This window comes from Rutidosis leptorrhynchoides, chromosome 3, assembly GCF_046630445.1.
Source record: "Rutidosis leptorrhynchoides isolate AG116_Rl617_1_P2 chromosome 3, CSIRO_AGI_Rlap_v1, whole genome shotgun sequence".
Lineage (NCBI taxonomy): Eukaryota > Viridiplantae > Streptophyta > Magnoliopsida > Asterales > Asteraceae > Rutidosis > Rutidosis leptorrhynchoides.
In genome coordinates, this window is record NC_092335.1 from 38,005,205 (window position 1) to 38,067,099 (window position 61,895).

The 61,895-nt window shown below is 34.2% G+C and overlaps 6 protein-coding genes and 1 non-coding gene across 9 annotated transcripts; all 7 read right to left on the minus strand.

Annotated features, from left to right (window-relative positions):
* Positions 1 to 12,223: 12,223 nt before the first annotated feature.
* On the minus strand, positions 12,224 to 15,200 carry LOC139895951 (F-box/FBD/LRR-repeat protein At1g13570-like). 3 transcript variants are annotated; one of them, XM_071878509.1, is made up of 6 exons: positions 14,943 to 15,200; positions 14,017 to 14,323; positions 13,641 to 13,930; positions 12,980 to 13,096; positions 12,732 to 12,890; positions 12,224 to 12,638 (listed from the first exon to the last, which is right to left on the minus strand). In XM_071878509.1, exons 3-6 carry the CDS (start codon positions 13,806 to 13,808, stop codon positions 12,309 to 12,311), a joined length of 774 nt encoding a protein of 257 aa, XP_071734610.1. In that variant the 5' UTR covers positions 13,809 to 13,930; positions 14,017 to 14,323; positions 14,943 to 15,200; the 3' UTR covers positions 12,224 to 12,308. The 3 variants fall into 3 exon arrangements, with proteins under 3 accessions (XP_071734610.1, XP_071734609.1, XP_071734608.1); XM_071878508.1 differs by having other exon boundaries at positions 12,980 to 13,087; positions 13,641 to 14,323; XM_071878507.1 differs by having other exon boundaries at positions 13,641 to 14,323.
* A 552-nt stretch (positions 15,201 to 15,752) lies between these two features.
* LOC139895952 (uncharacterized) lies at positions 15,753 to 20,530 on the minus strand. Its single transcript, XM_071878510.1, has 8 exons — positions 18,928 to 20,530; positions 18,449 to 18,567; positions 18,237 to 18,279; positions 17,681 to 18,153; positions 16,726 to 17,020; positions 16,393 to 16,558; positions 16,198 to 16,300; positions 15,753 to 16,086 (listed from the first exon to the last, which is right to left on the minus strand). Exons 1-8 carry the CDS (start codon positions 20,065 to 20,067, stop codon positions 15,969 to 15,971), a joined length of 2,457 nt encoding a protein of 818 aa, XP_071734611.1. The 5' UTR covers positions 20,068 to 20,530; the 3' UTR covers positions 15,753 to 15,968.
* Positions 20,531 to 30,714: 10,184 nt separating this feature from the next.
* TRNAA-AGC (transfer RNA alanine (anticodon AGC)) lies at positions 30,715 to 30,787 on the minus strand. The gene has a single exon. It is a non-coding gene; the product is annotated as a tRNA-Ala (tRNA).
* A 1,380-nt stretch (positions 30,788 to 32,167) lies between these two features.
* LOC139895953 (uncharacterized) lies at positions 32,168 to 42,785 on the minus strand. Its single transcript, XM_071878511.1, has 6 exons — positions 42,322 to 42,785; positions 35,275 to 35,465; positions 35,141 to 35,186; positions 34,885 to 34,967; positions 34,538 to 34,654; positions 32,168 to 32,438 (listed from the first exon to the last, which is right to left on the minus strand). The coding sequence occupies exons 1-6, from the start codon at positions 42,581 to 42,583 to the stop codon at positions 32,367 to 32,369; spliced, it is 771 nt and encodes a 256-aa protein (XP_071734612.1). The 5' UTR covers positions 42,584 to 42,785; the 3' UTR covers positions 32,168 to 32,366.
* Positions 42,786 to 44,283: 1,498 nt separating this feature from the next.
* On the minus strand, positions 44,284 to 45,366 carry LOC139895954 (uncharacterized). Its single transcript, XM_071878512.1, has one exon. The coding sequence runs from the start codon at positions 45,175 to 45,177 to the stop codon at positions 44,533 to 44,535; it is 645 nt and encodes a 214-aa protein (XP_071734613.1). The 5' UTR covers positions 45,178 to 45,366; the 3' UTR covers positions 44,284 to 44,532.
* A 1,345-nt stretch (positions 45,367 to 46,711) lies between these two features.
* Positions 46,712 to 52,569, minus strand: LOC139895955 (uncharacterized). Its single transcript, XM_071878513.1, has 4 exons — positions 52,280 to 52,569; positions 47,526 to 48,156; positions 47,215 to 47,351; positions 46,712 to 47,105 (listed from the first exon to the last, which is right to left on the minus strand). Exons 1-4 carry the CDS (start codon positions 52,420 to 52,422, stop codon positions 46,994 to 46,996), a joined length of 1,023 nt encoding a protein of 340 aa, XP_071734614.1. The 5' UTR covers positions 52,423 to 52,569; the 3' UTR covers positions 46,712 to 46,993.
* A 950-nt stretch (positions 52,570 to 53,519) lies between these two features.
* LOC139895956 (phosphoglucan phosphatase DSP4, amyloplastic-like) lies at positions 53,520 to 56,832 on the minus strand. Its single transcript, XM_071878514.1, has 14 exons — positions 56,719 to 56,832; positions 56,574 to 56,646; positions 56,426 to 56,473; positions 56,116 to 56,215; positions 55,953 to 56,029; positions 55,805 to 55,881; positions 55,514 to 55,594; positions 55,284 to 55,416; positions 55,142 to 55,201; positions 54,897 to 54,953; positions 54,580 to 54,675; positions 54,346 to 54,405; positions 54,097 to 54,204; positions 53,520 to 53,845 (listed from the first exon to the last, which is right to left on the minus strand). Exons 1-14 carry the CDS (start codon positions 56,742 to 56,744, stop codon positions 53,714 to 53,716), a joined length of 1,128 nt encoding a protein of 375 aa, XP_071734615.1. The 5' UTR covers positions 56,745 to 56,832; the 3' UTR covers positions 53,520 to 53,713.
* Positions 56,833 to 61,895: the final 5,063 nt, after the last annotated feature.

The window sequence follows — 61,895 nt, forward strand, 5'->3', positions numbered from 1 at the left end:
ACGCAACGGAGATGATAAACACTAGATTGACCTCACAAGCATACCCATGAACCATACCCATCACCTCCATAGCTATAACCCATAATTTCCTTAGCTTCGACTCATTCAAAAAAAACTATTTTGAAATCACTCGGACAGCACTCCGTCGTAATATTTTATGTATACTAATAATATCTTGAAATAATACAGAGCAAATATATATATATATATATATATATATATATATAAATCGATTGAGAGAGTTTAGAGAAATATATTTTCAAGTTTCTATGAAATAATGAAACCTATTGAATTCTATTTATAATAGATTTTTGAATTATTAAAGTGAATTATTAAAGTATGAATTATTAAAGTGAATTATTAAAGTGAATTATTAAAGTATGAATTATTAAAGTGAATTATTAAAGTATGAATTATTAAAGTGAATTATTAAAGTATGAATTATTAAAGTGAATTATTAAAGTATGAATTATTAAAGTGAATTATTAAAGTATGAATTATTAAAGTGAATTATTAAAGTATGAATTATTAAAGTAAATTATTAAAGTTAAAGTAAAGTAAAAGTAAAGTAAAGGTAAAGTTAAAGTATAGTAAAAGTATAAAAACTATGTATGTATAATACGCGTATAAATATATATAATATTAATTTAAATCGTTATATATATTTAATGAAATAAAATAAAAATATCGTTATATTTATTATACTGGTTAAGTAATGAGTTGTCAAAAGTGATTCTAGATATTTATAAAAGTTATATACGTTTTAATAATAAAGTTCTTTTTAAACTGAAAACGTCTTTGTACGTTTGAAAATAGATTAATAGAATATTATGGAAACCAATTCTCCACTAACTTTTGTCTAACTTTCATAAATGACACTTTTTGTTTTTATTTATAAATAGCTTTACAAATTATTCTGAATATCGTTAAGAGGAATAGATTTTCTCAAATCATAGTGAACCTTTCAACAGATACTTGTAATCATAATTCAATGTTTCTGATAATTCAATCATTTAATATATATATTTTTTTAATTTCGTCAAAAATCATATTGAAACAAATACGTTCGTGTAAAGTATTATACGTTTAATACTTTATTAATATTTTTAAGTTATAATATATATATACATATACATATCTATTTATATATAACGGTTCATGAATCGTCGGAATTTGGTCGAGGTTATAATGAATGTATGAACACAGTTTAAAATTCTTGAGATTTAACTTAACAAACTTTGCTTATCGTGTCGGAATAATATAAAGATTAAAGTTTAAATTTGGTCGGAAATTTCCGGGTCGTCACAGTATCTGACCAGAAATTGGCCTCCATGCGATCGCATGGATATACAGGCCAAACACCATGCGATCGCATGGGATCTGGTGTGTGTGTTTTTTTTTTTTTTTTTTAACCTTATAACTTTTAACACAAAATAATTAATTAAATTTTAAAAATTTTGTTTTCCTTTTTATTTAGGACGAGGTCATTTCGGATCGTTGTCCTAGTCCGTCCCTCGACAAAATTTTAAAATTTGTCATTTTTAAGCGTTGTTTTAAAAGAAAAGATTTTTGGGTTTTTTAATATTTTTGGCATACTTTAATTCAATAATATTAAAAATAATGATAATAAAAGTTCTCGTCCCTCCCTTAGGTAGAGCAATTTCGGTTCAACGACCTAGTTTTCAACTCACAACAAATTTTAAAAATTAAATTTTTAACTTAGTGAAATAAAGTAAATTTTTGTTTTTAAATTCACACCAAACTTAAATTTAAAATGCATAAAATTAAAAATTCATATTATAAAAATTCTCACCAAACTTATATTATATTTTTGTTTTTATACATACAAACTTATTTTAAAAATATTAATTTTTCAAATATTTACAAACTTAAATATATTGATTTTAAAAAGTTTACAATAATAATTTAATATTAATATATTAATTTTAAAAACAAAGTAAAAATAAAATAAAATTAAAAATCTTTTTGGTCTTTTATCCCACTTTAATCAATCAAATATTATCAAAAATATACGCCCCTCTTTTCGGTAAAGTAATTTCGGTTCCATAACCTAGTTTTACTCCTGACGAATTTCTGAAATATTTTGAGTTGATTGATTAAAGATATTTATACCTTAAGAATAAACGGTAAATTTCGCAGTGATGTAATAAATTTTTGTATGATATCAATAATTTCGGTTACGCATACCTAATTTTATTGAATACAGATTTAATACTTTATAGCGAACGATTCAGCGTTTATTATCAAAAGGTTAAAAGCAATAAAAATAAAAACTGTACATACTTACCTGTGAGATAGAATTCTCAGAGTCCTGCTTTAGCCGACTCATAGGAGAGTCGTGTGATTTGGTTCTCCATAGCTACGTAAGCATAACCTCGAATCTTCAATATCTTTTCTTCTAAACATATAAACGGTCCTTCTCTGCATAGAGTAACAAATTCGGTATTTGAATATGTTTGATTATTTGAACATTTACCTTCGTGTGACCATTTTCCGCATTTGTAACATCTTTCAAGGTGTCGTGCTCTTCTTTTCGTTGCGGATTTTGATTTTCCTTTACCAAAATGTATCTTATGATGATCTTTTCTGAGTTCTTTTCTTACTCCGTCCATTTTGGCTCTTATGAATGATACCAGTTCACTCGGAAGTGTGTCATTATTACGTTTAGTAATCATAGCGTGTAGCATTAGACCATGGTTCAGATCAAAGGAATTCTTCATCTCGTAAAACCTAAAAAAAATAAAAATTCAGAATGGGGGGAGAAGACTAGTTCTTTAGGGTCTGCTAGGGAAAGACCATTCGGATTTCATTCTCGAGAACTACACGAAAACAGAATATCTAACTCTAACAGAAATAACTATTATCCTAAAAAGATTCAAACCTTCCCACACTTAGTTAGCTGTGGTGTCGAAATTGTGATTAACTTCATCTTCAACTTCCATTGGATTATCTATGTAATGTTTAACTCTGTGACCATTAACCATAAATTCAATCCCATTTGAATTTATTAACTCTACTGTTCCATATGGGAAAACTCTTTTGACTATGAATGGTCCAGACCATCTTGATTTCAATTTTTCAAGGAAATAGCTTGAATCGTGAATTGAAAAGAAGAACTCTGTCTCCTTCTTTAAATTCTTTTGAACTTCTGATTCTTTTATCATGCCATTTCTTCGTTCTTTCCTTATAGATTAACGAATTTTCGTATGCTTCATGTTTTAATTCTTCTAATTCGTTTAGTTGGCTTAACCGTAGACGTCCAGCTTCATGTAAATCAAGATTACATGTCTTTAAAGCCCAAAATGCTTTGTGTTCAATTTCTACTGGAAGGTGACATGCTTTTCCATAAACGAGTCTAAAAGGTGTGGTTCCAATTGGAGTTTTGTAGGCTGTTCTAAAAGCCCAACGTGCATCCTCTAATTTCATGGACCATTCCTTCGGATTTGATCCTACGGTTTTCTCTAGAATACGTTTTAAAGCTCGGTTGGTATTTTCAACTTGTCCACTTGTTTGTGGATGATAAGCGGTTGAGATTTTATGAGTTACTCCATATCTTTTGAGAACTTTCTCAAGTTGATTGTTACAAAAATGAGTACCCCGATCACTTATTAAAGCTTTCGGTGTTCCAAACCTAGCAAAAAGACGTTTTAAAAAGTTGACTACAACTCGTGAATCGTTAGTTGGGAGAGCTTGTGCTTCCGCCCATTTAGATACATAATCAATGGTAACGAGAATGTAGAGATTATTATGAGATTTTGGAAATGGAACCATAAAGTCAATACCCCAAACGTCAAATACTTCACATACTTGAATGACATTTTGTGGCATTTCATCACGTTGACTTATTTTTTCGGCCCTTTGACAAGCATCACAGGATTTTCAAAGAAGGTGTGCGTCTTTTAAAATTGTAGGCCAATAGAATCCAGCATCGTAAACTTTTCTTGCTGTGAGTTGAGGCCCATAATGCCCTCCTGTTGGTCCTGTGTGATAATGGTTTAAGATTTGACTAGCTTCATCTCCGAATACACATCGACATATTATTCCATCGGGACAACTTTTAAACAAATGTGGATCTTCCCAGAAATAGTGTTTTATATCACTAAAGAATTTCTTTCGTTTTTGGTACGACAACCCTTTTTCAAGGAATCCACATACTAAGTAGTTTGCATAGTCTGCAAACCATGGAATTTCACTATAATCTATCTTCAATAGATATTCATCAGAAAAGTTATCTTGTATGGCCGATTCATTTAGAACTTCTAATTCAGGATTTTCAAGACGAGAAAGATGAGCAGCGGCGAGATTTTCTGCTCCCTTTTTATCTCGGATTTCAATATCGAACTCTTGTAAGAGTAAAATCCAACGGATTAATCGTGGTTTGGCATCTTGTTTTGAAAATAGGTATCTAAGAGCAGAATGGTCGGTATAGACCACCGTTTTAGCTAGAACGAGATATGAACGAAATTTGTCAAAAGCAAAGACGATAGCAAGGAGTTCTTTTTCAGTAGTTGTGTAATTTGTTTGTGCTCTTTGTAACGTCTTACTAGCATAATACATAGGTTGAAATCGTTTTTCAATCCTTTGTCCTAAAACGGCTCCCATTGCAAAATCACTTTCATCGCACATTAGTTCAAATGGTAGATTCCAATTTGGAGTTATCATGATCGGCGCATTAGTGAGTTTTTCTTTATGAATATTAAAAGATTTGATGCATTCATCTGAAAAGATGAATGGAGCATCCTTTTCTAGGAGTTTATTCATAGGAGTGGCAATTTTAGAAAAATCTTTTATGAAACGTCGGTAAAAACCGGCATGCCCTAGAAAACTCCTAACTCCTCTAACATTGGTGGGATGTGGAAGTTTAGCAATTACATCTACTTTAGCTCTATCCACTTCAATTCCTTCTTTTAAAATTTTATGACCAAGAACGATGCCTTCTTTAACCATGAAATGGCATTTCTCCCAATTAAGAACTAGATTTGATTGTTCGCATCTAATAAGCATTCGTTCAAGATTAACTAGACATGATTCAAATGTATCACCGAAAACTGAAAAGTCATCCATGAAAACTTCCATGCATTCTTCTATCATGTCGTGAAAAATCGCCATCATGCACCTTTGAAAGGTTGCAGGGGCGTTACAAAGTCCAAATGGCATGCGTTTGTAAGCAAAAGTACCATAAGGGCACGTGAATGTGGTTTTCTCTTGGTCCTCGGGTGCTATTGGAATTTGAAAGTATCCGGAAAAACCATCAAGAAAACAATAGTAACTATTTCCGGCTAATCTTTCCAACATTTGATCAGTGAAAGGTAAGGGAAAGTGATCTTTTCTGGTGGCGTCATTTAATTTTCTATAATCTATACAAACACACCATCCTGTTACAGTCCTAGTAGGAATAAGCTCATTTTTCTCATTTGTGATGACAGTCATACCACCCTTCTTAGGTACGCATTGAACTGGGCTTACCCATGGACTATCAGATATTGGATAAATTAAACCTGCATCTAGCAGTTTAATAATTTCTTTCTTAACAACATCTTGCATATTAGGATTTAGTCTTCGTTGGCGTTGCACATACGTTTTATGACTTTCTTCCATAAGGATTTTATGTGTGCAATACGAAGGACTTATTCCTTTAATGTCATGAATCTTCCATGCAATAGCTGGTTTATGAGCTTTTAGCATAGAAATGAGTTGAGATTTTTCATTTTCAGTAAGAGAAGACGATATTATTACAGGTAATTCAGATTCACCATGTAAATAAGCATATTCCAAATGGTTTGGAAGTGGCTTTAACTCTAATGTCGGTGGTTCTTCTATCGATGATTTGTATCGATATCTGTCTTCTTCTTTTAGCATTTGAATTTCTTATGTTGTTGGTTCATATCCATTAGCCATAAGTGTAGCTAACATTTCAGCTTCATCAATTGGTTCAGTTCCTTCTCCTAAAGAACATTCTCCTGTTCCTTGTAATTCTGGAAATTCTTCTAACAATTCTGCATGTGAATCTATAGTTTGAATATAATAACATGTATCATCTGCAGATTGCGGTTGTTGCATGGCTCTATCAACAGAAAAGGTAACACTCTCGTCCTCTATATTTAGGGTCAGTTTCTTACCAAACACGTCTATTATTGCTTTAACCGTGTTTAAGAATGGTCTTCCTAATATGAGAGGAACTCGAGAATCTTCTTCCATGTCCAGAATAACAAAATCTACTGGAAATACTAAAGTACCAACTTTAACTAGCATGTTTTCCATTATCCCTCTAGGATATTTTACTGATCGATTGGCTAGTTGTATACTTATTCGTGTTGGTTTCAATTCTCCAAGGTCTAGTTTAGCGTATAGTGAATACGGCATTAAATTTATACTAGCACCTAAGTCTGCCAATGCTTCTATTGAACTAAGACTACCCAGAAAATATGGAATTGTGAAACTTCCTGGATCAGATAATTTTTCTGGTATCATATTCAACAGCACTGCAGAACAATTAGCATTCATAGTAACAGCCGAGAGTTCTTCCATTTTCTTTCTATTTGTGATTAGATCTTTCAAGAATTTTGCATATCTAGGCATTCCTGAAATCACATCAATGAAAGGAAGATTTACATTTATTTGTTTAAACATATCCAAGAATTTGGATTGCTCGGCTTCAAGTCTCTCTTTTCTCATTTTACTCGAGTAAAGAAGTGGTGGTTGGTATGGTTTAACATAAGGTTTAGCCTTAACTGTGTTATCTTCATTAACCTTTTCAAATACCGGTTTTGTTTCCTTATCTTGCTCAGGTTGTGGTTCTTGTGGAGTAGGAATAGAATCATCAGAAATTATAGGTATTTCAGGAGGTTTAAGTGTAATACCACTTCTTGTGGTAATGGCTTTAGCTGTTTCATTCAGGAGGTTAGCATTTGTATCACTAGGTAGACTTCCCGGTTTTCTTTCACCTGTTAACCTTGCTAGGTTGCTTACTTCTTGTTCCAAATTTTGAATAGAAGCTTGTTGATTTCTAAATGCTTAAGCATTTTGTTCATTGGTTTGTTTCTGAGATGTGAAAAATTGCGTTTGAGATTCAACTAGCTTCGACATCATATCTTCTAAATTTGGCTTTTTATCATCGGTTTGTGGTGGTTTGTTTTGAAAAATAGGTCTTTGCTGATTATAAGTATTATTGGATACTTGTTGATTACTAGGACCTTGTTGGTTGTTGTATGGAACATTTCGATTATAATTTTGATTTTGATTGTAAATTGGTCTTGGCGGTTGATAATTATTTTGATAATTATTTCCAGGCCTTTGGTTTATGTATGAAACATTCTCTCTTTGCTCCATTGTTTGTTCAATACTGAGACAATCTTTTGTCAAATGTGGTCCTCCACACTGCTCACAACTAATTCGTATTGAGTGGATATCTTTAGTCATCTTTTCCATTCGTCTCTTGAAAGCATCTATGTTTGCAGAAATGGAATCAAAGTCATGGCTAGAATCGGCTCTAGCTGCTTTAGATGATCTAACGATATCTTTTTCTTGATGCCACTCATGTGAGTGGGAAGCAGTGTTATCAATAATTTTGTAAGCGTCAGTTGCGGTTTTCTTCATAATGGAACCACCAGCTGCTATATCGATGTCTTTTCTTGTAGTGATGTCACATCCTTGGTAGAATATTTGAACTATTTGACAAGTGTCTAAACCATGTTGCGGACCTCCTCTTAATAACTTTCCAAATCTTGTTCACGCTTCATATAGAGTTTTGTTTGGCTTTTGTGTGAACGTAACAATTTCTCCTTGAAGTCTCACGGCTTTAGATGCCGAAAAAAATTGTTTAAGAAAATTTTCAACTAAGACATCCCATGTATCAATCGCCCCTTCAGGTAATGATTCTAACCAATCTTTGACTTCTCCCTTTAAAGTCCAGGGAAATAACATGAGATAGATCTGTTCATCCTCAACTTCTCGGATTTTAAATAGAGTACAGATCCTATTAAAGGTACGAAGATGTTCATTTGGATCTTCCTTCGGCGCACCACTAAATTGGCATTGATTAGTCACCATGTGTAGAATTTGTCCTTTAATTACATAATCTGGCACATTAATATCAGGTTGAGTAATTGCGTGACCTTGGCCAGTGCGTTTAGCTCTCATTCGGTCTTCCATACTTAGAGGTTCCAGATTCTCCATTATTGAATTTGTTGAATCTGAATCAGTAGAGGATTCTGATTTAATGGGTTGTTCCTCGACAATCTCTGTTTGAATGATTGGTGGTTCCGGAGGAAAGATTAATGGTTCAGGATCTCTGAATTGTCCCTGAATATTCTCTGGATTCTCAATTGTGAGGTCGGGTTCAAAAAATGGATTATCAGAAATTTGAATTGGAGTACTTGGTCGACTAGATGACGATTCTAAAGAAAAATCAACGGCGACAATATTGGCTAGATGTCTTGATCGAGTTACAGGTGGTGAACGTATAAAAGGTGATGAACGTTTTGCTCGGTGCATTCACTGAATATCCTATTAGTTATAAAAGATAAAAATTATATAAGTTATCAAATTAATAGACTTTTCTGCTTTTGTCCACGTTTCGAATAGCCAAAAGATGTAGCAGGGAGCCAGAACCCTTTAAATCGAAAGCCCACAACTCGCCACTAACAAATCCAACTATTACTACGAACCAGAAAATTTTAGATGTCTATCAATTTAACCACTTAAAATAATTTTTCGTTGAAATTTAAAGAAATTTTAGAGAAGAAATAGAAAATTCTATGTCCTAAAAACTAGAGCGGCGAGAAATAAGAAAGAAAAAGAGTGCGTCGGAAAAACGTCGAAAAATAAAAGGTCAAAAAATAATAAAAAGAACGTAGCGCGTCGAAACTTAAAAGTCTAAAAACTAATAATTAAAAGTTACGTCTAAAGGTATTAAAGCTTAAAAGAAATACTATATCCAAAACGGTAATAACTTAAAAAGTACTAAAATATAAAAACGGCGTCGCAAAATTCTAAAGCACCTAAATCTTAGTCTAAAGAAAAAGCACTTAAGGGATTTTACGGCAAAGCCTAAAAATCTAGAAATAAAAATAACTACGGCAAAAACTATGACTTAGAACTAAATACGAACGAAAAATACAAATATTAAGCTAAAACAAATAAAAAGTTATAAAAATAAATACATAAGAGGACAATGACCACAAGCGCACCTTGCGGCCTCACAAAAAACCACAAACCAAGCTAGCACATACAAACACAAATAACTAGCAAAACCAAAACAACTAAACCACCCACGTAACCAATAACACAAACTACAACCAGCCCGATTTCATGCCAAACGTAGTCCTTTCTACAGATTTTGCTGCAATAAACTCGGCTGTTTCCTCTTTATCAGATTCAACATCGCTATCTTCATCAACTAGGTTATATGCATCTTTATTCAAAGCTCCGAACGAGTTTTGAACCTTTACTTGAGAACCCTTGTTTGTCCCAACTTCCGCATTTCTCTTGTCACCCGGAGCAACCTTCGGCAAGCCATTTTTAGAATCAATATTTTTCTTTGGTCTGTAGACCAATTTTTGCTTTGGCTTACCTACGCCAAAACTAACCTTCTGTTTGTTATTACCCTTGGTCACCTCTTTAGCCACTTTCTTGCCAACTATTTCAAACGCATCTTCATCATCTTTAGACCGATTACACTCGCTAGTCACCATTTTTGGACATTGGAAATCCATGTGCCCAAAAATAGCACAACACTTACATCGCGGTGGTCTCCATTCATATTCAACATTTAAAAAACATACGGTTTTACTCTTCCCATCAACACTCGGAATCGCCAATTTGATATTATCCTTAAACTCCTTATCCGACGATACTTCAATCAATGCTCGAGCAAAACTAGGCCTACCCCACGACTCCAAACACATTGTTCTCGTGTACGAGTCCAACATTACCGGAGAACCAATATTAGATGCTATGACACTCAACCCGGTCTCCGTAAATCCTACAAGAGGAATATCATTAATTTTCACCCAAACCGGGACACGCGTTAAATCCTCCTTTGTTAAAGGAACATCAGGAGACCATGCATTGAGAATGATAGGGATTGAACGAATAATCCATGGGCCTGATTCTAGCACACCGTGTAATCCACTTTCCGAATTAAACTTAAAGAAGAAGAAACCCTTAGTGTTCATCATTATTTTCTCCAGACCGAACTTCTTCCATACGTTAGTAACATAGTTTTTAACAACCGGATATGCTACTCGTTTACCTAGAAAATACCCATAAAGAGTATTATTATACCTTTCATTTACTTCCAGAACAGATGCTAACGGTAACTCAACATCAATACCATCATCTAAAGTAACTGAAGGTTCTATAAACTTGAAATTCACAGTTTTCTTATTTTGGTTACCATTGAAAGCACCTAAATAAGAAAAAGTTGGATCCCTTGTCAACTACAGTAGGAGTCTTCACATCAGCATCCTTAGGTCTGCCACCATCAAGAAGATCTTTAAAGGAATCACTAGTAGTATGGATCTTATCATCATCATTATTATTGTTCCTAACCTACCCCTTATCCATTCTACTAGACTGATTCGATGCAGTTTTAGTCAAATCCTTATCATCCATAACAGGATCTTTAGTCTCACCAAGCCTCCCCTGCCCTTCATCCATATCTGGACTATTGAGACCGTGCACTTTACGTTTGTTCATCATGTTGGAGTACGACCCGGTATTAGTGTATGTAGCCTCCTTAGATTTGTCATACAACTTTGCATTAAGAGGAGGAAACTCATAATCCAAAATATTATGAGTATCCTTTTCACCACCGTGATCATTTGGGTTTGCTTCTTCCACAGAAATCGGTAACTCTGTCAAGGGATCCAGCGGCTCTGACTCCGAATCTTGGTTAACCGATGAATTAGATTCATCACTATTATGTGCCTCATCCTCCCCACCTACAGTTCTGCTCCTTAAAACCTTAGGAGCGGTAACGGAAACAAGTTTCTTTTTCTTCCCCATGTTACACCAGCACAATTGAGAGAGCCTTGTACTATCGGATTAAACAGTAAGAATAGCAGTGACGATTGCTGGATATCGCCAGAAAGATTTAGAAGCAGATGCAGTGTGAACACACGCAAAGGAGAGAGAAAAAGTTCTCTAACTAATATTTTGTCTGTCATACAACTTTGCATTAAGAGGAGGAAACTCATAATCCAAAATATTATGAGTACCTTGCAGTCACTAATGTACCTTGCAGTGACTAACCAGATGTTTTTTATGCTTTGCATTGAGCCATATAATAATTTTGAACATAACAATAAACTATAGAACCAGTGAACTACACAATGTGATTATGTTTGTCGTATTTTTTTTATTGTAGAATTGAAAGTGTAGAAAACGTTTGTATTTTTGTACTTGCTGCAAATTTGGAGTTCATGTTTGTAATGGTATTTTGAATATTAATACAAAAGAATATGAAGTGCAGTTTATAAATCCAATTTTAAATTAGCTTTAGTTTGAACATATGGCATTTTAACAAGTTCAACTTATAAGTGGTAATCTGGTTTATTAAATGGTACATAGCAAGTGATGGTGCAGTTTTTAACAAGTGCAGAATCTGGTACAGTTTTTGACCAACAGTTTTGACCCAAATATTAACAAAACAGTTTTGACCCAAATAGGAATTGGTAATCTGGTGCAGTTTTGACAAATAGGAATTGTTGAATTGGTGCAGTTTTGACAAATAAAATTTGGTAATAATGGTGAAGTTTGACCCAAATAGGAATTGGTAATCTGGTGCAGTTTTCGACAAACAGTGTTGACCCAAATCTATACAGTAGGAAATATTCAAGTGTAAACAAGAAGTGCAGTATCAAGGCACAGATCTTTTGACCCAAACCTGTGCAGTTTTGACCCAAATAGCAAACGACACATTGTGCAGTTATGACCCACAATACAGTAGTTAATTAAGTAGCAATTACTACCTGTGCAATTTTGACAAATAGAGAAAAACAGTAGGATATATTCAAGTGTAAAACAAGAAGAGCAGTAACAAGGCACACGTCTTTTGACACAAATCTGTGCAGTTTTGACCCAAATGGAAAATGACACATTGTGCAGTTGACTTATGGCCCAGCTAGATTCAGAAACATTACCATTACCATACAGAAACAATAAATTATGAAACATGATTATAAACATAACATCAAACTGATTAAAAATATAAAATCAACATAGTTATATTTGAGTCGAGTAGCAGCTCACACTTACAAGCAAGAGTCAAGTAATCTAATGTGTTTTTAAGATAATAAAAATATATCTGCCGATGCCGAAATACATGGGGATTTTAGCAGAATTTTTGTGATAGTTGAGTATTCATTTTTGGTAACCATATCTAAAGGCCGTAAGATTACTTTCTTCAACACGGGGGATTTGACCAAGATTAATTGCACAATCTCCAAATGAAGCTTGAAGTTGAAAAACCCACGAATTTCAAATTCATTCAGGTTGTTCAACCAGATATTTGAATACCTATCAATTCTAATCGGGTTTCTATTATAACGTTCAAGAACTTCTGGATCACTACCAAGACCAAGACCAAGACCAAGACCAAGACCAGCATTATCCACCTACAAAAAATATATAAGATTTCATCTGTCAGCATATTTTGGCATAAACCCAAAAAAACGTAAGATACAAGATGATAGACTTAAGTGTCTTACATCTAGACAAAGTTTCTCCAAATTTGGGGAGCACTGGATTAAAAAGAATAGCAAACGTAACCCATCGGATTCAAGCAAACGTATTCCCTTGATATGCACATCTTTAAGGTGGACCAAGGAGATTGAAAGCTCTTGTGGAAACCAGTCTAAGAAAAAATACTTCACATGCAAAAAAGAAAAAAAGTAATTAGATAGTGTCTTTATACTACAAGTAAATAAACTATACATATCATGTGAATATAACTTACATGTAAAATACAAGGGTCGATAATCAAGCATTCAATAAGAGGCAAGAGCTCAATCAGGCAAGTGATTGGAAATTTGCCATCACCGAGCACATTATCTTCACTTGTATACTGTAACATCTTACAATATTCAGATAAACCTATAAATTCATTAATAATACCTAGCAATCAAGACCCATACACCAAAAATTGGGTCCATTGGGTCTTGAGAAAACAAAGGGAATGGGTCCAACATGGACCCATTTTAGTCCATTAATATAATAGAACCATCTAGACCCGTTGAAACCCATCTCCAAACCTTTTTAATTTGAAAATATTAATAAAAATAAAAAAAATGAAAAACTTAGGAAATTAGAAAAATAAAAAAATTAATAAAAACAAAAACAAAAAAATGAAAATGAAAATTAATATTATTATTTTTAAATAGGAAAAAAAATAAAAAATAAAATTTTTAAAAAATTATATATTTTTTAAAAGAGAAAACGGGTCTCAACCCGACCCAACCCATTTGGATCCGACCCATTCAACCCATTTTAATTTTGAGAACCGTTCAACCCATGACCCGTTTTAACCCAAACCCATTTGGGTCTTGACCCAACCCGACCCGTTTTCCAGACTTAATTATAATTATAATGCATATCATAATCAGAACTTATTTACTTACCAGCCATAAGCTCTTAAGTATCGGACAATTAGATACAAGATGAACAAGAGTTTTAGTAGATATCTTCACATGTTGCAACTCTAAGCTTGTCAGGTTACCAAATCCTTTAAATGTTGGTTGATGGTTTATATAACCGTTACGGAGACATAGGTACGTTAACTGATACATGGAGAATATAGATGACGGTAACCTATATTCACTGTCCCGATCCAAGAGAAGGAAAAATGATTTGACCGTATTTCTCCTTGACAAATTGCTTAATATTTGGTCAAGATCAACACACAACTTGCCTGCATTTGTAGTAAGCGAGAACTCGAGTAGTGGTCCCTGATGCAATAACAAAGTTTGCTTTATAGCATCAAAAAACATATAAGACCTGATCATTTCTTTTGCTAAACGTGGTAAGTCAATGGTTTGTTCCAGATGTGCAAGCTGAGTTGTTAGATTTTCTAGATGAGTTGCTAGGTAGGTTTCTGATCCTTCAAACTCATTTTTGTTGAAACGTAGTACAGGAATTCTTGTCCATGTGTATCTCCATTCCCTCGAGAGGATACTTGTCCTGACTGCATCTTTGATTGGTAAAAGACATAGGATGTGGTCTATTATGAGTGGAAAAAGGGTGCTTATTCGACCCAAAGACATATCACCACCATTCATTGTTGAGGGAAGAATATAAGAAAATGCTGCGTTAAACAATCCAAGATAAACTGAGTTTCATAGACAAATCTCCAAAAATAAAAACTTTATTTTTAACATGTTGACAATCGACAACAACAATACCCAATTCAAAGAAAGCTGACTACAGGAAGGTAAGAAATAAGACATGCAACTAAAAGTCTAATATCCGTTTAAGATTTATATCCCTTGTCCATTTATTGTTTGAGAACTTAACTAACCCACAATCACATTGAAATAGTTTTACAGACCAACCCATAACCCTAGATAGTAAAACAATTACGAAAATAGATACCAATTGACGGAAAAAAAGAAGGATATACCGATTATAGTAGACCATTATGAAAACAGTAGTAAAACCCTAAAATATGCAAATGTATACATACAATTAAAACGAACAACCCTAAATAGACAAATATTATTATAGAACAAGCAAAATAAAAACAACAATGAAACAACCCTAAATAGAGAAATTGTTTGGAAAAGCTAAAAGGTTTCTACTTCTATCAGATTTCAGTCCTGTCCATTTTCATTCACAGTGTGAATAAAAATGGAGTCGGCATGTTACGTGCCTAGAGAATAAATGGCTCTAGAGTTGCGATTAGGGTTAAGAACCGAACAAATTACCTGGAGATTCTCAAAATCTTGTGGAGATAAACCTAAAGTTGAAGATGAAAGGAACTACGGTAAAGCGTAACGTTGCGACGGAAGGAAGTCAAGGAACGGTACTGTGGTTTTGTCACTTTGAGTGGAATCGGATTTGAATTTTTAGGTTTTTTTGTGTGGGATGTAAAATCCTTTTGAATGTTAATTGGTTTGCGAAAAAAAATCGTTGGGCTAAAATATCCAATTTGTTGAGGGTGTGAAGGTCGAAGCTATTCTCATCAAAAAAGTCGAGGAAACCTATGCGTTTTGAGCTCGCTTTTAATGGTTTGTTCAATTCAATTGAGCTACGATGTTTTTGTTTGCTCGCTTGTATTTTGGGTCTTCCATCTTTTTGACCTTTTTGACGATGTATTCCCTTGTTTTTGTTATAAAGTTTCATAATTTAAAAGAAAAAAATATATCGTGAATTGGACGATTTTGTTATGATAAGCATATAATTACCTCATCATCTTCTAAAAAGAGTATATACATCACTATCACATGTATTTATAGATGACAATGAATCAGTTTATCGCATCGCTATCAAAAGAAAACGAAAGTATCTTTTTAGCAGTAGGATCGATTTAAATGTTGTCACCTTTAAATACAAAGATATGTCTCAAATAAAACGAAACCGGTTTTAGGTGAATAGCTATGACGTAGTAAGAGAGAAACAAATAACATAAAGATGCAAAGAAAAGAAACCGCTCTTTTTGGAGAGCGAGTATTTTCACTCTCATGTACACACCTCTACTTCGGTTTAAAATGCACGATTAAAAGACATTTTCCTGTAGAATTTATATATTATTATTATGCAACAATGAAAGAGTGGAAATGGGCCCATTGTTATTCCTATTATACAATGCGTAATCAATCATTCAACATATAATCAGAAAAAACAATGAGGCAAAAATGAGGAATAACTCTACAGGTGAGAATACGAAGAACATGAAACCCGAGCAGATCAGTTTAGTGTTCTTCCTCTGTTAGTTTGTGTAATCATTTTGTTTACAGTATGGAGTAAGCTCGGATGACTTCAACAATTGGTGCCCGACACAGTGGACACTTCCCTCCTCCACGAATCAACTCATTAGCACATTTTGCACAAGTACACATATGCCCACATCTGTATCGCATACATGTAAATAAATTAAGATTCAAAAAAAATATTCTCATTGTTCATATCATTAAAAAAAAAAATAATAAATAAATAAATAAAAAATACTTGAGGGAATACCTGTACAACAAAGAATCAATCTGGGTATCACAACAAACACAACAGGTTCCTTTCCTCACTTGACCCCATTTTGATCCATCTTCTGAAGTTTCTGCAGCAATAACTGCAAAGGGAACTTATTTGTTAGTGTTCTTTTTCCTACAGAACCGCGAGGGCAATATAGTAATTACAACTTGTATGTTGGCATGTACGTACCTTGTCCATCCCCTGATCGATTCAACGCAGCAGAAACTTCCTGTCTGACAGACCTTTGTAGTTCAAGTTGCATGTCCATGCAAGCCTCAAGCATTCTCTGCATGTGGCTCATACCTTGTTGTAGTCTTGCCATATCTGCCCTCAAATCATTTATCACTTCCCACTCCTGTTTGAATTATTGTATATTAATAAGCAGAATAATCATATGTTCAGCTTTAAAAAAAAAATATACAAAAAATTTACAAAATCTAATTATTTAGAAGGAAATAGAAGTTTCTTGCAATAGAACTAACATCGGAAAACACAAATCCAAAAATCCACATATTAACTTACAAGTTCAGAGCGATGCATGGTGTGACGGGACCAACTAGAATAAGGCAAATGATGCCAAATTGGTTGTGGTGGGGGTACAGGAGGAGGAGATGGTAGAACTAATGAAGGTCTACCAATGGCGGCATCATGCTGATTCTGATGTTGGTCCTGGGCACCCTCTTGTGAACCAGGGTTCGGTATGTTTCGATGAAGATCCCAATCAATGGGAGTACGACCTTGTCTACTTACATATGATTGGATCAACTGATCCAAACTTTCACGGAAACCACTACGTAGTAAATTAGAAACACTTCTCCTACAGAAAAAAGAGAATACCAGTCAATCCAAATTTAACGTACACTAGATCATTAAACAGTTACAAGATAAATAAATAAAAGTATTGATGAAGGTAATGGGCTCTAGTTATTGAGTCAACAGCAAGCGTCGATTTATTGGCGACTTGACTGACTCTTAGAGCCTAAATTAAATTTCAGGCAGGATTTAGAACCCATGGAAATTTGATTTTACCATTTTCATGGCGTCTCAATTTTATTTTATTTTTTATTTTATTTTATTTTTTAAATAGCTTTTTCCTACTTATTGGCCGGAGGTCCACTCGGAAGCAATCTCTCTATCCGTCGAATAGAGAGAGGGATGATTTTCTCTACTTTTGAGAGTGTTTTCACTCTAGGTGGAGAAATGACTTGACTTTATTCTCGAATAGGGGAAAGATTGTCTACATCTCACCTCCCCCATACACCACTTATGTGGTATTGGGTTTTGTTGTTGTTGTTGTTGTATTGATGAAGGTATCATCTTGTTATTGTATATAAAAATTGCACAAGCGTTTTTCAGTCTATATATACCAACCCATGTTGACCCATAACAAAATATTCTATTTTGACCCAATCTCATTATGTTCTGTTGTCCAACCCGCCCATATTGTCACCTCTACAGCTTGGGAGAAGTCTATTACCTGCTCAAAAGTTCCCTGAGTTCCATACTGTACACATTATCATCTTCTGGAGGGTGAAATCTATTGACTCTCCTCAGTGGAACATTATGCAGCATTCTTGGTGGATCAGAAGGCCCTTCTGACCAATTTTCAGCAGCTTCCCGTGAGCCATCTTCATGCCAAACCTCATCGGTTCCATGCATATGTGCACCTTCTACATCATTACTTGAAGTTTCCTGGGGCCAGTTGTTTCCAGAAGTTTCCTGCCAATTAACATCATCTGGAGTCTCATCATCTCTCCATTCGTTGAACTGATTATAACCTTCTTGCTGCCACTCTCCTCTCTCATCATCTTCAACAACCTGGTCTTCTTGTTCATTAGTGCTTTGAACAGCTGTATCAATTTCGAAGTTTCCAGTGCGATCGGTGACCTGATGATCGGTGGATTCCTGGGCCCACAACTGTGACTGATCATGGTTTTCATTATCGATCTCCTGCAAAGTGTTTGTGTAAGTCTCCTCAGTTATAAAAGAGGTGATGTTGCTTTTAAGAAAAGTAATTAATTATGGCTGCTTACTTGACCATGAACATTGCTTTCTGATCTGGTCCGGAACTCTTCCCTGGTCAAAAGGAAGCCATGTCATCAATGACAATGAAAAAGAGACGCAAAATATTTACATCTCAGATCGAACGGATTTAAGACATAAAAGTTAACCATGTTAACTAGATCCTTGTATAATGGAATTAAGCATGAACAATTCAATTTATAAAATGATATAAAAAGCTTACCTCAAGCCAGATACAGAGTGGCGTTGTCTCAATTGCACCAATTCACTTGCTGCAACTGAAGACGGCCTCTCTTCTTCCACGGGCCTTTCATTTCGTAAAAATCTGCCTCTCAGTAATGACTGAGAAAATAAAGATAAATTTCAAAAATCACGTATAGCCCCAAAACTAAGGTCATAAAAGCATGTTTATCACTATATCATACTCATAAGTGAATCGGATAATATAAGTCGTATTGTTAAGGCTACCCTCTACCTTACCAACTAGTAAACAAATAAATTGGCAAAGCTTAAACTTTTTTCAACCAGCAATACCTTTAGGTCTATATTTGAACCTTATCATTATCATTACTAACCGAAGGATGAAAAATAAAACTATATGATCATATACATACATGGTTACATATACAGGCTATTTGGTAACGTGTAAAGGCTACCAAAATTGGCGGGAATATGAATAAAGAGCAGGACTGAGCAACTGACCTGAATGCGATTGCGATGTGCAAAATCAGAAACTGCACGATACTCAGTCAAACCCTGAAGTTCCCTCTGTCTTTCCCTCTCAACCCTCATTAGTAAGTCAAGTAACGCTTGTCTACCACGCAACCTCAACATATCCCTTCTAATATGCTCCGGCTGCCCTTCATCACCATTTCTATCACAACTTTGTTCATGAACACCGCCACCATGTTCTTCCCTACGACTGCCACGTGTCCCCCTCTGCTGACTTGTCATTTGCACCCACTCCCTAACAATCCTCACTCTCTCACGCTCTGTTTCCCCAAGCCACTCTGGACTATTACTCCTCTGAGTAACACCAGGTGAACTATTGGTCACACCAGTTTCCCTCCAACCCTGAACAATATGCCTAACCCTTTCTCTCTCAACCTCACCAATATCAGGAGTTCGCTCACGGGTCGAACCGTTATTATCTTGACCCACATTCTGCTGTTCATGAGACCAAGTTGCATAATCATTTTCACTACTTGTAACATCCCCCAAACTACTTTGATGTTCACTCCCTCTACCTTCTGTAGTTCTTGAAACATTTGTATTAGAATCCATACTTCTTTGATGTCTGAGTCTCACTCTCACCCTTTCACGAGCACGATTCAAAACATGTTCATCTTCCAACTCTCTCCACATCTGCAAAATAGATGATGCACGAGTGCTCGGTCTTTCAACATTCCCCGGCCTTCTAGAAGTAGGAGGAGACTGAGACTCCCTCAAAAACGAGGAATCTAACATAGAAACAGTATGCAAACCTGCAAGTGCCATTAATTCAGACTCACGATTCCTTCTCTCTATCGTAGTAATCATCTCTTGTGCTTGCCTAGCAGCCCACCTACTCAAAATCCGAGAGTGTCGTCTTCTAGCAATAGACGACTCAGCCAAATCATCCCCCTCGAGATCCGACCTACGTCTTCTTCTCATAAGCTGATCACCACCCTCAGTCTCGTCATCCTCCTCCGTGTTACGTGGAGAGCTACATGATGCAAATGACATACAATCATCCAATTGCCCCCTCATTAATTCATCAAAGCCCCTCTCAAAATCGGAACAGGCATCATTATTAGTATTACTCTCAGGCTTCTGTAACATTTGCTGTTGAATATCGGTCATCTTCCTTGCACTAATCCTACCTCCCAAAATCCAACACTATCAACCAACTTACCAAACATATCCCAACCGATAACTGACCATTGCCTTAACAAGCAAAACTGAACTTAATTTAACAAAAACCTAACCCTAAATAGATACAAAAGACATATTCAATTTACGATGTAAACCTCCGGACGTTAAATTCAATATCACCTGATCAAACACACGATCAAAAACGAACTTTGTATCATCAGTGATACAATTCATCTTCAATGAAAAACAAATCGAAACAAGATCCATCACAATCAACCAATCAACCTAGCAATTCACCAACTAATTCAATATCAAAATATCAAAATCGTATATATAAACGTACCTGTGAACCAATATATATCGTGTTTCAATACAGTGGATATAATAATTTAAAACCCTAAGCAAAAGAAATAGAAACTCGATTGAAATCGATGAAGATGAAGTTGTGACGAATTAATTAACACATACAGAAATTGCAATCGAAAAGCAAACGTTTGCTGAAAAGATAATATATAGATATAGATATATAGATTATTATAGGTAAAAAAATATGGAGGGAGGGTTGAAATTGGTAAAAATAATTTCAATTCTAGGAGGAGGTAATATCTAATGGGACGAAGCTTTAAAGGGGCATGGGCTCTCCTTAAAATGTGTTAATTTTTCACCCTTTCTTAACGCCTATTTTTTCGCGTCTATTTTATATTTATTTTTACTTTGTGACGTAGGATTTGAAATATCTCAAAAAATTGTTTACCAATTATTTTTGTGTTTGAAAATATCGAACGTTAGCTTTTAAATATGCATTTCTGTCAGATTATTGTTAAAGATATTATGAAAATTTGGATGATTAACAAATAATGAAGATGACACATACAAAATCTCTTATCCTCTTGTTATGTATTAGTGATAATTAACTTTAGTAACCGCTTTCAGATAAGCATATTAAGTTTTATACCTGAATTTTGATTATCTCTTGATTAATAATTCATCGTTGAATGCTTCAACATATATCATGTACATTCAGAACTGAAATACTCTATGAATCATTACAACAACAACAACAACAACAACAACAATAACAACAACAGAACTGAATCTCACATGTGTAGGGATGAGGGAGGTGAGACGTAGACAATCCTTCATCTATCTTAGAATACAGAGAAGTCATTTCTCTACCCCGAGTGAAACACTTCCTATTAAATATTAAGCACTAAAATTTTATTTAATAATCTTTATATATTATATATTTATATATTATATAAAGAATAGTCATTAAACAACGATCATGTTTTTTTATTCATGCAAAAATTTAATAAGGAAAATTTACACCATTTACATTGTTCATTCAAGTGTTTATCAAACAAATAAATGTCATTCGAAATTAACTATATTATGAATAATTCGACACTTAATCATTAAATATTATCATATGCACCCTTAGTCACGTGAGATTAAGTGTCATATTCAAATTCAAATTAAAGTATTAAATGATAAGTGTTAAGTATTGTGAAGACAAATAAAATTTATACATACACATTTATTAGGTTGGTTACTGAATCTCGCTAGGATTAAGATATTGAGTGTGTATTGTACTCAAATATATTTGAATAAAAGTTGTGCTTTATTATATTTAAATCTTAAGTAGATTTATGCACGTAACTTGTTATGTTATGGTTTATGATTTTAAATTATGATAAGATGCATATCACTTGGATAGAAATATCTATAACATAAAGTTAATTGACGTTTTATCTTATCTTAATTGACATATTGTGCAAAGTTAAATACAAAAATTTTAACTTAACCATCTATCGGGCTATAATTAATCCAAGGTAAGATGATTACCTACTTAAGTCATACTATGTCAACCTTAACGACACTACCTAATGCAATTTCAAACACAAGTTGCAGGTCAAAAGTGTCCATACTTTCAACAAGTTTTTGCAATTTTGAATCTCTTAGACTATATATTAGTTAGCCCATTTATTGTTATTATTGGACTCAGCCCTTTTATGATCTAGGGCATTTGTATTGTGGCAATATAACAGGCTCTCTGGTGTAATATGCAAATCAATGAAATAAGTTCCATTACATCAATATATTGATGTAATAGAACTTATTTCATTGATTTGCATATTACACCAGCCTGTTATATAGTCACAATACAAATGCCCTAGATCATAAAAGGGCTGAGTCCAATAATAACAATAAATGAGCTAACTAATATATAGTCTAACAGAATCGAGTACACACTCCAAATTTTTTTAGTAAATGTGCTTACAAACGGCTATATTCTTTTATTGCAGATGGCTTTGTGCTCAACGTTGTGGTCAAGCCGCAGACAAACTGCCAATTTTCTAAAGAATTTTTAATCCCCTTAATTGACTTATTTTTTATTCACCCCTTGCACTTAAATTCTTTTATACTCCATTATTCAAGCAATCACTAAAATATTTACTTACATTATTTGTGTGATTCTAACAAGAGATCCGTCAGATACATAACTAGTTATAGTTATATTTTGTTCATAAACTTTAAACTTATATAAATTCTACGTGATTTACTTTGCGGTCTATTTAAATAAAGATTTGTTAGAATTGTATTAGTTCTTTCAGTAAGAACGAACTTGATCTTAATGATCAAGTTTGAGGAATCTTTCAAGTGAAGAAGAATTGTCTTGGCGGTTGTTTACAGTGTAATCAGCTTTTCATCGGATTTGAACACTATTTAATAAAAATTAACTATCAATTAATGGATTAAATTACAGATTAAAGAAAATTAGTTAACGTTCTACCAGACTAATATTAATTTTATGTTTCTTTCTATATTCCCTTACTCCCTGTATTATTTACATATATTGTTTTCACAATACAAGTCGAAGTTCCAGATCAAACTTAAAAGGAATTATAAAAGACTAATAATTAACAAGTTAACTACTTACCCTATCTACTTAACTTACACATTTGTTTTTTCTTTTTTTCTTTTTTTTTCTTTTTTTTTTTTTTTTTGTGAAAAGAAAAAAGATTAATATTACTCAAATAGAAGAAAATACACTAGGGAGCATGCGATATTCGTATAAAAAAGAAAACAACATTGGTATAGAAACGAAAACATTTTCTAGAAATTGTAGATGACTACTAAAATGCGGGGATCTTTAGATATGTATACAAATTAGTAGAACATATCTTTTATGTATATTCCTATTAGCATTTTAGCGAGGTTTTAGTTTTAAAATGTCATTTTACATCAGAATACTCTTAATAATTTGTACATTTGGGTACTTCCTTTCATTTGTAACAAGCATAAAGTTAAAACTCGGTTTTGAAGTAGAGACACTTGCTGACAAATAACTTTACTTTCAAATTAGTTATAACAATTCGGAGTTTTTAAAAAATACATAATCAACCTATCATTATCCTTAATCATATCATATTTGTTAGAAACAGAGTATGATTTGACTATCCGGATTGATTCTTGAATCGTGTATTTGTTAGATGATAGGATTAGGCCCAAGTTCAATATGTGGGCTTGGGTCTGTTAGGGTTTCCTAGGGTTACCTTGTATCGCTATAAATACCGCATCAATAATACAATAATATTCACGAGTTCATATTCTTCTACATGGTATCAGAGCTAGGTTTCTCTAACCGTCTGACCTACCGCTTCCTCTTCAAGTTTGTTATCCTCCGGTTATCGCCCAGTGATCCGAAGAGATCCTTTTTATCTAATTTATGTTTATTAGTCCTCAAACAATATGTGGGCTTGGGTCTAATCCTATCATCTAACAGTATTCACTTTCTCTATAAAGTATTTCGACTCAACAATTGCCTTGGTTTCACGAAATCTTTACACAGATAAGACAAGAACGCAATTAGTGTTTCTGGCAATTAAATCACTAATCAAATTATCGGAGAGATTTTGTGTGTGTTTCTATTGTTCTATGATTGCAGAATGCCAAAACCAAAATAGAGAAACTGATATATTCGGCAGTTATATTTTGAAAGGATGTAACCTTCCAAATTGAGCGGGAGAAACTATTATACCAAAAGTTATAACACTTGGTTGGAATCCGTTGGAATACACTTTGCCTACATAACGGATAGTGTATTTTCGTTGAGGTTTTGGGGCGCTACCCCCTCGACCCCTGCCCGCTCACCTGGGAGTGGGACTCCAGCCAGGGGCGCTGCCCCTTGGACCCCGTAAGGGGGCGTGGCCCCGTTGACCCCCGCAATTACGCGACAGTTAGTAGCTAACTCTTACGGACGTGTACTTCACACTCTCCGAACCCGTTGTTAAGTATAACTAGCTGACTCTTGCATTCAAATAAAAATAAATGTAGATGACACTAAAATCACAAACAATATTTACAATCAATTGAAATTGAAGTTATAAGCAGAATAAAAATCAGGTCGTTGCATGAAATAAGAAGTGATCGGATTTTCTACATTGATCTGATTTGAGTTTTAGGATCAATGATTTTTGGTATTAGGCATGGCATGAGCTACAAACGATGACAATTGTCTGAGATACACGCATATGTTTGACAAATTAAACGGCCTCGTGTGAGGTAGCGGTCACATTCCAAGTGTTGGGATGGCCTTTTCGTCGGGCCAAATCAATCATGTTGACATATAGACTTCATCGTCATAATCCTCTAAAATAACTCACTTTTCTTTGGGAGAACCATCAACACGTGGCGTGCAATCAAATGTTCATTTTTTTCGTTTTATATTCTTCACCTTTTATCTCGCATTATCAAATTATTAAATCAATACTTTGTCCTAACACTCAGATATTAACTCTTACAAACTTTTACATAAAACGGTCATTATATGACTAGGTTTTCTAAGTTCGTACACTTAAAGGGGGAGAATACTTTTACTTAATTAGATGTATGAGACTTAATTTAATTTAGATATTCACTCGATCAAAATATATCGCTAATAAGATTTGAACTTAAAACTTCTTAGACCACTTACATTCAAGCCATATTTTCTAAATTTCACATCAGTGTCACTTCAACACTTTATTCCAAGACTGAATGAGAACTGAACTCGTGTCATCCATGACACTCTTTATAAAATAACCGATACCCGCTATGTATTACTTAATCAAACAAATGTACAAAGTATTAAAAGTAGTTGTATAACTATTTCCGTGCTCTAAAATATACTCGTATGTACCATGAGGGGCAGTGGCGAGTTTAAGTAGTGACCCGTGGGGTTACCGGATATCGCTAGTTTAAAAATTATTAGTAGAAATACCCTGTAAATTGTATAAGACACCATTAAATTTAAGTGGAGGACCCCATATCTTTGTCGGATTATAGTTTTTCCTTTAAAATCTATAGGATACCATTATATTTAACTACTCGGACTCAATATACTTTTCGAACTTTTAGTTTTTTGAAAGTAAAACAACCACTAAAATAGCATTTAAATATAATTAGCACTAAAAATTTCTCAAGACTCCATTGAGTTTGCATCATGGAATCGCCACTGATGAGGGGAGGGATGAAGTGCGTGGTGCCTGGGAGTATGAGAACTAAGAGCAAGGGGAGTGGAGGCTCGTTTCCCCTTCGTCCCCATGCCCGTCGCAAGTCACCCCACTCCCCAACCAAATTTCGATGGTCTGTCCCGGCTTAGTCATGTCGCCTGGGCGACACAACATCAACGACCATTTTTTTTTTTAATCCCCACTTTTATCTATATATATACAACCATTTTCTCAACCTAAACACACACTCTCAACTCTTCTCAATTAAACACACTAATATTGCTTAAAAATGAATTCTTCAAGCATTATTTCATTGAATGTTTACCACGGTGGAGAGCTCAGCGAGGATTGGAAATCGTATTCCAACTCGCAATGTACTCCGTTCGAGTCCCTCGACGTTAACGGGTGGGACACAGGGCGTTTGTTCAACTACATACGAGAGCATGTCGACTTCGAGACCTCGGATTTTATGTACATCGTTCCAGAAACTCAAACCTTTGAGTTTCTCACGACTGAACAAGAATGGGAAGAACTAGTCGGGAAAGCAAAACTCAACGACGAGTCTGTCGACTTGTATTGTATCCACATATGGTCCCGTGAATTCATCCGCCGCCCAAGTCCTCACTACCCGCACGACGAGAGTGATGAGGGATACAATAGTCCTAAAACCCCGTGAAAGGCTCGATCGGACGAGTTAATTTTTAGGAAATTTCGGTTTGTTTTTTTATTTTTAGGACTTGTAATGTTTTTTTTTTAATTTTAGGTTAGTAATGTTTTTCTTTTTTTTAGGAATCGTAATGTTTTTATTTTATTTTTAGGAATCGTATGTTTTTACATTTTCTTAGGAAATGTAATTTTTTTTTATTTTTAATGAAAGTTATTTTTATTAATTTATGTTATATTTAAAATCATAAAAAAAATATATATATATATATATAAACTGACATGCCTAACTGACAGAGGTCACCACTCCCCACTTTTTCTGACTCAGCAAGTCAGGCCTGACATGCCAAGTGACCTCAGTCACCACTCTCAGTGCTCTAAGCGATAAGCTCACCGTTGACAATTGTCATATGAATATAAGACAACTATAACTACTAAATTATATAGAAATGGTTAGAATTAGTTTTAAACGATTATGTATAAAATGTCCTTGTCCTTTTATAAACTATTATTAATATTAGTATTAGTACTAGAATAACATTAGAAATTTCCCTATTTATTTAATTCATAGAATCATAGAATATAAAATAAAATAAAAGTCTACTTAAAAGTAAAATCAAAAGGATAAATTATAAAAGTAAAAAGGAGGGGAACATGGGCGGATCTATGATTGGTAGTCACTGGTGTCACCCATTAAAACTCTCAAAAAATTTCTACTAAATGTCTTATTTTAATGGTGTCACTAAAAAAAATGTATACTATCCAGTAAATTATACCTAATACTAATACTACTTATCACGTAACCATACCAGTAAATTATCCAGTAAACAACATGAATACCTAATACTACGTATCACGTAACCATAACCACGCCCATGCAAATTATACCGACTCATTTTCCCATCATTATTTCTTCTTTGTTTTTACCTTCTTAACTTTGCCATTATTAAATTACTGTATCATACTTGTTTAGCAAAGCATCGGTTGAAAAAGATTCACAAGATATCATTTCATGCATGTATCCGTATCGATAAAGATTTGATTACGACTCTGGTAGTTCGACCTAAAAGTTATAAGTACGTAAGTTTGATTAGATTGATTCTAAGCTATGATTAACTACTAAACTTACATGGACCCTACTCCTGCCTATAAGCCAAATCACCGATTAGTTAATATGATAATGTGTTCACGTATGTATGTTAAACAATTTTGTTTAGCTTCAACTAATTACTGTATTAAGAAGATTGTATTGTTGTAAGCTAACATTGGATCCACTATCATGAATTGCTTACGAGATTAAGTAATATCATATAGATTAGGAGTACATCCAAATTAAATCTTGTGAGATAATATACAACACAAGTTCTTGGATCATAAAGTTATCACTTTTTTTAACGGCTATTTCAACATCGAATGGTCTTATTTGTCATTCACACACGCGTTAAGAGGAACCTCTTTACACATCATCGCCATATTGGGTACCCGGTGTGCTTTGGATTAAACCGAGTGGCTTAGGGCATACACATTTTTTTTTCATCACAACAGAATCCATGAGAAAACCTCCCCTGGATTGGAATATGCGCCAACTATAACTCAGATCAAACTCAGAGCTTATACTACTCAGGCAATGCCTCGACAGTAATTATCACTTACACTATAGAGTTTTATTATGTGAGGTGATTTGCACACCACAGTAATTATCACTTACACTATAGAGTTTTATTTTACTGCTGATCGCTTATCTCTCAAAGTGGGTAACGGCTTTAAAGCATCCTTCTGGATTGACCCGTGGCTTTCTAATATCACGCTTGCTTCTAGCTACCCTCATCTCTTTGCTTTAGAAACAGATTGTTACTGCTCAGTTGCTTCAAAGTTCACAAATGGCAATTGGTGTTGGTCTTGGCGACGTCCTCCGAGAGGAGGTGTGGAAGCTAGTCAACCGACAGATTTGTGTAATGCTCTTCAACCCACCTCTCTCTCTCGTCCATGTCCGACTATTGGGTTTGGGAAAATCCGCCTTTCAACGAATACATCGTATCAAAAGCAAGACGATTAATCGAAAATCAAATCTCTATCTCGAGCCAAATATCCTCCATGTGGTGCAAAACAGTCCCTATAAAAACTAATATCTTCATTTGGCGCCTTAATCTCGATCGTCTTCCTACAATCAGCAACCTTAATCAAAGAGACATATTCGTTGAAAGAGATTGTTGCCCTCTTTGTGACGTTTCTGAAGAATCGCGAAACCACCTCTTCATCAGATGCGACACTAGCCACCAAATTTGGTGCAAGATTGGCACCTGGCTCGACATCTCTATTCCCCTCATGGATTCTGTCGAAGACTTGTGGTCATGGATCCACTCAATTCCGCATACTGGTAACAAACGCTTCATTGTTAATGTGGTGGCAATCTCGACCCTTTGGCACATTTGGAAGCTCCGGAACGGAATCATCTTCAAAGATCATAACACTAGGAAATCTTACGTTTTTGTCTATATTGTTTTGTCGTCTTTTAATTGGATTTTTTAGAGATACCATAAGTCCTCCCTTAACTGGACTAAGCGTTTACACTCGTCTTTGTATTCCTTGTAACTTTTCCTTAACTTCTAGCTAAGTTTTATTTATATATATTGCCGTTCCAAAAAAAAAAAACTAATAATTAACAACACACCACTAATCATACTTCAAGATATTGTACATCACAATAATATAATGCATAATTGGTGATGTTCGATTAATTTTGATGGTGTACAAATAACTACCTTCTTATAATCTCAAAAAAAGAAAAGAAAAAAAAAATGACCCACTATATTTGACCTAATTTGATTCATGTAATTATTTTCTTCAAGGTGGACCAACCCTAAATAACTCCAAAAGCTCAATGTTCAAGCACTGGAATGACTGATCTTGGCTTCTTGAAGATGGAGTTTTGCGAAAAAACCTTGTGAAAATAGTGATGATAAGTGATAGAAGAAAAGGGGACAATTAACATGTAAATCCATGCATAGATAGACTATTTAACAACATGCATGTGCATGAAAACGAGTATTCGTCCCAATGCTTTTGTCTCGATAGTAATGGACACATCCGATCCCCTTTAATTCACCAACTCCCATATATAATCGATACATGCATGGGCCCTTGTGTTATGACTTATTGCCATGCACAAATCATACATATGATCATGATGATAATGTTTGTTTTTTTTATTTCTGTATATCTATACTTTTTCACATATATTTAATTTCTATATTCAACATAATATAATGTGGCTTATAATTATAGCTTTATGGAGTTATGGCCAATCAATTTAATTATATATTTCACTCTATAAGACTTTTTATCTATTTAAATTCTCCCACTCACTAAAGAAGTGCTAACTAATGATAAGTTAGCTTTTAACAAAATAGTTGTCTGAAGAATTAAATACATCCGGCCGGCCACTTTATTGGTAATCTTTGTGGATAAACAAAGTGTGTAGTTTTTGAAGAACTAATTAAGAGGCATTGTTTAAGAAATTTTATTGCATCTCATAATCAACATGACAGATCAAAATTACGAATCCAAGCCTATTATCCGGGTTTGGTATAATAGTACCAATCGATTAACGTTATTATCTACAATAATAGCTTCGATATGTACAGTCCCATGTGTGTGGAAGTAAAATGCTTTTGAGGACCTCGTTAACAGGGCCGACCTTGGTATCGAGTTGTATGAGGACGACTACGAGGCATCATAAATTTTGATCGATAAGTTAATTTTTGAATGGTTTAACAACATCAAACGTTTTGTGTGATGGTAATAAAACACTTTTATAGATAATGTCTAATTTGTCAAGGCACATGCTAAAAGAAGAAATTTTTTTTTTTTTTTTTTTTTTTTTTTTGAATATTATTTTTTACAGCTCTAGTGTTTTAATTTTTTTTCTACAGAACTAGTAAAATGGGTGTTGGGAATGCCGGTTTTGTCCATGTCAACTGAAACTGACATTCCTAATATGGTTTGGCCTATGTGGCATTTTTTTTTTTTTTTTTTTTTTTGAGATCTCACAAACTTTAAGTGAGTTTTGGGTACTAAAACGAAGGTTTCAAATGAGGCTGTAAATGAGCAGAGCTACTCGAGTTCGGCTAGTTAAAAGCTCGATTTGAGACAAGCCCAAACGAGTTTGAGCCTAAGTTAGAGATCGCTTGATAAACGAGCTCGAACTTCATATGTCGAGCTCGTTTAAGCTCGCGAGCCTAAAAGAAGTGAAAAAAAAAATTATATTATTGTTTTTGGGGACTACGATGATAATTAGAGGCCCTTAGTTTTTATTTTTAGTAATAACAGCCTAAACAAATCAAGTCTAAAGGCCCCTTATTTCATTCACCATGTGCAATGAATCTTACATGTGCAAAAATATTTGTATTTCCGTTGGATTGGCAAGTATAGCAGTATCCAAAGTCATGTGTATAAAAAGGCAGAAAATAAAAATGATTGGAGATGCGGGGTATCGATCCCCGTACCTCTCGCATGCTAAGCGAGCGCTCTACCATCTGAGCTACATCCCCTTTTGAACTATTAGTGATTAGTTGACTAATAATCCTGAAACTGCGCTCGTTTCTTGGTTTAAGCTATCAAACTTTTCCTTTGGTTTTTAAATTTTTGTCATCTTTTTGGTATTCAATCAATTTTGTTTAGTTCGATTTCCTATAGCATGTTTTTTTTTTTCCCTTCAAAAATGGAGTTTTATTGATAATCAAAAAACAAATACAAGGGGCAGGGAATATCCATTACCTCAAACAGCAACCAACAAAATACATACAAATCTAGGACTAAACAAATTGAGCCCTAAACAAAACGAGAATAAAAGGAAATCATCGATTCTTGATCATCAATATGTAACCCTTCAATTCCATCCTCCAATTCTTCGTAGTCGTATCAATTGCAGCAATTCCTCTAACTTTAAAGATGTAAATTTTAAGCGGATACCTTCAACTATGCCATGAACAAGATCCATTTCTGACGTTATTTTTCCTTTGAAGATTCCGCTGTTCCTTTCTTGCCAGATGTGGTACACAATAGCAGCAATGGTAAGTCGATTTATCACATCCCATATTTGATTTCTAAACGGAAATCCAGCTAGCATATTAACAATGTCGTGAAGATTAGCTGACAAACCTCTAAATAGAAGAAATTTCTTCAATTCAATCCACACTCTTCTTGAAAATACACAGCCAAATAGAAGATGATTTATTGTCTTCTACTTTGCCACACAGATCACATTTGAATGTTTTATTTGGGTACCACTTCATTAACTTGTCATGTGTGGTTAATCTTTCCTGAACAACAAGCCACATTATAAAAGCATGTTTAGAATTTGCCTGAGGGAACCATACAACATGATGCCAGGGTACAGTTAGAGTATTAACTTTAAGATCTTTCCATGCTTGACTAGTTGTGTATGGAACTCCGTTGCCCTTATTTGTAACCCATTTGACTACACTATCATTGTCTTCAAAATACATGATGTTTATCTCTAGCCCTCATGGACAGAAGTTTCCATCCCCAGCTGTCACTTTGTTTATCTTCTATCTCCCATATAGATTTCCCTTTTAATTTCACAAGATTAACCCAGTTATACCAATATACCATAAAGATTCCTTCTTTTCAATTAATTTCCATAGTTGAAGGTATTCGCTTAAAACATCGATGTTCACAAAATGTTAACCACCCGGTAAATCGTTTTCATTTTTTGTGACAGGTTGGCTTTTGACTAAGAACCAACCACAACATAAAAGCCAAGTTAATTTGCATACTAAGGCTAAAACCAAAAAAAGAGAATGCTAATCATGAAATAATTATGTACTTCAACTATAACAAACTATACATTTTAATGTTTGTATCATACACAGCTACCAAATGTGCAAGCTTACGAACCCGTGGATCCATGAACCAGAATAAAAAAACATAATAGATAGAATAGAAGTAACATTTAGATTTTAAAACACAATAAACTAATTTTACCCTTAATGTTGGAAGGAACCGTAGTAATTACAAACTAAAAACATATTTATGAAGTGATGCGTATCAGACACACACAAGCAACATATTATAAAGTGCAATTTACATATCATATACCATTACATATCATATACCACCAGTTCCAAGAGGCTGCCTTGACGTGTCGCCAGAGGCCCATGCTTCATAGTCTTTCACCAACTGCATTCATTCAGATCAAACAAACAAAAACACAACATTTGAGTATTATACCAGAATTGAATAGGTTGAACCTTCTAAACTAACATGATTATTACTGCAATTCAATATAGGCTAGAAGTGAATAGGTTGATTCAGGTGTTATATCTAAACAGGTCAAATACCACATTTAAAAACATCAAAATTACACTCCTCGTCCCTGTGGTATACCTAAAAAAAACACTCCTCGTCCTTTTCCCAATTTTTCTGCATTCCTCGTCTCTATTGTATTAACTTATTTCACTCCTCGTCCTTCCGTCCAATTTCGTCAATTTCAACCGTTAAGTCAAGTCATGTGCCAGACATGTGAGGGTATTTTCGTCAATTTTAATAGTTAGAGTGGGATTCATGATAAAAGGGTATGCGACTATACATCAAGAATACTGATTTTCCCTTGCAATGTGTGGTTGGTGTCTGTTGCAGGTTGAGGTTCTCTTTGAACTGATTAAAGGGCCTATAAAGGACCTGGAGGGAGATTCACAGGATGAGGTGCAATATTATTATAAGGTCAACATTAAAAGTAGTAGCTTAGCGTTTAGATTGTATCAATTTTGTTAGAGAAATGAAACTGTATCAAGTTTTTATTGGTTTATATCATCAATTGTTTAATCAATTATATGCATTTATGTAACAATATCTTGAAATTAACATCTCGCTACTTTTGGGTGTTAGTATCTATCTATAGTTTCTATTAAAATCCTATAATGATGATGTCATTATTAGGCTATTTCCATTGTTAAGAAAAAATCAAAAATAAAAAGAAAAAAATCTAAGCCATCTTGATGATGTCATTAACATTAATTAAATATTTTATTATTTGTTTAGGGTTTTTATCATATATACCCTTCTTAACTTTAATAATAACATATTTACCCACTTAAATATGATTATATCATATGAGCCCATTCTAAACATATAAACTCATCATATTTACTAATTTATTCAATCTTAATGTGATACGTCTTTATGCCCTAATTTTTTTAGCGACAATTATTCATGCTTGCTTTTTTTTCTTCTCCGAGCTATGTACTATGATATTAACTGGATACTTGTAGTCGGACGGAAGGATTATATAGGTTTTCTTTACGGGATTAATTATGTTACATATGTATGCGAAATATTGTCTCAATAAAATGTTGTAATGTAAATTTTTGATAAGAAAATTAATAGTTGTGATCAAAATTGAAAGTAAGTGGTGGGAGAATAAATGTAGTTCATTTATTCTGACTAAGTTAAGTATATCAATATGTTTGTAAAAACAATGACAAGTTTCTTAGTCAGAATATGTGGTTCCATGTGTCATTAAACTAAATGACTTTAGCATTTACGTTCACTTAATACATAAAACATATCGTTAAACTGTTTCATTTAAACAAACCCGTGATTTCACGGGTCATTTCACTAGTTTATAAGGGTATTATAAATAGTTTACCTTTTTAGTGATGAATTTGTAATTTGTAAAGAGTTTAGATAAGTGTATTTTGATTTTGGAAGAGGTGGGAGGGGATGAAGATGATGGCTTTGATTTAGGGTTCATGTTAAGATGAAAGAGAATGAAATGGAGAAAGAAGTTAAAATGACAAAAGTACCCTCGCATGCATGGCACATGGCTCCATCTAACGGCTGAAATTGATGAAATTAGACGGATGGACCAGGAGTGAAATAAGTTAATACAATAGGGACGAGGAATGCAGAAAAATTGGAAAAATGACGAGTGATTTTTGAGGTATACCACAGGACGAGGACTTGAGTGTAATTTTAGATTTAAAAACTGTCAAAAATGGAAACGTGTCACATGGGTCGAACATCACCCAAATTGTTTTCAAAGGCTTAACAGTTATAAACTCCTAAGTTACTCTACTAAAACAAATTAGCAGGTTGGTCCAACCCAATTATCAGAGCAAATTTTATCATCATTTTTGAACCTAGTCAACAATATAATGACATTTCTGATGCTATATTCTAATAGAAATGCATTTTGCATAGACGTGGCGACTTTTAATGACCATTCATATCGCATCTTAAAATCAAACGATATCGGAAGTACACAAATCTTCACGCACCTGTGCCATAAAACGGGGAAGCATGATCCTCAGTATCTGCTCAAGAACTTGAGCACCACTAGATTCAATGGTTTGAACGGGGATTGCTCGAAAAGGAAACGGGATATCGATGCTAACCTGAAAAATAATATACAAACACTCAGTATGTACCCTTTTGAGCATGAAATTGCATCTTACTGGATTGGATCTTATTGGTACTTAAGGAACCAAACATTGAATAGAGAAGTACAAAAAGATTTATCCTTCAAACTCAAACGGAAGGGCATCGTTTGAATTTCAAGTTTATATAAACTACTTAAGACAAAAAAAAATACAGGAGTGACTTTAACCTATAATATAATGATCACCTCGATAATAGTGTCTGATGTGAGTTTCTGCACCGATGAATTGCTTTGGTTCCTATCGCATGATATTCTATTCACCATAGAAGCTGCATGCCCATACCAAATTAGTGTCAATGGAGTCCTGAAAAAGCATTTTATAATTATGAAATTCACCATCAACCTCATAATTTATAGTGAATTTCCTTATAATGATCAACAATATATTCCCACCATAACAATAGAAGTAAATAAATAAAGACCAACTACAGTAACTGCTCACCATCAAATTTGTCATTTTGTGCAACCACAATCGGTGATCCCTCAAGCTACAATGAGTTAACAATGCAAGATTATTAACCCTACAATATTCTACATGGCCATATGATTAAAATGGAAATTTGCAGGCTTAAATACCTTACAAGACAAGAGGTTAATAGAACATCCATTAAGTTGCTCTTCAACTCGAACCAACAAAACAGGGCAAACTTCAAAAGCAAAAAACTTGAACTTGTACACGTAACACCTGAACGTGTTGTCATCAATCCTCTCGATCCTTTGAGCATCCAAAACAGAGTACTGGCTTGCTGGAAGACTCATATACTCCACTGCCATTCACACCATACAAAATTAACCAAAAAAAAAAATCAAATAACTTATGCACGCCATATAACGTCACACCCAGTGGCGGAGCCAGGAAATTTTTCACGAGGGGCGAAATTTTTTTTTTTTTTTTTTTTTAAACGTAGGGATTTTTTTGAGAAAATATGGAGGTTTTGGGGCAAAAAAAATAGAGGTTTTTGAGCAAAATTTGGAGGTTTTTTGCGCAAAATATGAAGGTTTGGGGGCAAAATATGGAGGTTTTGGGGCAAAATATGAAAGGTTTGGGATAAAAAAAAATTTCGCCGGGGGCAAAATCAAAATAATTTGCACTAAAAATTGCAAATCCACTAGGGGCGGGCGCCCCACCCCACCCGCGTTTGCAGATTACGAAATGACCATAACGTCACACCCACGTTTGCAGATTGCGAAATGACCATAACGTCAGACTCACGTTTGCAGCTTACTAAAAAAGTGTCGAATTTCCTAATAGAAGTGCAGTAAGTTATAGCTACTTATTTCAATCCAAAATCGCATATTACAGATTAGCAAATTCAAAAAGGGTGATAATTCGTATACCACGAAAAATTATCTTTAGACAGCTAATTGTGATTTACAGTGGTGTAGTTTACAACACCATAAATCACAAGATAGTGATTTTTGGATAATCTTTGGTGGTATTTGAAGCAATCCTAGAAACAACTACTAATAAATAAAGTTTTTTTTTTTTTTTTCCTTTTTGGAAAGGAAATTTAATAACGGTTTACCTAATTTAGCCACAAATTCAAATAATATTTGGACCATCATAATTCACATGTTGCAAAATAAACAAAAAATTAACAAGCTGTTATAATAATAATAATAATAATATAGATATGGATAGTCAATTTTGGTGTATACATATAGTCAATTTTGGTACACAAAGTATGTATTTTTATATTGAGATTTTAGGCTATAAATACTCATGAATGCAAGCATTAAACTTGCACCATTTCTCACACTTACAAAGTGTTTCTTTCTTTCTCTCCATTATCATCTTTGTTCTTACACTTCATTATTAGTATTCTAAATCAAGAATCAAATCACTAAAGGTAGTTATAAGCCTACTGAATTATAACATCAAGAATCAAACCACTAAAGGTAGTTATAAGCCTACTGAATTATAACATCAAGAATCAAACCACTAAAGGTAGTTATAAGCCTACTGAATTATAACACGTTATCAGCACGATAATCTTAATACTAAATATGGTTGGCTCTGCCACCAAAATGATATATGGTCGGTTATACCACCAAAATGATATATGGTCGGTTATACCACCAAAATGATATATGGTCGGTTATACCACCAGAATGATATAGGTCGGTTATACCACCTGGAAAAATATATGGTCGACACTGTCGCCAAATTTTCATTTATGTTTACTAATATTTATATTTTTGTTATATAACATTTATTTATGATTGCTTACACATGGTCGACACTGTCACCTACTTATCATTTATGTTATATTAAATTTATGTTTAATGTTTATATACTTATGAATATAAATTGACTCTAATTTATCATGATGTTTGTTTTAATTTTTGATAATAGAAAATGTCGAATCTGGAAAAGCTTAAATTTACTCCTTTAGAATCAACTGGAAACAACTACATGCCATGGGTTATAAAAGTAAAAATGCATCTTAAATCAATGGGCATTCTTGAAACCATAAATGAAAACAACACTTGTTCTGAAAAAGAACAAGCTACGGCATGTTGCTTTATTCATCAACATATTGATGAATGCTTACAAAATAATTATGTGACTGTAGAAGATCCCCATGTTTTATGGGAAGGTCTCAAAAGCAGATTCAATAATCAAAGAGAAATTTTACTTCCAGCTGCAATGGAACAATGGAGAACATTAAGGTTCCAAGACTTTAAGAAAGTAAATGAATACAGCTCAGCTCTGTATAATACATGTTCACAACTTAAATTCTGTGGACATGAAATTAGTGATGCAGACATGATGGAGAAAACTTTCTCCACAATGAATGCTGCAAACATCACAGTGCAAAGAAATTTGAGAATGCTAAAGTTCAAAACATATCCTGAACTTAATTCATATCTCTTAGTTGCAGAGCAAAATGATGAGCTATTAATGAAAAATCAGCAATCCCGTCCTACTGGTACACTTGCAATCCCTGAAGCAAATACTGCAAATAATTATAAACAGGGACAAGGACGCGGGCAAGGTCGTGGTTATAATAACCATCACCATCATCATGCCAAAAGCCATAACTATGGTAGAAACCATCCTTATGGTAATGGTAATGGGCGTGGACGTGGTCGTGGTCGTGGCCGTGGTGGTCAAAGAAATAGTAATCCACGAAAATATAAATATCAACCACAAAACAAGCCCATTAAACAAGATGTTGAAGAAAATTCTTCTAAAAATTCTGAAGAATCTTGCTACAGATGTGGTAGAATGGGCCACTGGGCTAATACTTGCCGAACATCTAAACATCTTGTTAAGATGTATCAGGATTCGCTGAAAGGTAAAGAAAAGGAAGTAAATTTTGTGGATAATATTGATCCAACAGTCACTGAGAAACCATCTGATTTATATGAAGATTTCTTGAATGTTTAAGTTGTGTGTCTTTTGAAAAATAAACGATTTAATATCGTCTGTCTTTGTCATTATGTTTGCTAAATGTTTCAGTACTATCTATTTGCGTTTAAAATATTGTGTAATATTAATGTACTCACTATTTATTTCTTATATATGAAGTTCAATATGAATTTTGCTGGAATACAACATCAATCAAGTGGTGGAGATCTCTGTATAGCAGACAGTGGAACTACACACACTATACTTAAATCCGAGAAATATTTTATTGATCTAAAACCAACGGAAGGAACTATACATACAATATCAGGACCTGCTAACTTGATAAAAGGGATAGGAAAGGCAAATTTCATACTACCAAATGGTACAAAATTTTTAATAAATGATGCCTTATTTTCTCCCAAGTCAAGCAGAAATTTATTGAGTTTCTCCGACATATACCTTAACGGGTATGATTATCAGTCAGTGACAACAGAAAATGAGAAATATTTAAGTATCACTGACAAGAGTCATGTGGTTGAAAAACTGCCAAGACTTAGTTCTGGATTACATTATACACATATAAATGTACCAGAAATACATATGGTAGTTAACGAAAAATATATTGATCCTGGTGTATTCAGTTTATGGCATAACAGATTAGGCCATCCAGGATCAACAATGATGAAAAGGATTATTGAATGTACTCATGGACATCCACTAAAGGATAGAAAAATCCATCATGATACAATGGTTCCATGTACATCTTGCTCTCTTGGAAAATTGATAACTAGACCCTCACCACTTAAGGTTGAGAAAGAATCACCAATGTTTCTTGAAAGAATTCAAGGTGATATATGTGGACCAATTCATCCACCATGTGGACCATTTAGATATTTCATGGTTCTAATAGACGCATCTAGCAGATGGTCTCATGTTTGTCTGTTATCAAGCCGTAATGTGGCATTTGCAAAATTTCTTGCCCAAATTATTAAATTGAGAGCTCATTTTCCTGATTACACCATTAAAAGGGTGAGACTTGATAATGCTGGTGAATTTACATCTCAAGCATTTAATGACTATTGCATGTCTATAGGAATTGTTGTTGAACATTCTGTTGCTCATGTGCATACACAAAATGGTTTAGCCGAGTCATTGATTAAACGTTTACAGTTAATCGCTAGACCATTGATAATGAGAACAAAACTCCCTGTATCTATATGGGGTCATGCAATTTTACATGCTGCTGCATTGATTCGCATCAGACCAAGTGCAAGTCATAAATATTCCCCCCTACAACTTGCTTTTGGTCAAGAGCCAAATATTTCCCATCTTAGAACATTTGGTTGTGCAGTGTATGTTCCAATTGCGACACCACAACGTACAAAAATGGGTCCTCAAAGGAGGTTGGGAATATATGTTGGATATGAAACATCTTCAATATTAAGGTATATTGAACCTATGACAGGTGACGTTTTTACAGCACGTTTTGCTGATTGTCATTTTAATGAAACATTGTTCCCTAGATTAGGGGGAGAAATGAAAAATAAAGAAAATGATGTTTCATGGTGTGAACCTCAATTAAAGTATCTTGATCCTCGCACAAAAGAATGCGAGACAGAAGTTCAAAAGATAATGCATATACAAGAACTTGTAAATCAATTGCCTGATGCATTTACAGATACAAAAATGGTGACAAAATCATATATACCAGCAGTAAATACTCCAGCTCGAATTGAAATTCCAAAAGCTGGCAATAACGTCACTCATGAATCTTTGCCACGTCAGAAACGTGGAAGACCAATCGGTTCAAAGGATAAAAATCCTCGAAAAAGAAAATCAGCTGATAATGAAGTAAAAGAAAGTGTTCAAGAAGAACCACAAATCAGTACTCCTACTGCAGAGGAGATTGATGATGTCAATACAGAAATTGCAATCAATTATGCATATTAAAAAATATTATGGAACCGAAATGAAATGAAAAATCTTGATGAGAAATTTTCATTTAATGTTGCATATGACATCATGAATAATGATGATGATCCAGAACCAACATCTATGGTTGAATGTCAAAATAGACATGATTGGGCTCAATGGAAAGAAGCAATACGAGCTGAATTAGAATCACTCAATAAAAGAAAAGTTTTCGGATCCATCATTCTCACTCCTAAAGATGTGAAACCTGTAGGATACAGATGGATTTTTGTCCGAAAAAGAAATGAGAAAAATGAAGTTACAAGGTATAAAGCTAGACTTGTAGCTCAAGGTTTTTCTCAAAGACCGGGAATTGATTATGAAGAAACTTATTCTCCTGTTATGGATGCAATTACTTTTAGGTACTTAATCAGTCTGGCAGTTTCTAAAAATTTAGAAATGCATCTCATGGATGTTGTGACTGCTTATCTATATGGATCACTTGATAGTGATATATATATGAAGATACCTGAAGGATTTAAGGTACCAGAAGCATCAAATGCAAAACCCAAAGAAATGTATTCGATTAAATTACAAAGATCTTTATATGGGTTAAAACAATCGGGACGTATGTGGTATAACCGATTAAGTGATTACTTGATAAGCAAAGGGTATACAAATAATCTTACTTGCCCTTGTGTTTTCATTAAGAAAACAACATCCGGATATGTGATCATAGCTGTTTATGTTGATGATCTTAACATCATAGGTACAAATAAAGAGATCCATGAAGCCATTCAACTTCTAAAGAAAGAATTTGAAATGAAAGATCTCGGAAAAACCAAGTATTGCCTTGGTTTACAAATTGAGCATATGCCTAATGGTTTACTTGTACATCAAACAACATATACTGAAAAGATTTTGAAACGTTTCAATATGGACAAGGCAAAACCATTAAGTACTCCTATGGTTGTTAGATCACTCAATGTTGAAGCTGATCCATTTCGTCCATGTGAAGATCAAGAAGACATTCTTGGACCAGAAGTACCATATCTTAGTGCAATTGGAGCTCTTATGTATCTTACAAATTGTACAAGACCTGACATTTCTTTTGCAGTTAATTTGTTGGCAAGGTTCAGCTCTGCTCCTACCAAAAGACACTGGAATGGGATCAAACACATATTTCGATACCTTCGAGGAACTACTGATTTAGGATTATTTTATTCTAACGAATCAAAACAAGATTTGGTTGGTTATGCAGATGCAGGTTATTTATCTGATCCACATAAAGCTAAATCTCAAACTGGATATGTATTCCTAAATGGAGGTACTGCAATATCATGGCGTTCTCAAAAACAAACACTTGTTGCTACATCGTCAAATCATGCCGAAGTGATTGCATTACATGAAGCTACTCGAGAATGTTTTTGGTTGAGATCAATGACACAACTCATTACTGATTCTTGTGGACTAGAACGCGATAAAAGTCCAACAACTATCTATGAAGATAATGCAGCTTGCATAGCACAGATGAAAGAAGGGTATATCAAAAGTGACCGAACAAAACACATACCACCTAGATTCTTCTCATACACTCAAAATCTCATTAAGGACAACCAGATTGAAATGAGATATGTGCAATCTAGCAAAAACTCTGCTGATCTTTTCACGAAAGCACTTCCAACTGCTATTTTCAGAACACACGTTCATAACATTGGCATGAGACATGTTCAAAAGATGTAACAGCTGAAGCGATGTCTACTTGAGGGGGAGTCAACTCCATGCTGCACTCTTTTTCCCTTAGCTAAAGTTTTTTCCCACTGGGTTTTCTTTAGCAAGGTTTTTAACGAGGCAGTAATTTATAGTTGATCTTCAACAAAATAAAATTGCTATCCAAGGGGGAGTGTTATAATAATAATAATAATATAGATATGGATAGTCAATTTTGGTGTATACATATAGTCAATTTTGGTACACAAAGTATGTATTTTTATATTGAGATTTTAGGCTATAAATACTCATGAATGCAAGCATTAAACTTGCACCATTTCTCACACTTACAAAGTGTTTCTTTCTTTCTCTCCATTATCATCTTTGTTCTTACACTTCATTATTAGTATTCTAAATCAAGAATCAAATCACTAAAGGTAGTTATAAGCCTACTGAATTATAACATCAAGAATCAAACCACTAAAGGTAGTTATAAGCCTACTGAATTATAACACAAGCCACTCTTGGTATAAAATAAAAAAAAGGTTTCCCGAATTTAGCTACAGGTTACTACCAAATAACAAACAAAACTATATACATATACGTATCAAACTATAAAACCCTAAATCAATAAACAAAACCCTTACGTAAAGGGCGTTCGAGTGGACGAACAGAGACAAATTCTGTACGGCGAGCAACGAATCGAGCTTTTGGTGCAGAAGAAGATGAAGAATCAGCTGACACGGAAAGTGATTGTTTCGGAATCTCATCTGAATTTGATGACGTTAAACCAAACAAGGCGTTACGTGGACTAATCGTAAAATAACTTTTAGGTTTTTTTGTGAATTGAGATGAAATTGAACATGAAGATGATGAGTAATAATAACAAGAACTCGAGCTTAATGCCATTATGGATGAATAATTAAAATCTAATTCTTGTTTACTTGATTTTGTGTTGCATCAAATAATGTAGATAACAAACTGTACGGAGTGAGGTGTGTGATTGCGAGGGATGTGGTATAGGATAAGCTTACAGAATTACGAGTAGAGTGTGAGGTTGTAACTAGGTTTACGTTAGCGTTGGTATGCATTAGCTTGCTAATATGCCCCCGAGTGCTAAATGGCGCGCCTTTACCAACCAAACCGACAACCAACGAATTAGACATTTAGACCCATTTATTGTGTTCTGTCTTGTGGGTTGTATGTGTCCGTGGAGGCTTTTCCGGCTTTTAATGATATGATGACACGTTTAGTTGGGGAGAGTGTACCGGGTGATGAAAATGCTAATGCATTATCTTACAAGATAGAGAATCGATCCGAAAAGAACATATTGAAAAAAACGGTTAATGGTAAGTTGAAGAGAGCGGGACCTAGATGTTGAGATCTTTGTCTCGTGTTCCTTTTTCTATTTGTTGATTTCTATTTAGATTGTTTAGTTGGATGTTGGATCATAGTTTGTTTATAAGATTTTTCCGGGTAGTTAGAGGAGGCTCGTTTATAGATAGTCTTTTTGTTTGCTTTCTAGACGCGAGCTTCCGTTTCCTCCTTTTTCTTTTATATTCTTGTTGATGGTGTTTTCCTTTGGAAAATGACCTCTTTTCTATATGAGTTTTAGTTATTTTCGCCGAAGAAAAAAAATGTGTGGGTTGAGGGTTTATTGTGGTGTGGATTAGAAGTGTAAGCGGGGGTATAGTAAAAAAAGAATTGATTAATAAGTTGAGTTAAAAGAGATAAAATGATATGTTAAAAATAAAGAAAAGTCAACCAATTAAATGACGTCACGTCACCCCAACCCATTTGCTTTAGCCGTGAGAATACCACTCACGCTCTTCTCGGGCTTTAGAACCACGCATCATAACATGAAATTTGCGCTTTTCGCCACATCACCAACCCACGACGTGGCTTCTTTTCCTAACAAACAAAGGGTCGATAATGTCAAGATTTTAATCTCTAAATCTATGTATATATTTTAACGGAAAACATATCATTAAACATCAAAGTTTTATGTAATATCTTCAAATTATATCGAGTTAATTTGTTTAACAATTATATTGTTTTTATTCATGCAAAATACTAATAAAGTAATTTTACATGATTCATATTTTTCATTCAAAATAATTATAAAACATATTATTGTCATTTAGAACCAATCTCATTCAAATTATGAATCATACAGCGTTAAATCATTCAGTTTTATTTAACATAACTTAAATCTATATATATAATCTTGTCTTATTATGTATATAGATCATAGATCATTTGCATCGCATCTTAAAACTTACAATTAACTTCATCACATTAATTACTTAATTACTCAATCAATGTAAATAAAAATTATATAATAATTCTTACTGAACAATACAACCACTTATAATCGAAACATGCTTAATGACATGAAAACTCTTTTTTCTGCAATTTATGTTCTTTACCTTTTAAACAATGTTTTAAACAATCTCAGACTGATCAATCTGAACCCAAAACACATAATTGAAGTTTAGCCAAAACAATATAGTCCGATTCGCCTTTGATAAAAATCATCATTGTTCATCATCACATTTAGATAGGAGGTTATAATATTAAAATGCATCTTTAAGTTTGTTTGCTCTGATTGACTTGAGATTTAACATGGTTAACATATTACAGATTGAACTTCAGTTTTGCTTTTATATTAGGAGCAAATGATAACAGAATACACAAAATGAGTAAATATCTTATTAATGGTAGATGCAAACTCTTTTATAAGTGAATAATGTATGTAATATTGTAATGAACCCGATGCAAATTATTATACGGCTTTCTAATGCCATAGAATTTGACAAATATACATAATTAAATTGTGAGATTGTCCAAAAACTAGTTTATGGTTCATTGCCACCATCATCATCACCATATCCTGATCCATATCCCTCTCCATATCCAGAGCCACTCCCATACCCCGAACCTTGCCCATTACGCCCTCCTCCGCCCCCTCCACCACCACCGCTGCCGCCACCACCACCACCACCATTTTTCCCACTACCACTTCCATATCCTGAACCACTACCACTCCCATATCCCGAGCCACTCCCTGAGCCATTCCCACTACCACCACCTCCTCCGCCACCACCACCACCACCACCACCACCACCTCCTCCTCCTCCTCCTCCGCTCTTTCCACCACCGGAACCATATCCCGAACCACTTCCAGACCCATAACCCGAACCTGATCCACTACCATTTCCTGACCCTCCACCACCACCACCTCCACCGCCACCGCCACCGCCGCCACCTCCTCCCTTACCTCCACCACCACTTCCATATCCAGATCCACTACCTGACCCATACCCTGACCCAGAGCCCTGGCCAACCTCTCCAACACTAGAACCACCTCCTCCACCACCCCCTTGTCCACCACCTCCACCTCCTCCTTGACCGCCAGTCTTCTTAGAAGACCTAGCACCAAAGGAAAGGTCCACAACAAACAACACCAAAAATGCAATAGCTAACATCTTCGGGTTCGCCATTTTCAAACTCCCTACAACTACAATACTCAACTTAAATGTTTTTATCTCCTAAAACAGTGTACTATAACTTGTAACCTCAATGAATGTCTTTTGAAACTAATACAATATCACTGAGTTGTGTGGTACAATCAATAGCAAGAGACCTTATCTATTTATAGGCATTGCAAGGCTCAAATGCTTTTCAAAAGTTTGAATACGTCAAAAAGTTTCTAGTAGCTTCCAACAAAAGGAAGAGTGATATGATAATACGTGTTTGATTTGAGATAGGATGTTAGTGGTGGTGCCAGTTGAATATAGTGGTATTGAGTTGGTGGTGCTCTCAAGCTAAGCTATATATCTTGCTGTCTATGCACATTCATCATAGTCACTCACAAAAGGCGTTGTACCACTTTTGACAATACAAACGTCAACATATTCACACAGCTATACATGTCAATACAACCCTGCATCCCTTACAAAATCACTTTTCTATGAAAATATATTTATATACAACACTTAAATGGGGCAGTGGCCCCCTGTAAAAATGTATCATCAAGCAAGGTACCTCATGAATCATTCTTTAACTATGTACAAATTAGACACATAAACACGTTTTGTAATAAAGTAGCATAACTAATTGGTTAAACTGTAAGCATGTATAATAATGAAGGAGGCTTCAGGCCTAATAGTACAGATGTAGGCAGCAAAAAGAATATTAGATAAAAGTGTATGGGCCTCATGTCAACAATTCATTTCAAATTTCAAATTTTCAATCTAAAAGTGACCACAAGTGCACAATCCACCAAACCCCAATACACGGATTGCATTTAGTGGAAAAAGGAATAAGTTTGACAAGATTTTGGTTGGATGAGGTATGAACATGCTCCTTATTATTCACATCTAATTTTCACTCTCTCAAACAAAATATGACACTACATATAAACATAGGTAATATACCTTTTTTCATTCATAATATTTGATTGTATTTATCACATCATACACATGAATAACCATCCCTAAAATAATCTATTGGTTGAAGTCTTAATATCTTTACATGAGACATCAGTTCATATCTCATTAGCAACGATCTTGAGAATGTCAAAAATGGTCACGAAATAACCCGGTTAGGCCTCATACATCTAGGTGGAAATACACGACCTAACCGGGTTATCAGCTAACCATTTCCGACTTATGTGCTGTTACTGAGGTTTGTATTCGAGGCCTCTAGTAAGGATATCCAAACATCAACCAATAAACAATCTTGTAATGTAATATTGTAATGGATGACTTCGTATATAGAAGAATTCACATATTGTTAACTCTTGGGTATTAATATATCCACCGCCATTTTTACTTATGTGTGCTGTAATAATAATAAAAACAAATACACATAATAACAATAAAGAATTGAACTTGAATCAATATAAATGCATAGAACCGATAATATTGTTTATATGTTGTTGCAATAAAACATGAAATTACACAATATCCAAAAGTAATTTGATCCATTACTTGAAAAACATAATGTTTTACAAGAAACATTTTGACCATCATAAAACAAACAGATCAGAATTATAGTCACTAATTTCAATTTCAACTAAAGATATACCAAAAAGTAAATCATGTTTAATAAACACATATAAAATGTTACATAATCACGCTAGTACCTTTTTCGTTAAAAGACACATACCAAAAATATATCTCTAGAACCCATTTCATCAAAATAATAAAGTGTCCTTTGCAGGTAAGTTTTTTCAAGCGGCCATGAGCTACCATTGGCTTCACACATACAATCTATCCATGAAAAAAACTTTTCGTGAAGAAAAAAACCTGCACACTATTCAGACCACAACTTCATGAATGTGGCAACGCATGTCTTGATGAATGACATAATCGGGTTACTTTCTTGACTGTCCGATCTCTTAGATTTGGCTGCTTCCAATGATTCACTGCTTAGATAATCAAGTTTAGCACAACTAGAGAACTTATAATACTCGAAACACAGTGCGCCAACTTCGCATGTTTTGGCAGGGTTAATATCCATGAATAAATACTTACAGATTGATTCTTTTTGCTGTATCAGTAGGCTGTAAGCCTGATTTCTTCTTATTTGCAGTCAGAGCTTCAAAACTCGGTTGTTGAAGAGAACTGCTAGAGTTATGCTTAGAACTGATGTCACTAGGAGTACTCAAGGCCTATCAAAGTGACAAATAAAAGACTACGGTTATTTAGCAACAACGGACCCAATTCTCACATTAGCATTTAACCTGTATATATATACAAATAATAAAGGTTTATAATTCTATATGTTTTCTAAGCAGTAGTTTAATTCAACTAAATAAGACAAACGAATAAGAGTATGAACTTACTTTGTTCTCGAATTCAACATCCATGATCGTTTTAGACTCTGTTTGGGGGGTTGCTAATTCCTCAGATTTTGTATTTACCACTTCATCAAAAATCATGCTAGAAACGGGCCTTAAAGGAAAAGTCTCTACGACTACATTCTTTGACAAAGGACGAATATGCCCTTGATACACGTCCACTTCATTTACTTCATGTTCGTGTCCTTCCACACCCTGTTCCATTACAAATTCTGCATGCTCAGGTTCTTCGAATACTTCATTATTCTCTGTTGCATTAGTACTACTATTTATGATGATGCCATCATCAAATTTGCGTCTATGCAGTTCAGAGACCCTTTTTGTATTCAAAACTTTCGCACGTCTAAGCTCGTATTCATTGAGTAGTGTTTTGTTGTCTTTAGGTGGTACCCCATGTATATTGGGATCAAATGAGATCGAACCTAATGGAAAGTTTTCCAAAAAACTATCGAGGTTCTCCATATTCTCCTCCCCTGGAGGCAACTTGGGTGGGGCCAGCACTCGATTCTCCTGAATTATGTCTCGAAAAATTTCACGGACAATGTAATAGGACCCACCAACTTCTTTGTGTGTGAGATTCAGTGATGGAAAACTTCCTTTATTTGAAGCCTGATGTCTGCAAGAAGTATACTCTAACGTTATTTATTCTACCACAAAACCAGGATATATAAATATTGTTCCCACTTTAAACTGCAAACTATTTTCATAACTGAAGTATATATAATTAGTTAGACTTGCGCAGCAGATCAAAGAAAGCTGCTCAACCCAAATCACCAAACGCATAGCTTATATATGTTTTGCCATATTCTCAAAATTCTGTGTACTTACTCACTCTCATTAGTAACTAAAACATACAACTTGACACATGGATCAAGAAGATGGATACTTACAGTAATTGAAGTTTTATAACTTGAAATCGAAACTACACAGCAGATTTCTCACAACATTCTAGGAAATACTACGCTTATGCGAATCAGGCAAATCAAAACATTAGTGTCCCGGGGCGGACCTCTGAAGGGTCAACTGGTTCGGCTGCCCCCGACTACTCAAATTTTTTTTCAGTGTATTTATTTTTTTTGAACAGCCGAATATTATAAAAAACCAAAAGGAACCCAACCTAGCGAGAAGCTAGAAAGGAACAACAAAAGTTACAACGGGTTACATAACCAAGAAATTAAATTACACCTTAACTTCCCTCTATTTTTTAACCAAAAAAATGAATACGAGCGAATGGAATCGAATATAACACACTTCTTGATTGCATGAGTGTTAAACACGATACCATTCCGAAAGCTCCAAATGATCCACACCGTAGTCGCAGCAATGATATACAACCGGATCTTCCAATCTGCACTTCGAGGGTTGCTATCGATCCAACTTGTAAGCTCTTTCCATGACATTACCGACGACGGAATATGAATACTACACCAAACACCAATACGAACCCAAATATCCCGGGCCAAATTACAAACATAAAACGTATGTTCAGAGTCCTCTATATCAGCTCCACACGTCGGACATGTCGTATCCAAAATATCTACTCCTTTAAGCATCAAATTAAATCTATGTGGTAAAGCATCGAGGGCTAACCTCCAAATAAAAAACATTTATTTTCAATGGGAGAATCTTGTTCCAAGAAGTACTGTCCGAGGCCCCATTTAACATCGCATCGTCTAACAACTTGCGAAGATTAGCCACCGTGAAGATGCCATCAATTGCCGAACCCCACACCCACTCGTCCAGCCCATCAGACAATTGGACTGATGACAATTCAGCTAACAAGTATTCGAGTTCCTGCGCTGTTCTACCCGTGATTTCACGCTGCCAGCACCAACCCCAACCTGCAGGACCACACTTATCTCTAACTAAAACATTCGGAGTTGAGTCTAAATGGAACAATCGGTTATATCGAGTACACAGAGGGCCATTTCCCAACCAAACGTCTTTCCAGAACAAAGTAGTACCGCCGTTACCGACTTGTTTATGTAATACATTCCAACTAATGTAATTCTTTTCGGTCACCCACTTGAAGGAATTAACTATATCAGCCCAAATACTTTTATACTTTAACCCCTGTCTTTGAATACCCATATCTTCACCATGAATTGCTTTAATAACTCGAATCCACAAATCCTTAGAACCTGTCATCGCCCTCCATCTCCATTTATGAAGAAGGGCTAAATTAAACGATTTCACGCTACCTATTCCTAACCCGCCTTGCTCTAGCGAAGCCAAAACCTTATCCCACTTAACCCAACTTATCTTACGCTTTTCACCAATGGAGGAGCCCCAAAAAAATGCCGAACGGAGTGACTCGATCTTTTTGATAACCGCTTCTGGACAACGGAAAACCGAAAAATGATAAATCCCCAAACTCCCTAAAACCGATTTAACAAGAGTCAATCTCCCACCAATCGATAGCATATTAGTTTTCCATCCTCTTAACCGCTTATTATATTTATCAATTAACCCTTTCCAATTCTTTAAAAGCTTCATATTGGCACCTAAAGGAAGCCCAAGATACGTGAATGGAAGCACACCTTGACTACACCCAGTTGCCTCAACCATTGCAACCATATCCGCATCTGATGTCCCAACCCCGAATAAGTGTGACTTGTCGATGTTAATCTTTAACCCGGATGAAATATAGAACTCCTCCAACAAACGCAATATGTTTCTCATTTCATCTAAATTCCAACCTGTACAGACCACTACGTCGTCAGCGTAAAATAAATGCGATACAATAAAGTTACCACTTCCTAGTCGAGCACCCCGAATAAGTCCACGATTAACTGCATCTGTGATCATTAAATTCAGGCCCTCCATTATGATAATAAAAAGGAATGGACTTAGCGGATCTCCTTGTCTCAATCCTCGTTCAATCTTAAATTCATTAGATGGACTGCCATTTACAAGAACAGAAGCTCTAGCCGACGAAAGACACATTTGAACCCATCTTCTCCATTTCGACCCAAAACCAAGGCGCTCTAACATATGGTCCAAAAACCTCCAACTGACGGTGTCATATGCTTTCTCGAAATCTACTTTAAATAACAACAATTTTTTCTTTTTCTTCTTATACCATGCAATAACTTCACTAAGAATAACCGGGCCGTCAAGATTTTGTCTTCCGGCTATAAAGGCAGACTGTTCGACTCCAATAACACTATTTATCACTTTAGCAATCCTAATCGCCATTAACTTAGTAACGATCTTGTATTGAACACCAACCAGCGATATAGGTCTGAAATCTTTAACCTTAGTCGGATTAGGAACCTTTGGAACTAATGTGATGAAAGATGAGTTCGTTCCACCCGGTAAGCAAAAGGAGTCGAAAGTGTTGGTGACAGCCGTCAAAATGTCATCCTTACACAACTGCCATTGATCTTTTATAAACTGAAATGAAAAACCATCAGGACCTGGAGCTTTCGACCCACCACATGACCAAACCGCAGATTTAACTTCATCCTCTGTAATCGAATTTTCTAACAAGTTTCGCTCCCCCAAGGACAAGACATATTGAGGCTGAAAAACAGGGAACTCAAAATGCGCTTCAGTGGCCAAATATTTCTCCCTATAAAACGCGAAAAACTCTTGCTTAACTCGCGAAGGATCAACAACCCACTCTCCGTTAATAAGGATCCCTTGAATATTATCAGACCGTCTTCGTTGCTTTAATAATGCATGAAAATACCCCGAATTTTCATCCCCGTCTAGACCCCACTTCACCCTCGACTTTTGAGCAAGATCCATATCTTTCATTCTATTAATTTCTAACAGTTCATTGACCAATTCTCCTCTATTAGAAATGCATTCAGTAGAAGCAGAACCCAACTCAATTGATTCATCAATTTCTTCCAGCTTAGAGTTGATCAACATCACTCTAGAAACTTCAGCACTTTTAACTTCCTTAATCCATCCTTTGATATCAGCTTTAACTAGTTTTAGTTTCATATCAAACCGAGTACTTTGATTGCACCTCAGCCACGATTGTTTCACAATTTCATCGAACCCATTTCGACACTTCCACGAATTAAAACACTTAAAAGGATGCGGACCATAATCAATTCTCTCTTTAAAAACCAACAACGGAGTATGATCGGACCACCTTTTACTTAAAGCAAGCAGTCTGAGATCAGGAATATCATCTAAAACACTAGCCGATACAAAAACTCGATCCAACCTGCTCATTTTAATACCCCGTTTATGCACCCACGTAAATTTACGACCCCCCAATGCTAGCTCAGAGACATTTGCCTGCTCGATAAACGAGTTAAACCGATCTGCATTTTGAGAGTTAAAAATAGTTCCCTTCCGGTCCCCTTCCTGTCTTTTCAGTGTATTTATGTGTTAAATTTCGACGTTTGGTGTATTTATATGTAAAAGTAGTCATTTTGCCCTCGTTTACTTGTTTTTTCAAAATTTTAACATTTTGCGAAAGATCCGCCATATATTGTATATACAGTACATAATTTTGCATAAACTCTAAAGTTCCACATACACATTAAATTGAAAATTAGCACAAAAATGAAAAATATCGAACAAACATACATTTTTTGGGCCAAGATGAAAAATCTCGCACAAAAATGAAAACTCTGGTGCAAAAACGAAAAATGTGACATTAAAAACATGCGTAATCATTTCTAGGGTTTATGGCATAAGGTAAACTACTAGACTAGTGTTGGAAATTTCAGGCGTAGTAGTATTTGAAATCTATCTATAAATAGAATGAAATGAACCTTTGAATAAAAGTCTGGACCATTTGTTTCCGTTCCTCTTTGGATCTTCGCTTTGATTTTTTAGCTCCAGATGAATCATTGAGGTTTGCGTATGTTATTGTTTTACCAGCACAGTAACCTCCTCCTACTCTGTTTATTTGCATTTATAGATCTAATCCAACAAGTTAAAATTTCTGAATTATATAGGAAGAAATGATGTAAGTAAGTGATCTGATGATGCAGACAGATGAAAAGAGTTAGTTCTAGTTCCTGGGAGTGTAACTGAAAACCCTACTAATGGACACACTTGACTAGTTGACCTGAAACAAATGCTCCATATGCTTGCAAACATATGATTAGCTATTGGGGTAGACCAATATTTGAATATTATTTTATTTTTATAAATTATCTTTAAAAAAAATTGTATATTGTTTCGTGTATAGAAATTTCTCTTAGAATCTCATCAGATCATGATCGTCTCAACAATTTGAAGGCCCTGAGCGAAAATAAAAATAAACCCCTTATACACGTTAGATTTTTTATTAGATACAAAAAGATAATACTCCATAGTCCATACTTAAATTGATCAATATGAAAAAAGTTTTCAAGACATACTTATCAAAGTGTTTTATTTTCAAATATTTTGTTCTCTAACAGGCTTTTTTGTATAATTTTAATTGAATACTTTGAGAATATATTTAAAATTTTAAGCCCTTCTAAATTTTTGGGCCCTAGGCGGTTGCCCATCTTGCCTATGTCCAGATACGCCTGTGAGATAAATGTATAAAACGCATGTATACTAATTTATATATTATATACATTTATAGTATTATTTTGTAAAGTTTACATTATCTTAAAGTTTACTAGAAATGAAAGATTTATTATTATATTTTTTTAACAACAGTTCGGGATAATCGTTAAGGGGCAACGTGCAATGCTACACCCCACGGGAGTCAAACTCTCGACTTCTCGCTAAGAGGGGCGAATCACTACCACATAAGCTACAACACGAAATTTGTTAAATATTGTCATTATTTGGACTAAAACACATTATCCAAAACAACATTGATCTCAAGTTGGTTGGCTTGTAAAGTTGCAAGTCACTTTGTAAACACAAGTATAAGATGTATGAAGGTTGGTGTGCAACAACTGCAAGTAATTTTGTGGTGTATAAATAACCTCACTTTCATCATACCACATATTTAAAAGCTCGATCATTTGGATTCCTTATATGTCAATCAATAAGAAAACCGTATGGCAGCTCAGACTTTGATTTCATTATCAAACAACCACAAAGCATAATATAGACACAACATATGGAAAAAAGAAAAGTAAAAAATAAGAGGTTGAAGCAGAAGTGGAAGAAACTACTTCAGTTTCTTTATAATTTATATACATGGGATATATACACTGGCAACCATGAATAGATACAAATAATAGTGTTTGTCATTGGGTTTACTCATCATCCGGATAACTATCCAGAAACTGCTTTATAATCTCTCTTTCGTTGGTCGTCAGATCAAAATCATCATCACCCAATCTCCTCCACAAAGCAGCACTTATGCTCTCCGGGTCTTTATCAACTACCTGCATCAGTGAAAGAGTGAATTAGTAACGCCTAATCTTATTTGTTTATGAACACAGTACAGACATCATAGCTTCCATTAAATTACTACTATACATCGACCATTAGACATGCTTTAGATTAATGGAACCCGCATATGGGATTATATAAAAATATTAGGCTAATTTAATGACATAGTTTTTGTAACCATATTTACTAATAAAAAATTTCAGAAAATCTGAAAAATGGACAAATAAATGTATCTGGAATGTACCTGGATATAGTTGTTAATGTGGCCATCCTTGTTAACAGGAGTAACAGGCTCATTGTTATTGGTCATCCATTCACCATCTACTATGTATTTGTACTCATACCTACCCTCCTGTTATTATAAATACATAACATATAACTTGAAATATTTAGCCTCAATATTTTTTGCTTCTTGATATTAGCTGTTGAATAAGATAGCACCTTCAATGTAACATATATTGTTTACCAGCAAAGAAGATAATAAATTAGTTACCAGCAAATCTCTATGAAGAATCCACGAACCATGCTTCTCATCATAATTTAATGGAATACTCTGCAATGAATCACTGATTTCAGCAACGAAGCATCAACTCACATTGTCACCATGCTAAAAATTTGATAAAGAACCTGTGCCTTTGACAATTGTATGTCGAATATAACTAAAGGACCATAATTGTTGACACTAACTTTTCAAAAATAATTAAAAATAATATCGGGTATATATTACCTGGCCCCAACCAATATCAAGTCCAGATACTTCTACTGTGGAACAATTATCACCGTTCCATGTCAATGTAATCGATCTCTTTTTCAGGCCTGTAAGCTTTAAAAATATTCAGTTTAAGAAATATTTGTGTCACCAATGAGAAGATTTATGTTACATTCCCTAAGAATAACTGTCTTAGGAAAAAGTGAATACAATCACGAACAGTGTTTTATATTAGATTTTATTAAGTGTAAGTTCTTCACAGTTATATGCCATGTTCGAGCTCCCAAAGCTTATAATCATAGAACTTCATGAATATAAGTCAAAGAATAACTTACAATGTCAGCAGTTGCGCTTTTTATAGCATCAACATTTGGGAAACATTTACGATTTCTCTGCAAAGAAATTGAACAAGCGATAAGCATTATTAAACAAAGAATGTTGATTTTGCATATGCACACAAGTTTTTTAACTGAAATTTGTTCCAAACTTCAAAACTTTTTCTATTTTCTGCACTCTTATATATCTGATGATCATATGCTGACATTGTTGTAATTTAGGGGGAAAAAAAGAACATATTTACCAGGAGTAGACTGAGTGCATTGTTTAGCTTATAACCTTGAACCCAGAACATGTAAGCCAACTGTCATAAGTAGGACCCACGTCAATAAAAAAACACAGATACCTAAAAAAAGCATAGTTTAGGAAGTTAAAATTCAGTATACTGCAGTTGCAGGAGCTCTTCCAAGTCCAGCTGTGCAATGTATGTAAGTTACTCCACCATTTCGGTTAACAGCTTTGTGTAATTTGCTCACTACGGCAGGAAGTCGTAGCCGCAAATCAGTTCCATCAAAGTCCCTGATCCATAACATTCATTTGTAAACTCGCGTCGGACCCCACGTGGAAATTTATAAAAGAAAATAGATATATTGTTCAACAAGAAGAACCGTTTTACCTTATTTCAGCACGCAAGTGTTCAATGTCACTGAATGTGCTGGCATATTCTTGAATGGCATTAATATCCACGTTAAAATATCTAGTGAACCGGTTAATTGGAAAACATGAAATGCACCTCAACAGCTATTCGTTAACTAGACCAAGAAAACTTGTTACATAACGCAAACTTGATCTATGTACAATGATTTATGAATCCAAATGATGGATATAATAAGTTCATCTTGAGCGGATTAGCTCCAAGACGTTTAATATATAAGATAATTATTTAATGAAAATTTCTTATGGATACGCAAGATCAGGGTCTTGTTGCAAGCAGAATATGGTATGTACTCCAATACTACGAAGCTTGTCAACATCTTCAGGAGTCTGCCATGTGTATAAAGTTCCTAAGAAACGACATAATCCATTCGAAATTGAATATAGGAGCGAAACATTACCTGCAGACATGATCCAACGATCAAGTCTGGACGAATAAAATTGTAGTTCATTCCAAGTTCATGCCTATAAGTCAAAACTGAAATTACCAAATTAGCAAAAAGATATTAACCTAATGATAAAGTCAGTAACTGAAAAACTGATATGATGAAGATATTAACTTACCAGCACCCATTTTTTCGGTCATATTAGTACTGTAAACATCAGATTTCTCGTCATCGTCAGCACCTTCCATATCGATACTAGGTGTCGGGCTAGACATTGCCTATATAATGAAACACATACAATTGAAATTTTTGTGTTTAGTTTGTTTAGATCAATTTAGTGGTTACCACAAATTCATTACAATTCATACTTTTATTGCATCAAAAACAAAATCACATGATACACAATACAAAAAGCAGTCACACGGAGCCATAATTCAACCAGATTAAACATAAAAATAAATGCAGAAATTAAAGAAAATTTACATTACCTTAGCTAAATAACAACTTCCTGTAAAATCATTAGCATTCACCAATCCCTGATTACGATGAAAACCACACACAGAAACATACGTTGTAAATCAGTGATTGTAACATTTACATATGGCACAACAAAGGTAGTTAAGTTACAAATTTCACCTTCGTATTTACAAATATCGGGTATATTGAAGATTTACATTTGAAGTTATAAAAAGGCAAAGCTGAATAGGACCTGATAAACATAAAATTTAGATAATTAATCCATGGTGATAAATTTTAAACAAATTGAGAAATTGAAACATACCTTGAAAGATTTGTTAGGCAGTTCATCCTTGTGTCTAATTCATAAAAAGTATCAGTTCACTTGGTGAGTTGGTGGACAGAAAACGATGATGATGGAGTATATTTTGAATTTTTTTTATTTTTTTTATTTATTATCCGGACAAAAAACTTAAAAAAAAATTATACTTTTTATATGAACTTTTCTTTTTTTAACTTTTTAGTTTTACTCTTTAGTTTTTACCTTTTATATATCTTTTTTTAGTATATATGAATAAGAAGCATATTCATTTGACTCCAAGTTTTATCTTGGGTTTGGGGGACTGATTTTCAGCCCTTGGATTAGTGGTGATCAATGGCTGAGATTAAATAGATCAAAATATATGTAATTTTGGGCGGAGGGGCAATTTCGTCATTTTACTGCAAAAATTTTGTACACACACTCCACCCATCTCGTGCATTCCTCACTATTGCACACACCATCCGTAACGTTTTTCTCTCTCTATCTCCATTCTAGGGTTTTCCATCTGGAACGAATTTCTTCATCGCCATCAATTATCTTAAGTTTCTTCGATTCGATCAACAATCAAACGTTTCATCTTCATTAATCCATCTATAACCAATGGCGAAATCATCTGAATCTCCGGCTAAAACACATGCTTCGGGTAAAGCACAATCTTCGGTTAAAGCTCAAGGTCCGGCGAAATCACAAGCTCCGACCAAAATACAAGATCCGGCGAAAACAAAAGCTCCGGCTAAACTAAAAGCTCCGGCCAAAGCTCTAGGTAATTTTACTATGTTTTATTTCGCAATTAATCAAGTGTTTGTTCTATTTTCATTGTTTTCTTAATTTTTTTAGTTTTTTTTAGAGATATTGCTTCGTGATTTGTTTGTGTTTACTATTTTTTCAGCAATCAATCAACTGTTTATTGTATTTCATTTTTTTCTTAAATTTTTAGGGTTTTTTAGAGATATATTGATTCGTGTTTCTTTTTCAAATCACATGTGATTTGTTTGTGATTATCTTATGTGTGTTATTTACCATTATATTTACATGTTTTACAGTTATTTCTCTGCATGCATTTTGTCCATTGTAATGTTAGTGATTAATGCCATCACTTTTGATTTATGTATTTTATTAATTACTTGTGATTCTGCATTTACCAATCACTTGTGATTCTGCTTTGACAATCACTTGTGATTCTGCATTTTACCAATCACTTGTGATTCTGCTTTGCCAATCACTTGTGATTATGCATGCCAATCACTTGTGATTATGCATGCCAATCACTTGTGATTCTGCCAATCACTTGTGATTATGCATGCCAATCACTTGTGATTGAATTTACATAATCACTTGTGATTTTTCATACTTATTCCAACCTTTTTTCATATTATTTGTGTGATGACCCGGGAATTTCCGACCAAATTTAAACTTAATCTTATATGAAATCGATACGATAAGCAAAGTCTATTAAACTGAGTCTCAAAATTTTTGAACTGTTTACATGGGTATATTTAACCTTTGACCATCCTCGACGATTCACGAACAATTATTGTTAATAAATAGGTATATATATAAAATTGTATACATTTAATTACTAATATTATTGTTATCATTATTAATATCCTTATTATTATAATTAGTAGTAAAATTATGATTTTAGTTATTATTAAGATTATTAATATTATAATTTTTACAATTACCATTATCATTAAAATTAAAATCATTATTAATATTGTAAATAATATTATAAAAATAATACAATTTATCATTAATATCATAAATAATAACATTTTTAATATTGTTATTAATAACTATTATTATCATTATTGTTAATATTATTATTAATTATATAATATAATTCATAAAAAGAATAAGATTCAGTTTCATGATACATTCAATCTGTTTGTTTCATGTCTCTATCTGCTTTTGTCTCTATCTGCTTTCTATTTCTTTATTTTTTTCTGATGATCTTGATTCTATCTGTCGACTCATTCAACCCTACCAATTGCTATTGATGATTGATAAAATGAGTAATTACTATTGAGGGTACTATTACTGATTAGTGTCTTCCTTTCATAATTCAAACTTAAGGAATACATAAATATACATAAATATTGATATGAGCAGGTATATAAATATAGATATATACATACGATATATAAATGCATATATATATAAACTATAAAAATAGATTTTATATTATATATATATATATATATATATATATATATATATATATATATATATATATATATATATATATATATATATAATATACAAATACATATTATGAATCAGTTTTACATTTCTTTCATACTGTAAACAATTTTGTTTCATGTCCCTGGAATTGATAAACATCAAAATCGATAGTACAAATCAGTTGAAATTATAAACTGCTTTAAATTCTATTATCTCTGATCGAATATTTCATGTCTGCAAATCTGTTAGAAGTCGATTTCATGTCTGCTACGAAACAAATATAATCGAATCTTGATGCTGTAGTAATCTTCCAATATCATGTTATATATATCATCACTGCAAATGAGAATTAAAAAAAAACAGAAAAATATAAAACAAAAACTCACTTGAAAAATTACTTAGTAATTCCAAACCACAATCTCACTTTGATCAATCACCACTCCCAGGTAATCGTAAGTTTTGTTTCCGGTTGTGAACAACATTACAACCACGATCACCTTAAACCACGACCACTATAAGCAACCTCACTAATCTAACCCGTACACACGAAAATTTAATTGTTCCTGTTGTTGTTGCACAAAACCAACGAATATCATCTACAACCTTTAATCACGCCACCATAAACTTATTTTACCTCTGTTTTCACCGCTGTAAACCATCACAAAACACCATTTTATGCGACTGACTTGCTGCTACTGTTAAGTCATTGTTCCAGCTAAGAATCACCCCAAAACCCTAAAATTACCTTCGCTGTTTTGCTACTGCTCGAACATTCTGGTGGTACAACTACCTTCCAACTATTGCTGCAAATTGCAGCTGCTATTTCATTTGGTTCGAATCAAATAAACCAAGACATGATCATACATTCCTATAGCTATCCTTACTACGGTTAGAATATTTTTTCTTTTCCTTCTGTCGAACAATTTAAAGCAAGGAAATGAGTTGTATATGCTAATGGTATTAAAGTGGTCAACTAGAATAAAGAATGCTACTTTACATATGTTTGTATTTGCTAGTGGAACCGAAAGAATGGCCAACAAGTGTACTAGTAGGGACGTTATAATTATTTGGTTAAGCATATGATTATAATAATGATGAGAAGTTTGTAGGGATGCATAATGATGAAGATGTCGAGTAAGATGGGTCAAGCTTTGTTAATTTGGATATTGAATATTAATTACATCACATTACCAATCACCTAGACAAATTATTCATGTGGGACTAGTTACAATTTAGTGGCCAACTATAATAGTATAAAGATGTTGCATATATTTTTGACGCATACTGATGTTAACGAGATGATGAATAGAATGACGTGATACATGATCGTGAGTTTAAAAGATGAATGAACGATGATAATAGGTACGGGTATAAATATGATGACGAAGAAATAAACATGGCGATGACTATAAGCCCCGATTAAACTATAAGTGATGATATGGTTATGAAAATGATTAGAGTAAGAGGATGATGTGATTAGATGATTAATATTGATTAGCTTTAAGATTTTAAGTTTAGGAAAGCAAGAATCGATATACAAGTTTCAATAGATAAATCTGCTACTACATGAACTTATTTTCTTCAAGGACTACAAAGATTAGTGTGGGCCGTAATCACAATACCCATTCATTAAAGGTATATAACTAATAAATTTATATATATATTGTACGGTTACAACTATATATCTTAATAATTATATAAATGATATAGGTTCGTGAATCCGAGGCCAACCTTGCATCGTTTAGTTGTTCAATGTCGTTATATGTATTTTTACTACAAAATACAATACAGTGAGTTTTCATTACTCCATTTTTAAATGCTTTTGTAATATATATTTTTGGGACTGAGAATACATGCGCTGCTTTTATAAATGCTTTACGAAATAGACACAAGTGATCGAAACTACATTCTATGGTTGAATTATTGAATCGAATATGCCCCTTTTTATTAAGTCTGGTAATCTAAGAATTAGGGAACAGACACCCTAATTGACGCGAACTCTAAAGATAGATCTATCGGGCCCAACAAGCCCCATCCAAAGTACCGGATGCTTTAGTACTTCGAAAATTATATCATGTCCGAAGGAGGATCCCGGAATGATGGGGATATTCTTATATGCATATTGTGAATGTTGGTTACCAGGTGTTCAATCCATATGAATGATATTTTTGTCTCTATGCATGGGACGTATGTTTATGAGAAATGGAAATATGAAATCTTGTGGTCTATTAAAATTATGGAATGATTATTTATGTTAAACTAATGAACTCACCAACCTTTTGGTTGACACTTGAAAGCATGTTTATTCTCAGGTTTGAAAGAAATCTCCCGCTGTGCATTAGCTCATTTTAAGGATAATGCTTGGAGTCATTCATGACATATTTCAAAAGACGTTGCATTCGAGTCATTGAAGTTCATTAGAGATTATTAAGTAAATGACGGATTAGGTCATTTATAGTTTGGATATTATGAAATGGTATGCATATTGTCAACTTTTGATGTAATGAAAGATTGTCTTTTCAAAAACGAATGCAATGTTTGTAAAATGTATCATATAGAGGTCAAGTACCTCGCGATGTAATCAACTGATGTGAATCGTTTATAATCAATATGGACTTCGTCCGGATGGATTAGGACGGGTCTCTACAATTTGCAGGAATATTTTCAAGTCATTGACGAGAAATTCAAAATGGTTGATGACTTGAAACAATTTCTGTTGAAGAAAATAACTGAAGGTTTATCAAAATTTCCAAATGAGAAGACTTTGATATCTTATCAAAGTAGATTGAAGCAAGTTTTTAGAATCAATGATGGTGATGTTGATGAGAAGCTTGAAAAGAAGTCTGAGGATGATGAGAAGAAGGCTGAGGATAAAGAGATTAAGGTTAAAAATGATTCGAAGATGGTTGAGTGCGAGGAGAAGGCTGCTAATGATGATGATGTTAATGATGATGATGATGATGATGATGATGATGATGATGATAAGGATAAAGAAA

What these genes read in the sequence shown, in the direction of transcription:
- LOC139895954 (XM_071878512.1), bottom strand. Translation starts at nt 45,177, where the DNA reads ATGGCGAACCCGAAGATGTTAGCTATTGCATTTTTGGTGTTGTTTGTT.
- LOC139895953 (XM_071878511.1), bottom strand. Translation starts at nt 42,583, where the DNA reads ATGGCATTAAGCTCGAGTTCTTGTTATTATTACTCATCATCTTCATGT. An exon ending in ACAAAATGACAAATTTGATG is followed by an intron (nt 34,968 to 35,140) that starts GTGAGCAGTTAC and finishes ATGGGCATGCAG; the next exon opens with CTTCTATGGTGAATAGAATA. An exon ending in TTCCCCGTTTTATGGCACAG is followed by an intron (nt 32,439 to 34,537) that starts GTGCGTGAAGAT and finishes GAATGAATGCAG; the next exon opens with TTGGTGAAAGACTATGAAGC.
- LOC139895951 (XM_071878507.1), bottom strand. Translation starts at nt 14,297, where the DNA reads ATGAATGGTGGTGATATGTCTTTGGGTCGAATAAGCACCCTTTTTCCA. An exon ending in TACTTAAGAGCTTATGGCTG is followed by an intron (nt 13,097 to 13,640) that starts GTAAGTAAATAA and finishes GAATATTGTAAG; the next exon opens with ATGTTACAGTATACAAGTGA. An exon ending in TGGAGAAACTTTGTCTAGAT is followed by an intron (nt 12,639 to 12,731) that starts GTAAGACACTTA and finishes TATTTTTTGTAG; the next exon opens with GTGGATAATGCTGGTCTTGG.
- LOC139895952 (XM_071878510.1), bottom strand. Translation starts at nt 20,067, where the DNA reads ATGACCGATATTCAACAGCAAATGTTACAGAAGCCTGAGAGTAATACT. An exon ending in CCATGCATCGCTCTGAACTT is followed by an intron (nt 16,559 to 16,725) that starts GTAAGTTAATAT and finishes TAATTCAAACAG; the next exon opens with GAGTGGGAAGTGATAAATGA. An exon ending in ATTGATTCTTTGTTGTACAG is followed by an intron (nt 16,087 to 16,197) that starts GTATTCCCTCAA and finishes TATGCGATACAG; the next exon opens with ATGTGGGCATATGTGTACTT.
- LOC139895955 (XM_071878513.1), bottom strand. Translation starts at nt 52,422, where the DNA reads ATGCAAATAAACAGAGTAGGAGGAGGTTACTGTGCTGGTAAAACAATA. An exon ending in GTCCAGACTTTTATTCAAAG is followed by an intron (nt 48,157 to 52,279) that starts GTTCATTTCATT and finishes TACTTCTTGCAG; the next exon opens with ACATCAGGCTTCAAATAAAG. An exon ending in ACAGCAAAAAGAATCAATCT is followed by an intron (nt 47,106 to 47,214) that starts GTAAGTATTTAT and finishes TTATCTAAGCAG; the next exon opens with TGAATCATTGGAAGCAGCCA.
- LOC139895956 (XM_071878514.1), bottom strand. Translation starts at nt 56,744, where the DNA reads ATGAACTGCCTAACAAATCTTTCAAG. An exon ending in AAAGCGCAACTGCTGACATT is followed by an intron (nt 54,676 to 54,896) that starts GTAAGTTATTCT and finishes ATATTTTTAAAG; the next exon opens with CTTACAGGCCTGAAAAAGAG. An exon ending in ACATTAACAACTATATCCAG is followed by an intron (nt 53,846 to 54,096) that starts GTACATTCCAGA and finishes TCACTGATGCAG; the next exon opens with GTAGTTGATAAAGACCCGGA.